At 32.0% G+C, this 69,438-nt stretch overlaps 2 protein-coding genes and 1 long non-coding RNA gene across 3 annotated transcripts; 2 read left to right on the top strand and 1 right to left on the bottom strand.

Annotated features, from left to right (window-relative positions):
• Positions 1–10,302: 10,302 nt before the first annotated feature.
• On the bottom strand, positions 10,303–14,074 carry LOC134686191 (uncharacterized). The gene is made up of 3 exons (XR_010101559.1): positions 13,874–14,074; positions 12,881–12,976; positions 10,303–10,418 (listed from the first exon to the last, which is right to left on the bottom strand). It is a non-coding gene; the product is annotated as an uncharacterized LOC134686191 (long non-coding RNA).
• Positions 14,075–16,844: 2,770 nt separating this feature from the next.
• On the top strand, positions 16,845–24,790 carry LOC134687848 (ganglioside GM2 activator-like). Its single transcript, XM_063548307.1, has 5 exons — positions 16,845–16,902; positions 19,964–20,005; positions 21,077–21,284; positions 23,074–23,251; positions 24,669–24,790. The coding sequence occupies exons 1-5, from the start codon at positions 16,845–16,847 to the stop codon at positions 24,777–24,779; spliced, it is 597 nt and encodes a 198-aa protein (XP_063404377.1). The 3' UTR covers positions 24,780–24,790.
• Positions 24,791–39,269: 14,479 nt separating this feature from the next.
• LOC134687847 (ganglioside GM2 activator-like) lies at positions 39,270–42,387 on the top strand. The gene is made up of 4 exons (XM_063548306.1): positions 39,270–39,389; positions 40,207–40,414; positions 41,389–41,566; positions 42,274–42,387. Exons 1-4 carry the CDS (start codon positions 39,308–39,310, stop codon positions 42,385–42,387), a joined length of 582 nt encoding a protein of 193 aa, XP_063404376.1. The 5' UTR covers positions 39,270–39,307.
• The last annotated feature ends 27,051 nt before the right edge of the window (positions 42,388–69,438 follow it).

Below are 69,438 nucleotides of genomic sequence, written 5' to 3'. Positions count from 1 at the left end.
TTAATGGGTAAGGTGATATATTTCAATATGAAATGCACTTGTTGATAGGAAGCTATACCCATATGAGTTAAATACAAAGTATAACAAACCTATTTAACAGTTTGATCCGGCAAAGCCATCTTTACATAGACATGTGCCATTTTCGCATGTTCCTCCGTTCTGACAAGGCTCAATTGTACATGACACTAAAATCAAATAGATTCTACGTTCATAAGAATATGACTGTTTATCATTATCAGATAAAGTAAATATCAATCAAAGAACAATTATCAAATTGTGTGTTGATAAATCATGTTTGTACAAGATATTTGTTCAATAGTTTGCTTTTAGTTACTGTTTTAAGTCATATGTAATAGTGATTTTCAATCAAATCCGCACATGTTATAACCGAAAAGAAGGTATTACGTACCTCGCTTCATCTTTACTGATACAATCACTCCATCAATTCTTTTTCTCATTCACTCATTAAATCCATCTCTTCCATTAACTTAAAGTCTACCTGTCTCTGTCTTCGCTCAATTTATTCCTCTAATTCATTTCTTTCTTTTATTCCCTCACTAAAACCAGAAGCAATTGTAAGAGCTGTAACGTCACCAACAGCCACTCTCGCATATTCCTCTGTCACTCACTCACGCAATCTTTCTCAATCAAACGCATAAAAGGTCTACTGTTTAGTCTGGCAATCCCTCTTTCATTCCAACATGCATAATCCGTGTATCATTACCACACGCAAATCTCTCTCTCATTCCCTAACGCAAATCCCTCTCTCATTCCAACATGAAATCCCTTTCATTTCCACACGCAAATCAGTATCTCATTTACTCTCACAAACCTTCCCTCTATTCACGAAAATGCGTCTGTCATCCTCAGAGAAAAAACACTTTTTAAATTAGTCACCCAAATCCTTTCGCATACCGGCACTCAAATATGTCTATCATTCACTCTCGCTCTTCAACTACGTACTTTAGTTGACCTTTCTACATTTTTTTTATTCGAGCAAATCAATGAATTTTCGAAATACTAAGTCTTTTCTTTCTCCGGATAAGATAACCATAGCTGTATTTGGCAAACCTTTTAGGAATTTTTGGTCCTCCATGCTTTTCAACTTCGTACTTTATTTGGCGTTTTTAACATCAAGCTTACCAAACTGCCAACTTTCAAAATCTCAAAAGTTATTCATGTCTTGGTAAAAAAGTGAAAAAAGACTTACCAAGTCTTAAATTTTGTTTTCAATTACTCAACTCAATTTTCGTCCTGAACATACATAAAATATTTGCCATTGGACGTAAAGCAACAAACAATAGATCAATCTTATTTTATGCATGATCGAGTTCATCCTATCCAACGTTGATATATAATTATGTGTGCAACAAACTTTCTATGTATAAAATGGAAAATTGATTTCATTTGGATTATTACCTGTGTATATTTTGTGCAATTTTTGTTCCATCCGATCCGTTGCATGTTTCATTTCCGAAATTGTTTGATCGATATCTCTATAACTGTCCAAATCAAGCTTTGTATTGCCGAAGTTTGCATTTTGAATCTCAGTTCCTGTACTTGAACATTGATCAGAACTGACTAAACCAATGATGAATAAAACTTAAACGCTACTTAATGACAGCATTTTGTACAATGTTTTAAATTTAGGTGAAACAGTTGTAGTAAATGAACTCTCATTAATCTACCAATACTTGTGTATCTGTGAAAGAAGGATATTCTAAAAACTAAAAGTGTGAAAGTTTAAGGTGAGAAAATGTCATGATCGGATATTATTATGTAATACCATTCATTATCCCATGTTAGATACGAAAACGTTTGGTGTTTAATAACCTGAAAATTGTCCTACTCATATTGCTAAGGCACAACTTTTTTAAATTTTGGTTCCTCAATGCTCCTCAACTTTATACTTGTTTGGCTTTAGTACTATTTTGATCTGAGCGTCACTGATGAGTCTTATATAAACGAAACGCGCGTCTGGTGTATTAAATTATAATCCTGATTGTACTTTGATTTATAGTTGTAAAAAAATTATACATTGTGACCTTAATAGTCTAAAGTGTATACCTTATCGTCAGTTTTCAACTCAAAGACTTTTATACACATAACTCAAAACAAAAGAAACGGACTACCAGTTTTGACTCACATTCCAGATAGCTCAGTTTATAAAATAAAATCTCCGAAAATATGTGTTCCTCATGTAGTAAAAACGATTATTCATTGTAACATTTTGGTACAAAAGTAGTTTCTTAGTCTTTAAAACTTAACAAAACGAATATAAAGTAAGAAAAATAAAACGCTATAAGTTGTATGCGTTTGAAAAGCTTTTCTAGTGTTACCTTCATCAGGAAATGCCAAGAATGTATGAAGACTAAACACGTTGGATAGCCATAAATCAAAAAAGACTTAATAAATTCAAAATTGATAAACGGAGGTTTTTCAAAAGTTTGTTATAAATTATTCATTGCCGAATATAATCAAAAAATTTATGTTGCCCAGACACAACGGAAATTATACATTTTGAATGACCAGTTTTCTAAATTTAGATATGAATAAAAGGAGTGTTATGGTATACCACAATTACTTATATACTATAATACTGGATGTCCTTAATGACATGTTTGAGTGGTAGTATTTCTGCATCATAGTCACATACACTTTTCTCATTTATGTATATCACTGTGTAGATACTATTCTGTACGCTATCCGGAAGTCGCGATTTTCGAAGCGAGAATTTCAAACTGGCTAACAGAACTGTTTTGTTTTGGTGCTTTTTCTCATCATTTGTTTACTCCTATATCTATAAAGTGCTTTGCACATCTTAAATGTATGTATAGCATTTTGAATTTGAGTAACTGTAACAAAAACATGCAGTAGAATATAAAATATACGTATGCATCACAGCAACTTCATAGAAAAAAGTGAAATCGATTGACAATTTTGCTCTCGTAGTACAAAGCAAATAATCTTTTATTGCAAATATTTGCATCAGTTTACAGTTAAATATATACTGTTTTAATATTCCTATCGTATTTAAGTAGAATGATCGTATTTCAAATAAAAAATATGCTTTCCTTGAGGATCCAAAAATAAATTACTGTACGATCAGTCTAAAACTGACTGTTTTCTAGAAGCGATTTCAGATTTTTTGTCTGTATGACCAGTCGTGATTATGAAGGAAAAAAACGGCAATTTGAAGGTATAAACGTGTCTATGTGATATTATGATTGTGTCAATCGAATTATAACGTGTAACTTCTTTCATCAGACAATACAAATATATTTCTGATGATTTTTGTAGACAGCAAAATAATTATATTTTTGTTCCGTCAGTCTTTCTTAAAATCAAATGCCTAAAAAGCAATACATGATTCGCTTGTGGACTTTGTATTAGTGTGTAGTTTAAATTATCTGTTTAACTATTACATTTTTAAAGACTATTTACACAGTCTGCGTTGACCAATTGGTGATAACATACATCAAGCCTGTCTCTTTTAAAATGACAAAAAATTGACAGAGAAAGCTTTGTTTAAAAACTTTAGGTATTGAGGAAAGAATTAACGAACTTATACCCCGTCACTTCTATAGTCCATGTTTTGGAATAAAATAAACCACCAGAGAAACTAAATTATAGGTGCACAGGGGCATCATTTAATTACGAATATGAGGAGGTTTTATTAATATATGGTAAGTTTTTGAAAGTTGCATATAGTAAACGGGTACCAGTAACCACCCAAAAAGGTAGTGGAAAAGTCCTTATCATGGAAATAGAAAACTGATGAATTTTCGAAAAATCACTCAAAATAAGAGGTGCACAATTGAGTTAAATAATAAGGCATCTGAAAAAGATTCATTAAGTTATGACAAGTGTCTGAAGGAAGTTGTGGATATAAAATAGGTACGCCCAATATAAGGTTATGACAAAGTTCGTATTTTAGATATAGAAACATCAAAAATATTTTTACCAAAAATTCGAAATAGAAGGTCCATAATGCATTAATTGATTAAAAAATGAAGCAAATTTAGAAAAGTTTAACAATTGGTTTTGGAGGTCACGGTTGGAAATACCTGATGGGTGCCCCCATATAATGCAATGTTCAAGTCCGTATCTTATATAAAGAAACCCCATAAAAGATTTTTAATAAAATTCGAAATACATTCCTTTTTTTTTTTAAATAAATAAGGCCGTTAATTTTCGCGTTTGAATTGTTTTACATTGTCTTTTTCGGGGCCTTTTATAGCTGACTTTGTGGTATTGGCTTTGCTCATTGTTGAAGGCCATACGGTGACTTATATTTGTTAATGTCTGTGTCATTTTGATCTCTTGTGGACGGTTGTCTCATTGGCAATCATACCGCAACTTCTTTTTTATATTATCATTTATGATACGGAATCCGATGAAAAAAAATTAATAGTTATACCAGTGACGGATTCAAGTAAATTGGGACCCGGCGGTTTGAAACCTTTTTTTTTTTAACTTTCAATGCATTTGTATGGGAACATATATTTGGAATCCTCTTTTCTCCTGGATTGTACCCCCTCTCCATTTAAAAATGTCTGAAAACCCCAATGTATATTATATAAGTGGTTTATGAGGAGATGCGCTTACAAAACCTGCGAAACATGTTGTACCGGTCCAACGGACGAACGGAAAGACGGACTTCATTATCACTATAAACCATCGCTTTACAAAGTGGTGTACAATTGAGTGTGAAAGAGACAGATCTACATCCAAAACAAAGTGAAGGAACTGTGATCAATTATAGGTTACAGTACGACCTCGGATGTTTGTAAATACATGCATTTTTATATAACAATTAAATCTGTGTGTTTGTATAATTTTAAGTATAAAGGAAGATTCTGAAACATATATAAATAAAAAAACCTTCCTCTTATTTCAGCAACATTCAAACATCCTTATTCTTAATGTAGTAAGTCGAGTACACCCTATCATGCTGAAACAAATTTATCCTGCTGAACTTACTTTAAATAAAGCTAATGCTAACAATGACCACTGCCCTTTCCTCGATCTTGATATCTATATGACTAACGGAAAGCTGAATACTAAAATTTATGATAAAAGGGACGATTTTTCCTTTCCTATCGTTAATTATCCGTTTTTAGATGGTGACGTTCCCTTGTCACCATCTTACGGTGTTTATATATCTCAACTTGTACGATTCGCTCGTGTATTTAACAATGTTTTAAATTTTAACGAGAGAAATTTATGTATTACTGAAAAATTATTACACCAGGGTTTTCGATATCACAAACTAGTCAAAACATTTACTAAATTTTATCATCGGTATAAAGACATCATTCGTAAATATAGCTCAACATGCAGACTTCTTATACGTTCAGGTATTTCACATCAAATTTTTTATGGAAATATTCTTTATAAAGCACAAAGGTGTCAGTATTCACCTCAGAAACTTACAAAACCTTTGAATAGACTTATTAAGAAGTGATATAAATACGATACTGTTGTCAAGTCATTAAAGATTGCATATTTTGGCGTTAATATTGAGTCACTGATAAGGTCTTTGCGTCGGAACTAAACACATTTATTCTAAAAACAGTTGTTGGCATGACACGGGTTATGTTCTTTTCATATATGTTATGATGGTATGATACTAAACCCCTAACGGGAAAGATTGTGCCTGATGTTCATATGATGAAATCATAATCTTTCAGTCAGTTTAATTGAAGTCTGGAGCTGGCATGTCAGTTAACTGCTAGTAGTCTGTTGTTGTTTATGTATTATTGTCGTTTTGTTTATTTTCTTTGGTTACATCTTCTGACATCAGACTCGAACTTCTCTTGAACTGAATTTTAATGTGCGTATTGTTATGCGTTTACTTTTCTACATTGGTTAGAAGTATAGGGGGAGGGTTGAGATCTCACAAACATGTTTAACCCCGCCGCATTTTTGCGCCTGTCCCAAGTCAGGAGCCAGTGGCCTTTTTTAGTCTTGTATTATTTTAATTTTAGTTTCTTGTGTACAGTTTGGAAATTAGTATGGCGTTCATTATCACTGAACTAGTAGATATTTGTTTAGGGGCCAGCTGAAGGACGCCTCCGGGTGCGGGAATTTCTCGCTACATTGAAGACCTGTTGGTGACCTTCTGCTTTTGTTTTTTTTTATTTGGTCGGGTTGTTGTCTATTTGACACATTCCCCATTTCCATTTTATTGATAAGTTTTCAGGATGTGAATTTATTAAAATATATTTGTGTTATTTAGAAAAATGCCATCTTCTAATGTATCGCAAATAACTTTGAAATCACCACTAGAATACAGTGAAATAAAGACTGATCATACAGTTTCAAAATATACTAGCGAGACTGATCGTACAGTGAGAAATTCAAAAAAGTGTAATTTTCTTATTTCTGGATTCAAAGATCTGGCTCAAACTTTAACCACTACTTAAAATATACTTTATTTAGTAAATTAAGGCTGGTCTTTACGTTAATTTGTACAGTAAGGGTGCAAAAAGATGTTTTTAGGTTCACTGACTGATTTTCCTTAGCGATGCACTTGAAAATCTCTTGATTAAGGCAAAGATACGAATAATGAATGTGCTAAATTTAATTATAAACCATTCGTGAATATCGATGTCAGCTGAATTAATCATTACGCAATGAACAGATGAACATCTTACCGTTTAATATAGTATATCCAACAAATTTGTAAAGTGATCCAAAAAGTTCTCGCTTCGAAAATCGCAACTTCCGGATAGCGTACAGAATAGTATCTACACTGTGTCTATTTTATTTTTTTAATATGTGTAAGGACAATAAAATTACACTCTTAATTTGTTAGACTACATTTTACTGATGATTGTGTAAAGACAAATCAAGGTGAACACGGAAATATTAGCATGAACTCCAATTGAAGCTTAACCGAAGTACTTCACAAGAAACGCCAATCCTTATATGCATGCTTCACAAGTGAACTCATATGCAGTAAAACGACACAACGTAGCATAGGACAAATACATTCAATTGTTGTGAGCAGATACAGACGCAGAAAATTTTAATGTACAGTGATAAAGAGACTGCAATATCATCCACAAATCACGCCGTACTCCTGTCGATCGTCTATCGGAAACACATCAACATCAACAGGGTTTTGTACGTGATGGGATTATTTTTCGTTATGTTTTCATGACCGCACTCTATTATTAGTTTAATTTGACTACAGTCATGAAAGTAATAAGACTTAATGCTTCCTTTGTAACAATGATAACTTGTGAATTCACCTCTTCTGAGACCGATTCACTGAAATCTCGAATACTTTGTAGGATTGTTTGCCCTAAACTGTAGTTGACCATACCATTTATTTTATTTTAAGAATGGCCAACATAGATACAAGTGTCTTGTCCGTGGGAGGGATAATTCCAAAACAAGTTTTTTTTTTAAATTGACATTACCAAGAGGCTTGCTTTCTTGATTGACAACATATTCGTTACGTTTGGAGAACGTATTTTAAAAAAATCATTTATTCATACGTAGCTGACTTCATACAAGAAGGAAAAGAAATTATCAGTATCCTTTTACTTTACCTTTCTTTATATGGATGATGTCCTCTCACTAAATGATTTAACTGATTGATTGTTGGTTGATTATCATTCCAGTGGCAAATATTTCATGCAAACTCAGGACGAGAACATGTTCACAATAAATACAATAGGTAGGTCTTGTCATAATAGAGGCCATTGGGGATGATGGTCGCGGAAATTTGGACGGCCACTGCAAAATGAGGGTATATCGGATAGGGACAGAAATTTTGCCTTGGAATAGGTCAACTACGGGTCCCCAAAGAGATGTTGCAAGGGTTCTTAACGTGCAAAGAGCGTGGCACTCTCTTGACACAAGACATCGGATTTAACGTCCCCATTCTGAACTGACGTGACTGCGAACTTAATACATTCCCCACAGCCAAACGGACGCCCCACTTCGGCAAGCGTTTTACTGCCGATCGGGAGAAGACCAAGTGAACATATTTATATTCCCCAGTCATCCTTGGGGGATATAATGATTAAAAATGTAATGACTATTTTAATCGAATCCATCCCATCGAACTTTTGATAAAGGATATAACAGATACAGTCCAGTCTGTCTTATATCTTGAAATTGACAAAACAGGGCAGTTGCAAACAAATAATTACAATAAAACATTCCATTTCTATGTAGCAACATTCCAGTAGCGCCTGCATACGGAGTATACATCTCCCGATTGGTACGATATTCATGTGTATTGATTAATGATTTCCTTGACAGAGGAATGCTGCTCACAAGGAAGCTATTGAAACCAAGTTGTGAAGTTGGATTCATCCCTTAGTTAGTCTTGCAGACGCCATTATTGACTGTATTAAAATTTTCGTTTCACAGATGATAATGGATATGTTCATAATGTCAAAACTACACTCCCATACCCTTTTCCCGAATATAACCTACCGAATTAGACTTATTAACGGGTTTGTAATAACATCAGCTTCGCGACAAGTGCCACATGTGGAGAAGGATATGCTTTCTAGTACCCTTACGGAGCAACTGCGATCACCCCGTGTTTTGTGGTGGTGGTTCGTGTTGCTCAGTCTTGAGTTGTTTTGTTTTGTGTATTATTGTTTTTCAATCAGTCTTTTTTTTCTTTTTTAGAGATGTAGTGGTCTGTTTATTTTCGACATATGAGTTTGAATGTCCCTCTGGTATTTTGCCCCTCTTTATCCTACCGTCATTTTGGTCTGATCGGTTTTCTGGTGCTAATCAGACTGACTTTTTGGGGAGTATTGTGACACTTATAAAAAAAAAAGAATTCCAATGAGACATATTGCCAGAATGCTAGTATTATTTGTCCTATTACTTGTCATTGTGTGTACTATTTTCAAGAATATTTGACAATATGTTTTTGAGTAATGAACTTTTACCTCAATTAAATTGTCGTACCACAATGATTCATGCCGCAGCAAACTTGTTACTTACTCGACGAGTTGAGATGTTTCAATATTTTAGTTTTGTCTCTAGTTTTATTACAATTCGATAGACAGAACTTTCATATTTGAGGAATTACCTCGATTAAAGTGTTCTACATTCAGTTATGTTCACTACCTTTTCCGTTAACAGCCGTTATTGACGGATCCGCATGGGGCACATGCATTTGCTGGATTTTGACAAAATGAAGTTTTTGAATCAAAGACTTGTCCATTGCTACAGTGTGATAGTGTGGTGTTTCCATTTACACAAGTGTAGTAGATATCACACCTTCCCATCCGTTCGCTTCTATAGTTTCCATTTTGACGACTGTTGCATACGATCCCGTTTCCAACCCCCCAAGGAGTTGTTGGTATTTCGAATAAGTCTCTACATTCGCCATTGTGAGGTGCCATGTTGGTTTTGCAAGGATTTGCACCACCATATATGTTTCTTTCGTCTCGACATTCAAAATAGTACTCATGTGAAATATACATGTTGTCGTATATTCCGTCTGCGAATCCTTCACAGTCAGGTGTGAAATATATACACTCTTTACATGCTCCAAGGCATGCATAGCTTATCGCGAGATAGTTACCTACATTCAAAAAGGGTAAATTTAGTATTCAAGTACATGATTTGATCAAATGCTTATCGATATTTCATGGTTTTATACATTTTGTTGAGTTTGGGTTTTTTTTCTGTCACAAGACAATGTGTTAAAACAGTATTAACTGAATTGTGAGTGTATGCAATAATTTCTGAAGTTTAAATAAAATAAAGTTGTAAACTATATATTAGTATGTTATTATTATTTACATGTCTCGGATATGCATTATTTTGCATATGAAAAACATCGAACAACAACTTAAATAACTCTTTTACAAGAACTATAATGTACAACATGGCTCATGCTGTAATAAACGTTTTATATCTTCCTAAATCATTAACTAAGCCCCTTAAATTGTTATTAGCATAATCATTTCTAAATCCTGTTTTTATTTACAAATATTCACAGATTTATTTGTGTTTCATTTCTTTTATGTTCATTTCACTGACAATGTGCATTCTACTATTAATATTTTTGTTGTGGATTTGTTTAGTTATTATACACTCTCTGGATACAGTTTGGAGTCTTAATTAAATGTCTTATTGTAGTTTCCCCCAATTTCTTACTGTTTATATTTACATACATTTATTTTTTGTTTCGTATCTGGAACCGCACTGGACGTCTTCATAATATTGACAAGACATAGTTGTTGTAGAGAACAGTTTCGGATATAGACATTCGTGTAGATAGGCAGGTCTCAGAACCTGTAGTCTATAGGCATATTTTCGGTTTTCTGTTGGTAGGGGAGACACCGCTTGACTGCAATTATAGTAGAGCTGGCATTTATTTGGATGCGGAATAAATGCGGTGCTGTCGCACTGGCATGTTCGGTTAACATCTGAAAAAAGATCATTTCTGTTCATAAACGTAAATGCCTCATGCCTTTAATATGAACATGTGTTTAATGCAATTGTTGGCAAATTCTTGATCATATTTCAGTATCATAAGGTTATTTGGTGTGACTGTGCAAAGAAAACACAGACAATTAATATTGTGTTTAGATGTTTAGACGAGTTGTACTGTGAAAGTACTTTTATTCGTGGGGTACCAATTTTCGTGGTTTTCGTGGATGACTTAATCCACGAATTTAAGTGTCCAACGAAATAAAACAACCAGTGTCCAAATCAAGACATTGAAAGATCCCCATCGGTATGTTTGACTACTGATATAATCTAGAAAATGATATATTGAATAACGTCAAAACTGAGAATACCTCAATAGTGGTCATAGAACTACAACTGCATGCAGGATTGTACCCATTTAATCTTTAACAACCTAAACTGTACAACTTTTGATCTTTTAATTCTCATAAAAAATAGTTTTGATCGATGAAAGTCATCTTTCCGGTATTAATATGCTAGTATGATAAAGTGTCCATTTTATATCCTCATAGTCCTCGCACATATGGGAAATAATAATTTCATGCTGGGCTTTATTTTGATAAGAATTCTTTGACAATTCAAGATACGTTTATAGCATTTGTTTATATTACTGTTTTCTTTAGGTGACATGTTTATGGCCTAATTAACACCTTTGATGGTCTTTAATCTGGTGATCACTTTATCATGGGTTAATTAGTGTTATAACTAAGATTTACACGGGTCAATGTTTACTTTGCAATTTCCTTCAACCAAGACTATTTGTTACCTTCGTTTCTAAAGGCTTTTTTTTTTTAAAAGATTTCTAAAATCCACGAATTTAAAAACCCACGAACATGTAAATATTGTTCAAACCACGAAAATTGATACCCACGAATTAAAGTACTTTCACAGTATATACATAATGTACACAGCCATGTATCACCATCAATGATGGCGATCCGATGGATAAATCTGTTGTAGAGTTGTCACTGACTCAGACTTGTAGAATCCTTCACTATAGATAATTGGGCTGATCTGTAACAATAACATCTCCATGCCTTATATATCATGTACTGTAGTACGACGTTAGATTAAAACTGACGAGGAAAAAGGTAACACACGGCCACCGAAGCTTTATTTTAGTGAAGCCCATGTGGTCGTATAGTCTAGCGGGACCGCTACAGTGCAGGAGATTTGGTGTCACGATATCTCAGTAGCATGGGTTCGAATCCCGGCGAGGGAAGAACAAAATATTTGCAAAAGCAAATTTACAGATCTAACATTGTTGGGTTGATGTTTAGACGAGTTGTATATACATAATGTACACAGCCATGTATCACCATCATTGCTGGTGATCCGATGGATAAATCTATTGTAGAGTTATTACTAACTCACACGTACTTATAAATATAATTATTTTCTGTGACTGTATCTTGCATTAATTTGTAGGATCCTTTATTATAGATAATTGCGCTGATCTGTAACAATAACATCGATATCTCAGTAGCATGGGTTCGAATCCCGGCGAGGGAAGAACAAAATATTTGCGAAAGCAAATTTACAGATCTAACATTGTTGAGTTGATGTTTAGACGAGTTGTTTTCTGTTTAGTTTTAAAATTTATATTAATATCCATTTTGTTACATCTTGTGATCAATTTTATTTGGCAATCGCCAATGGCAGTCAGCAGGGTAAAAGAACATCAGATGTTCGACCGTTAGTCAAATGCTAAATGTTTAAATAAACTTTTTCACCTTTTTGGTCTTTTGGAAATTGTTGTTGTGCTGTATTTAGACCCTTCTACAAAGAAATTTGTTTTACATGCACACGTATAAAAATTGCGGGTTTTACCCAACACAATCATAGGTTTGAACGTAGTTTTCAATTGAGACTCGTTTGTATATATATATATGACATGTTGTATCTACCAATGTATATATACACTTTTCTACTGATGACTTTGAATCTTGATTGAGTATTTGCCGTCGCATTGAATTATAGCTTATATATGATATATATTTGAACAAATTAATGTATCAGGCTTTCCTGTCTTTTAATCATTGAATGTTTTCTGTTCAATTCATTATCTAATGCATACATGACTAAAAAGTGTGTGGCATCTTCAAAAATGATACTTTTCACTTAAACATTATTCGTTATGAATTTAGTGTTACCGATTCGACTTACAAACAACGAATTGAATCGTCTTTAAACATAGATATAGATTTATACAATACGTACGTGTTCAATCTTAAAGGAAACATAAAATTGATAAGGGTACCGGTTATGGTGCTAAAGAGAGGCAAAAACCGACCACAAATCAGCAATCAAAAGGTAACCAATTGGACTTTAACACAGCAAGACAATTCCAAAATCCTTAGCTTTAGCTAGTCTGTAAACCAAAATGTGTACTAGCTTAGCGAAAATAGAGGTCACATACCTATTTCACACTTTGATCCAGCGTAGCCATCTTTACACATGCACGTATCGTTTACACATGTTCCTCCGTTCTCGCAATGCTCAATTGAACATGGCACTAAAAGAAATTGCAAATTTTGACCATTTATATTCGATTGTTAGCTCTATTTAATTTTACTAATAAGATAATGGATTATCGTACTTTGTGAAATTAGCATAACAAATTATTTTATCTGTCTTACTCTTCCGGAGTACCTGAGATCATCCCCAGTTTTTGGTTGGGTTCGTGTTGCTTATTCTTATGTTTTCTATGTTGTGTCATTTGTACTATTATTTGTTTGTTTGTCTTTTTTAATTTTTAGCCATGGCGTTGTCAGTTTATTTTCGATCTATGAGATTGACTATCCCTTTTGTATATTTTGTTCCTCTTCAAAAATAAAACACAAAATGTTTCCAGTCAATTAAAATGCGTATTCAAATCAAATTGTGTAATTCAATTCTGTGACACTATGCACCAAAAAGTTATTTCAGTACGTTGTCATAACGAATATGCAGTTAAACAAATTGAAAAAATGTCGACTATATATAATAGTTTGTTTTTTTTCAACTACTAGTATATTTACATTATAGGTTAACATAATCAATTCTTAACAAATAAATGAGAGTTCTATCAGGTCATTTAAAAAAATTTAAGAAAATTATTCAAGTAATTCATTGCTTGTATGACATTTCCCCTTAGATATATCAGATAAACTCGTCATAGATACCAGGATTGTAATTTTATGTATACACCAGACGCGCGTTTCGTCTTCAAAAGACTCATCAGTGACGCTCGAAGAAAAAAATGTTAAAAATGAAGTTCGGAGTTTAAGAGCATTGAGAACTTAAAATTCCTAAAAAATTTGGTAATCTACGTGCTTGAAAATTATTTAGCTATATTTATAGATAAACATCCAAAATGTTTTCATAAGTTGTAAATAGCTGATCTCAGTTTTAAAAGACAAATGTATCTTACCTGAGTACATACGGTGAAGTTTTTGTTCCATTCTAAGAGTTGTCTGTTTCATCTCTGACAGGCTTTGAGATATCTTTATATAGCTATCTACATCTAAATTCGCGTTGCCAAAGTTTGCAATTTGAAAATTAGAAACAGAAGTTGAACACTGGTCGGATCTGACCAAACCAAAGAGAGATATCGTTACAAATATTCCCAATAACATTGTTATTGTACTGTAGTTTGCATTTGCAAACTACTTTTGTCTTATAAATGTACATATTGTCTTTAAATAGTGTTACCATAGCCAATAACAATTTTTTGTTTCTATGAAATTAAGATATTCATAACACCTGACGTGTTGACTGTTATTAAAATTAAGTAGTACACTACGATAAAAGTATCGTGATCAAACCATGTTAGAACAAGTTTGTTTAAATACAATACACTCTTCGGACATAATACTTCAATTAATGTTTATCTTACATCATCCAAAAAATGATTAAAATATAGTAATATAGATAGGATTTTATTGGAAATCAAGATGTCTGTCTTTTTGACGTGAACTCCTAATATCATGTTGATAATATAGTTGTTGAGGATTTTGACATGAAGTATAATATACTCATAATTGTTCTTATATAAAATTGAGAATGGAAATGGGGAATGTGTCAAAGAGACAACAACCCGACCAAAATAAAACAACACAACAGCAGAAGGTCACCAACAGGTCTTCAATGTAGCGAGAAATTCCCGCAACCGGAGGCGTTCTTCAGCTGGCCCCTTATATACATGTTTCACTGGAAGAAAATTTTACTTTTCACGATTAATTGTCTCTGTGATCACCAGTTTACATTTAGCAGCTCTCCAGCTGAAGCATGTACGTTTTGCAACTCGTTACCGCTCAAATCCTCTAAAAATCATCAAGAACAACATGTTACTCTTTGCACTTCGTTAACAATGTTAAAATTGTCTTAATTTTTTACTTTTTGCGATACGTTATTACTCACAGAGAATATTATTTTACTTCTCGTATATCGTTTTCAACCACAGGAAACAACATTTTATTTTTGAAACTCTTTTAACTCATGGAGAACACCATTTTACTTTTCGCTCTTCGTTATTATCAAATGAACCAACCCATTACCTTTGGCTCCTCATTATAACTCAAGGCAAAACAAAATACATTTAAATTTTCGCAACGAGTTATCACTCCCGAAGAACAACATTTTAACCAACATTCTTGGATAACATTTCACTTTTTGATACTGATTGTTACTCACAAGGGAAAACATTCTACATTTTTATATTTGTAACACACACAGGTACCATCATTTGTGTTCTTGCCACTCCTCTTCGATAACAACATTTTACTTTTTTTGTCCCATATTATCTCTAACAGAAAACAACAACTTACTTTTGGCTCCTCCTTGTCGATTAAAGACACTTTCATTCTACCTTTACTCTAAGTTATGACTCACAGAAATCAATATTTTACTGCTTACTCATCGATAACAGACAGTTTTAACAACAATTTACTTATTGCTCACAGTTTTTACTCTCAGAAACTACTTTCATTTTTTTTTGTACGCAACACGTTACCACCGTTAGAAAACAACTATAGTTGTCACGAATCTTTAATGCTGAAATGATAACAACATAATGCTTTTTTAATTCTCGTTTCCAGTCTCTCAGATGAACATTGTATTTTTATCGACGCTTAACTGTTCACAAAGAATGACATTGTGTGTATACTTTTCAAACTTTCTGTCAGCTATTTAAGAATATTACATTGTACTTTTCATAACTCCTGTCGGCTAACTAAGAATATATCATTGGAACGTATTATAAAGAATGACATTGTACTTTTCGCAACTAGTGACCAGTCATAGAGTAAAATAATCAATTTTCTGCACCTTGTAAGAATCATGTAAATATTTGTTTTACCATATTTATCAACCATCCTGCTTTTGTTGCAAAAATGATACGACATATTCGAAAAATCCATCATCAGCTAATAATTTATGGACAATAGAACATCATTGAAAATATCTATTATAACCATTACAACAAATAGATATATAGATAGATATCAATGATTTATATAATATTATAATTACTCATCGATAACAGACATGAAAATTACAATGTAATATTCTTAAATAGCTGACAGGAAGTTTGAAAAGTATACACATAATGTCATGTATAATAATATAAAACTGTTTAAGATGAAAAAAAAATTAAGTTGTTGTCTTATTAGTTATGTAAGAGTGATTTAAAAGTCATTAAAATTTATTAAAAAAAAGATGTTCAAACTGTTCCATGTTTAATGTAATGAAACAGAAAAGGGACTTAATGAAAAGTTAACAGAAGCATTATCATAGAGTATCAAGACAGAAAATATTTAAAGAGGCTGAATCCTAGCTTAAAAGTAAAAAAAAACGTACTATTAATATATTTACGCAAATAAGTTTATTTAAGGAATTGTGTTCATCCTGTTCATGACAAGTTCTTATCTTATCTATGAAATACCGTTCTAAAATTTATTTAGATCAGAAGTATGTTTTCAACTGTTACAATTGCAGTATGTAAGTATGATGTCTCTAAATATCTGTTCATCTATGCCTTTACTGTTCGTTTGTGTAAAAAGACGGACAACACCATGGCCAGAAAGAAAAATGACGAAAAATCTACGAACCGAGTCATAATCGGCTAAAGTTTTAGTAACAGCAATGCATTCAAACAAAAATCGGGTATTCCGGAAGAATTTGCAGTTTAAAAAAGGTTGCAGATGTGAGATAAATGTTAATGATCAGCAGTTAATTTACACAAATTCCCTTAAAGAAAAAAGGTAATCGTAATTTCTTCGGCATTTATATGACAAAATTTAAGAATCAGTTCCTGTCGGTAACATGTTAAAGCAAATTCAAAATTTACTACTTGTTTCCCTTTAACGGCTTGAACTGTATTTCTAGTATGAATTCGGAAGTGTATGCCTGATATTTCAGATGATACTACACTGTTACTACATCATGATTGTCTGATAGGAGGTTTGTAAAATTACCAATAAGTAAATAAACTCATCATAGATGCCAGGACTAAAATTTTAAATATACGCCAGACGCGCGTTTCGTCTACAAAAGACCGATCAATGACGCTTGAATCCAAAAAGTTGGAAAAAAAAGAAGGAAAAAAGCCAAATATACTAAAATGCAGTCAACTTTAGCAATTGATAGTTCATTGATAACATTCTGGCGTATCATAAACAAACAACTTGTTACGACTCATTTCATTGGCCGAAAGATTTAAATACAACAACAATGTAGTCAATGTGCACGTGAATTGACACAGTTGACCGACAATGGAATGTACAATGTTACTACGAACGTAAAACCAAGGATTTGTATAGTTTACAAACCTTTGGTCAAAAGAATTAATAAATGTTTTGTTAACTTCAAATAGTGGGGTCGAAATATTATACTGATAGTTTGTTTTAAGTAATATTCTTAATCTAAGTTCTTTATGCATGCAGCAACTCCATTACCTTGTACCCGGCATGACAAGAAATATAAGGATAAAATAAAATACATCTGCCGCTTTAATACGGATGAATATATGAACCACTTATAATTTCTTTCTTACTGACGATAGGTTATAATCCTAACAATGTCGTAGTCACTTATAATAAGTGTCTCATAATACTGAACCATTACAATAGTTAATGAGGGGTTGCACTGACATTCCTCTTTTATTATTTTCATGCTATAAAACATACACACAGTACACAAATGTAGCTATAAGCGTACCATAAACGGAGGAAATTGTCCCCCAAAGATAGAAACAAAATAACTTTAATCGTATCATTTGTGCACCTAAATGAATTCAGTTAAGGCAGGTTGTTATAATAAATTGAAATGTTACATCGGCTAAGATTATTTTCTTTGCATGTGTGGAACTAAATAATAAATTGATACTTGTTAGAAATCGTAGTTTATAAGGAACAATTCTTGTTCGAATTCGGGGCCTTTTAAAGCTGACTATGCGGTATGGGATTTGCCCATTATTGAAAGGCGTACGGTGACCCATAGTTGTTAATTTCTGTGTCATGTTGGTCTCTTGTGGACAGGTGTCTCATTGGCAATCATACCACATCTTTTTTTTTTTAAATATTAATGTACTGTTTTCGATTTTAAATGGATGAACATTTATCTTTCAATTTTATACTGTAAGAATAAAGCTGCATACCATTGTTGAACTATCCGCTAAAGTATATGTGGTATGTATTCGTATTTAAAATGATATACAAAACGAAACGTGTATGATAAACTGATAAACAAAATATCAAGCAATTAAGAATGACTAAATGCATGTGAAAGAAGAAACTCACCTTTTTATCAATACATTTTATCAATAAACACTTTTTTTTTTGACTGATTGTTTCTATTAACATGTACATATTTACAATCATGAATATAAAATTTACGTTCGTTTTTTAACCGAGAATAGCAAAACATCACGAAGTATTTCGTTGGAGTTTATAAACTACTTTTAATTTCCCTGTGCCATGGTTTGCCATCTCTGTTTTTTTCTTAACAAAGCATGGTTGGTAACATGTTATGAATTTACTTACAAGTTCTGGATTTTTCTCGATTAAACGGAATCAGAAAAAAAAATCACTTTTCTACGTCGAATACCTAAAACTCGGCAAAGAATATGAAAAGTGTTTGTAGTAAAGTACGGTTTGATTTTTCATGGAGTCCATTCAGTAAAAGAAAAGGCAGTCGGGACGAGTAACTTGGGGTGGGGGAGGGTGTTGTCAATGAAAAAATATGTGAATTAAGATTTTGTTTTATCCTGCATTAAACTTTTGCTGTCGTCCCTTGATCCATAGGAGACATTTGAAAAAATTTGTTATCAATTGCAAAAACTTATGAAACCAATGAATTTCACATGCACATTTATAAAAGCTAGAACTGTGATTGGATAATCAAGAACATGTTATCATTTACGCGAATACGACGATGGAAGCTTTAAACGACCTTGACCAGCTACGTGAATATTGATCAGTCCATTCAACGTTATAGTACATGTGTTCTATTTTCGTAGGTGTGAGTTCGAAGGTTTGAATTGACCAATGAAAACGATCGTTCCTTAAAGAGTTAATCTAATAAAGTTTGTTTGACTGATTTTGTCGCATGATCTTTCGCTAAGCTTAGCTGCAGATAGGTATAAAGTACGAAGTTAAAGAGCATTGAGATCCCAAATTCCTAAAAGTGTTGCAAAATATAGCTAAGGTAATCTATGCCTGAGGTAGAATTTAAACCTTTGAAAAGTTTAATCTAGTCACTTCTTTAAAGGCAACATAAACAACAAAACACCTTTTATATCGTCTAAGCCTGTTTTCCTACATTGGAACAACATTCATATGTTATTGTGGCATACTTGTTTCACACGCTAGGTAAAACAAAAGGATGGAAAATAAACTTTTCAAGATCCTTGTAAAATAAACTAGGTATATACAATTTATGTGTGTATTTCAAAGTATATAAGTATAAGTTAAAAAGTGCTGCTATCAAATTATTATCTTCCAATACCTTAACTCAACGACAGCTATACTGTATGCAGTGACCTTATATAAAAAAATATTGCTCCCTTATTTTCCCTTATATGTCACATGTTCCTTGATTTTACGTTGATTGTTTATCGATGCCACTGGCGGTTTCCCTTGACCAAAAAAAAAAATAAAACAATAAAAAAATGTCTGAATTTTCAAATACCAAAATTATGTTTTTGATAATCAAGTGATTGTGTATGATCTACTTAAGATTTATTTACGGTTTTACACCATAATATACGATTTTTAATTAACTCTAAATGTCATGTAGATTTTACATAAATATGCGATAGCATATCCTTATGATAGTGGGCATTGATCTGCATATAAACTTTAATTCCTATAATATATGTATACTTATATAATATACTATATAAATCTATCATGCTATTTCAATTGAATAACGCAGTGTTAATTAGAAATTGAAGTTGGGGTTGTTTGTCAGTTTCGTATTAAGTATTTGAAGAAATATATCAACACTTTTATTGCTTTTGTAGCTACTTTTCCTTACAGCCAGCAATGGAATTGGAGAGACTGTTGTATGTATATATTTGCTAGTTTTTGCATTGATTTATCAAAAAAGGCTATTTAAACTATAGCTTATAAAGATAAACATCTTTCAAAGAACTGTTTCTGAATAACAGGTTCATAACATGGAATGTCCCTGTGGTATATATTTCGTCTCTCTTTAGTACCTGCACATGTAGAATACATGTGGTGTGAGCTCTCAATTTCACTTATGACAGTTACAAACCCTATAGGTTGCAGTTTTGTAAATACTGACAATGCAATTTCTTATAGGAACTCCTTTTACGAGTAAAACTGTACCACTTTTACTATGAAGTTTTGAAAAAAATCTTATCCTACAATTGAAAGTTCATATGAACCACAATTTTTTTCAAAGGTAAAAATTTAGGGCTGTGCGGTATATTTTCAACGTTTATATGCCCTGAACTTCTCAGGAAGGATATATGAGTTCAATGACTGCGAAGTGTAAATATAAGCACTTCTTAACAATTAAACTTACAAATATGCAAATAATATGAAATCATCATATTTAAGGCCCAGGATTCTATCAATCTTCATTAAATATTTATAAAACTTCATATTTGAGTTAATTTCTTTAAAACCTGTGAAAAAAAGCAAATTTGGTTAAATTCTGAATGTTCCCCTATTTCACCATGTTCACCCTATATAAATAGTTTTAGGTTATTTTTAGCTTATCCTGTTCATTGAACGGTGCTTTTTTAACTTTCGGTATCACTTTTGAGTTCTTAATATATTTATTTTCAGCTGATTACATCCTTCACATAATATTTTGAATTAGATTTGATAAAGTATTCTACAATTTTGATATATTGGTCCCAAATGTAGTACACCCCATTTAAAAAATATTATCAAGAAAGCGCAAGTGGGGTTTATTTTAATTTTCAATTCGTAATAACTGTGTTCTAAAGTCAATATATAAACTTTATATCAATAAGATTAGTAATAAACCAAATATGTATGTATGACTTTAAATGAGACAGCTTCGCTTTTACCAAGATTTACAATTTCCAGTGAACTAATACATGAGAAATATAATATATCCATGTTTATTCTAAAAATAGCTGCTCCAGCTACACGTGTGGTCTATGTGGACAATTTTGATGTGTCTCCTAAACCTATTCATATACCAGGAAATATCTCCGTAACTCTCAGCAGTAATATTGCTCACAAACTACTAGCTGATAATTATTACAGACTGAATGTCATGATAGAAAAGAAACTTTTAGGCCGGTATCATATTGTTCCATGTATTCACGGAATCGGGTCATGGTAAATATAACTTTCAACAGTTGAAACTTAAGTTATGTTATGTTTTGTGTAGCATTTCGACATTCATAACAATTTAAAACAGTGATTTTTTTTCAACAAACATTGTTCTTATACCAATATGCAGTTTACCAATACACATTTATAAAACAGATTCAAAAGATTAGCCTTGCTTACGATATCTTGTCAATCGGCGTGAAACAACCAGCAACCATTCAAACCAAAAATACAATTAAAAATGATAGAACCTACCCACACTGTAAAAGCAAGTTGATATCTATGTAGTTTGCTTTGCGACATTTTCTTTTGGCCCCATATTACACTAAACGTATTTCAAAATAGTCCAGAGTTAGTGTTCTATTTCTTCATTTTATTGAAACAAACAGATTGCTGCTAATTATTGATCTGATAAAAAAAGTTATAAATGATTTAGATAAAGACATCTTTCTTACGAAAAATCTGTATGACAAATCACCACAAATATGAACTCTCTTTATATGAATGGAAAAGCCAAGTGCAATTACTATTACTGAATTCCGAATACTCCATATGCTGTGTTTTGTTGTCAGGAGTAACGTGACATATGTCAGAAGTATCACACTTGAATCCCTGATTTTAATTGGGAGGTTTAGCTAGCTATTCAACCAGTTTTTTGTGTTTAATTTGTTAGTAAGTTTTTTTTTCATTTTCTGCTACGTTTTAAGGCTAGTTAATATATAGGTGGTTTTATATGATATATTTTAATGTGTGTTAAGACAAGTTGAACCTACCACATTATTATGATGTCAATTTTGCCTTCTGTCAACCTTTCTGAACATAGAAATATGGTAACCTGTATTTTCTTCAGACTAATTCTACAGAGATAATTACACTCATAAGACAAAACACAAATTGACAAGGTCATGGCAACAAAAATTAAAAGCGACCAAAAAAATATGTTTACAAAATACAATACAGAAGAAGACAAAGACTGAGCAACTCGAACCAAACTAAACTTGGTTGGAACTCAGGTTCTCTAAAAATTAAAGTTAAGTAGATCATCATGATCTTTGTGTGCCTCCCTTCCCGTTTCTCGTGTATGTACAAATTTTATCAATGTAGGTCAAACTTGTTAAAGTCATATTCGAGGAAAAAAGATGAGGTTACAACCATTGGAACATATCCATAGTTATCTGCGAAAATGATATAACATAACGGTCAAACAACTAATGCGTTTCCGTCGGTTTTAGTTTTTAACCCGGATTTATTTATTTTTTTCGATTTAAGACTTTTAAAAAGCGGTATATCACTGTTGTCTCTATTTATGAAACAACTGGACAGGCCATCCGTAAAATATTCAAGGACACAATTTCTACTTCACTTTTCAGAAATATTGGTTAAATAGCTTCTGTGTATACAGTGACCCTCAAAGAAATCATTATAGTTAACAGGCAACAATCAATCAATAAATTAGTCATGCCTATTTATATGATGATTTAAATGAAATACATAAACAAAAACGTGTTTACTAGAAAAGAACAAAATTGTCCCTGATACCACGAATTTGTGTTCTCAAATAAAATTATATATATATTACACCTTGACGTATATGAAAAACACTAGAAAAAACATTGTATGGTAGCCTATTGGTGTTGTCCTCCGTTTGGTCGAGTTGCTGTTTCTTTGACATATATTCCCCATTTCAATTTTCTGTTTTATTTTTATATGTCATTGTTATTAACGATTGAATGATTTTAAAATATTTTATTACGATTATATTTGTTAATTTATTCATCACGTTCATTATTTACAGTATGTACGACGACTTATGTGAGACCATGCAAGAATATTTAAAAAATCACTCCTGTCCTCAAATAGTAACAGACCATGGTTTTACATGCAGATGTCCAATTGATGGTATCTCACTCTACATGAACAGTTTACCTGCTCGTCTAAATTCGATCCCACCTAAATTTTTCTTCATAGCATCTGTAAGTGTTCATACATGCATTATATAAAGTCAGAACTGTGTGCAATCCTGTAATAAATTAAAGTTTGACTTGCATTTCGTTTTGATTCGCTCTACCGAAAGATGATACAGTAAATTTTGTCAGAGTACAACCTATTTGCTTCTTTTTAGGCATAATAATAAGATTTTATTTTGTCTGTATGTATAACGGAGTTGAGCAGGACCTAATGATTCGTTCGAACACTATTTTAAAATTATATTTGTTTAAAAGGTTTTTACCTTTAAAGCTTTTAATCGGTTTCCTGACTAGTCCTAAACCAAATCGGCACATCTTTTCCGTTGATTAAATAACTTACAAATCATTTCGAATCTACAGGATTCATATTTAGTAATTTCATTCATCAAATCAATGATAAATCTGATCGATGTATTATAGTGTATCATTCGCTCGGCAATCGTGTTTAATGTGTATAAATTTTCTAATATAAAAGAGTAAGTAGGGTTCCCATGTTGTTATAGTATTCATGGGTGTTTCATTTCATTGCTTTGATAGAAAAAATAGATTTTAACAACAACAAAAAGAAGGAGATGCAGATCCCTTTAAGTCTACTTTTGATGAGTTGATACTTATAACAAAATAGTTAAGAGCGTGATACGGCAGATTGTGACCCTAAAACATTGTCAAACGATGCTATTTGCTCTATCTGCCTCTCAGCTATGTTTTATTTGATTTATTGTTCTGAATGTTCTGTTAAAATATAATTACTGTCTATTAAAATTAAAATTCAAAGTAAAAACTGTAATGTCTTGTACATAATAACCCTCCATATTTGATTTCGCGTACAAATGGCAAAACGTTAGTTCGAAGTGAAAAACAGTATTTACTATGGAATAGTGTAAATTATATCTCTCGTAATTAACAAATCCAAACCAATTATTTTGATTTGAAGTTTGACAAGAAATAACACAACTTTCACTCACATCCCTTTAAATATCTTTAAATCGCGCGTAGGTTAAGACATATTCATGATTTTTGTATATACAAATAGCATGATTTAAATAGATCACATTTGTTGTGTGTTATATGTTATGTGTTCCTGTAAGTTATCAGTTTCTGTAAATTTTAAGTCTAGTCTTCCATTACGTATGTTCATATAATTTGTTTTACTTTTATGCATTGTCCATTTGCCCTATCGAATATGGGTTTACAATTCCTGTTAGTATAAAGCCATCCAAATGTGTTAAATGGTAGAAAATATGTTTTTTAGGTTTCACAAGAATGGACTTCATATAATCGTATTTTGAAAATTGATCATATCGATTCATTACAAAGGCCCTTTATCATATGTACATTATTGTCAATGATAAACCACTAGTATAATTCACCAGCAATGATTTTGGATAAAATGTAATTTTGATCAACATCTACTCTGTTGCAGGGTGATTTTAAAGTAAGAGCAGAATTGCTACATGGTTCATTGACGATCGGATGTTTGGAAGTAGAATTAACCCTGAGTACCCCTTGTACTGGATTTGTATGTGGTCGGTAATAATATATCAACAGAAGATAACCATAATGATTAATAAAGTTTTTGAACCATTTATTCCGTATGATTGCTCTTTTTTCTTAATTTACTGACGATAGTATTATAGGAAGCAGACGTCACGGTAATAACGGCTTATTTATTCAGAACTTGATTTTTTTTCTTTTTTAACTGATATCTAACAGCGGAATAGATGTACTTAGTGTATCTCGGGGGTAGTGAATACAAATATCTTCAAATAAAAAAAGCTTTGTCATCAACGTGTGCCAAAGTACATTAAATTATCCGTTCTATAAAATTTAGTAATTTTGAGGCTCTCGGGCCATGACGGACAACTTTTCACGACCAATCTTTACAAAACTGCATCTGCAATAGAGTCCTAGATGGGGTAGCGACAGTACTAGAAAGATGATATAAATAAAAAGTGTATATGAAGAAAAATATCGTGAGTGGATTATTTTCCGACAAAATGAATCGTCGTGGTAATAATACCATATTGTTTTTTCAAGTATTGGTACTCGAGATCGTATAATAGACATCATTAAAAGATATTTTTTTATCGATACAGATATATATCTCAATTGGTTATCTCTTCCATGAAGGGAGTTGCAGTCTTATGTTACATTGTTTTGGTCTTCCTGTACTTTTACATAAAATCACAAAGTAATTCAATATAATAAAGGGAAAAGGGAGATGCAACATGCTCGTCAATGACGCAAAAAGAAGGTCTCCATTTATAATAAGATTTAAAAGACAGAGGCAAAAGAGAAGCAAAAGAGAAGCGACAGATACAAAAGGGCCAATCAAGCGCACCAGTCAAAAATAAAATGAAAACGCAATAAATAAAAAGAAAGAAGAAAACAGAAAAACAACAGTACACACAACTTAACATGGAAAACCAAAAACTGAACAGATACTGATCCACATGTGACACCCTTCGTGTTGATCATGTTATTACTAACATTGGCAGATATCTGATAGATATATATATATATATATATATAAGTACGTCTGAGTCAGTGACAACCCTACAACAGATGTATCCATCGGATCGCCATCGATGATGGTGATACATGGCTGTGTACATAATGTATATACAACTCGTCTAAACATCAACCCAACAATGTTAGATCTGTAAATTTGCTTTCGCAAATTTTTGGTTCTTCCCTCGCCGGGATTCGAACCCATGCTACTGTGATATCGTGACACCAATTTGCCTGCACTGCAGCCGTCCCGCTAGACCACACGACCACCTGGGCTCTCAAAAAAGAGCTTTCGGTGGCCATATGTTACCTTTCCACGTCAGTTTTAATCTAGCGGCGTACTACAGTACATGATATATAAGGCATGAAGATGTTATTGTTACAGATCAGCTAAATTATCTATAGTAAAGGATCCTACAAATTAATGTAAGATACAGTCACAGAAAATAATTATATTCATAAGTACGTCTGAGTCAGTGACAACCCTACAACAGATGTATCCATCGGATCGCCATCGATGATGGTGATACATGGCTGTGTACATAATGTATATACAACTCGTCTAAACATCAACCCAACAATGTTAGATCTGTAAATTTACGTACTTATGAATATAATTATTTTCTGTGACTGTATCTTACATTAATTTGTAGGATCCTTTACTATAGATAATTTAGCTGATCTGTAACAATAACATCTTCATGCCTTATATATCATGTACTGTAGTACGCCGCTAGATTAAAACTGACGTGGAAAGGTAACATATGGCCACCGAAAGCTCTTTTTTGAGAGCCCAGGTGGTCGTGTGGTCTAGCGGGACGGCTGCAGTGCAGGCGAATTGGTGTCACGATATCACAGAAGCATGGGTTCGAATCCCGGCGAGAGAAGAACCAAAAATTTGCGAAAGCAAATTTACAGATCTAACATTGTTGGGTTGATGTTTAGACGAGTTGTATATACATTATGTACACAGCCATGTATCACCATCATCGATGGCGATCCGATGGATACATCTGTTGTAGGGTTGTCACTGACTCAGACGTACTTATGAATATAATTATTTTCTGTGACTGTATCTTACATTAATTTGTAGGATCCTTTACTATAGATAATTTAGCTGATCTGTAACAATAACATCTTCATGCCTTATATATCATGTACTGTAGTACGCCGCTAGATTAAAACTGACGTGGAAAGGTAACATATGGCCACCGAAAGCTCTTTTTTGAGAGCCCAGGTGGTCGTGTGGTCTAGCGGGACGGCTGCAGTGCAGGCGAATTGGTGTCACGATATCACAGTAGCATGGGTTCGAATCCCGGCGAGGGAAGAACCAAAAATTTGCGAAAGCAAATTTACAGATCTAACATTGTTGGGTTGATGTTTAGACGAGTTGTATATACATTATGTACACAGCCATGTATCACCATCATCGATGGCGATCCGATGGATACATCTGTTGTAGGGTTGTCACTGACTCAGACGTACTTATGAATATAATTATTTTCTGTGACTGTATCTTACATTAATTTGTAGGATCCTTTACTATAGATAATTTAGCTGATCTGTAACAATAACATCTTCATGCCTTATATATCATGTACTGTAGTACGCCGCTAGATTAAAACTGACGTGGAAAGGTAACATATGGCCACCGAAAGCTCTTTTTTGAGAGCCCAGGTGGTCGTGTGGTCTAGCGGGACGGCTGCAGTGCAGGCGAATTGGTGTCACGATATCACAGTAGCATGGGTTCGAATCCCGGCGAGGGAAGAACCAAAAATTTGCGAAAGCAAATTTACAGATCTAACATTGTTGGGTTGATGTTTAGACGAGTTGTATATATATATATATAGAGAGAGAGAGAGAGAGAGAGAGAGAGAGAGAGAGAGAGAGAGAGAGAGAGAGAGAGAGAGAGAGAGAGAGAGAGAGAGAGAGAGAGAGAGAGAGAGAGAGAGAGAGAGAGAGAGAGAGAGAGAGAGAGAGAGAAACCATAAACATACAAATACGTCTCATTCATCTTGTTACATTCGAGGACGTGATGGTAGTTGATTGCAGTTACGATAATTGGAACATACACCTTATCATCTGTGAAAATGATATTTCATAATGTCAAAAATAAACTCGTTATGCATCCGTAAAATGTATGAATTCAAATTTATCATTTGGAACTGTTTTTTGCAAGTGTTTAATGCACAATAAAAATACATCTTTAATTCAGCTTTTTTATATGTGATTTCTCCTCAAGACAATGTTCAAGGATCGGGGTTGCTAAACCTCAGTTTTGTTATATGCAAAACAATAACTTAACGCAACATCTAACCGACCGGTCACACTCGTATGGTTATATGGTCATATGAATATGAACAACTGGTATGTCAAAAATAAAATAAAAGGAATTAACTTACTAAGTGTACAAAAATAAGAATGTAGGATAGAGAGTCGACGCAGGACAAAGATTCACAATTAAGTTTTGTGCCAATTTTTTTTAAAGTATTATAGATAAAGCTACTTTGTTAACAGAAGTTATTCGTGCCCTCTTCATACAACAGCTAATTATACTGACATGGATTTGGAGCACATACATAACCACTTCCCTCTTCTAAATATAAATCTAATTCTGCTATGTCATCCATATGATTCTTGGGAACAATGAGTGTTTGTGGTATTCAAAGGATACAGATGGTAACTGGAAGCATTTTTCGTGCATATTTCTTGAAACTTGTTTGGGTGGTATATCACGACCTGTCCTTGTTTATAAAATTGAGAATGGAAAGAGGGAATATGTCAAGGGACAACAACCCGACCAAAGAGCAAACAACACCTGAAGGCAACCAATGCAGCGAGAAATAATTGCTTTTTTGCAGAGCATGGCGAGTTTCGAGATGCATATATGATTGCTTAAAAAAAAGAAGATTGCGAACTAGACAACTCTCCATAAGAGACCAAATAACACAGAAAACTAAATGTCACCGTAAGCTTTCAACAATAAGCAAACCCAATACCGCATAGTTAGCTATAACAGGCCCCCGAAATCACAAATGTAAAACAGTTCAAACGAGAAAACTAACGACCAAATCTATGTATAATACATTAACGAAAAACAAGTATACATACTACACAAATTACAACTACTGAATTACAGGCTTCTGACTGCTGACAGGCTTTTACAAAATGTGGCGGGCTTAAACATGTTAGCGGGGTCCAAATTTTATCCTCCCACTAACCTGGTGACAGTGGTGTGACAGTATAACAAAAGAACGAACTATGAAAATAATTTAAAAAAGGTTTAACTTATCAGTTTGTAAAAAATAGAAAATCATCTAACAAAAAGACAGAGTGGACGTAGAACTACTTACAACAATTCAAGATAAATATTCTTTTTACATAAATACTTTTATGACAAGGATCATGCATTATGGTTATAAGGGAGTTGCAATTTATTTAATTCCCAGATAATGGTTTGAAATTTTCTCCGTTGATTATATATGTACACATTCAAATGAATATTTTGTCGTGAATCCCTCTAATAGTTAGCGGACAATGTAAATTACTTACTTTACAAACACGTCACCTTTTGTTTACATATAACTGTCGCATATTTGCTGATCCATTTGAATGAAAATCAAAATTTGTCGCATATTTGCTGATCCATTTGAATGAAAATCAAAATTTACTTCTTAATAAACGACCAAAATGAAGATCGTTTCCTATTATTTTTTATTTGTGAATTGCATTACAACATTCATAGAACGCAGTCCATGTGATCGATTGTAGTGATGTATTATGTCTATGACTTTTCTCCGACTACAAAATCATGCTTCTTTTTCCAAAACGGAAGTGTTTTTGCAAAATTTAAATTGTAAAAATAAACTCAATCAAGTGTTAAAATTGCAGTTGTCAATCTTCCAGCCATCTCCAATGTATTTAATTGAACTTCATTATTATATTAATCCAAACAAATTGAAGTGGCTTACTACGACAATAAGAATGGCTGGCGATAACTTTCTGCAACATACTGCGCAGAAGGCGTGAAACTCCCATATAACCTGAAATCGGAACATTTTGAATATAAGGGACGAAGGGTGACTTGGGCATAATCAAGTTAAACAACGTAAACTTAGCTTCAGTTCGATAATATGAAATTTATCAATGCGAACCACATCCAGAATATCAATCCGATGTTCACGTCGGAAAGTACAATGTTCCTCGCAGGTTTAAAAGCTTAGAAACAATTTTTATGGGGTCAATATTTGGTCTTTGCCATACCATTCGATAGAGGTGAAAACATGTTTTTTTAGATAATTTATAAATTTATAAACAGTTAATGATCAATAAAATTGAGAATGTAAACGATGAATGTGTCAAAAGAACAGCTTCTCGACCAATGGACAGGAAACAGCCCGATGCAACCAGTAAGTCTTCAACAAAGAGAAAATCCCTCACCCGGAGGTGAGGCTCATTTGGTCAATTACCAAGAATGTATACTAGTTCAGCAAAAAATGACGTCACACCAAGCTACGAATCATGCAAATGACATAAAATTATAAATATATTTAGTAATTCTAGTCTTGAGAAAAGTTGGACGGATGTAATTGATTTTCGCAATAGCCAAAATTCTTACAGATAAACATAGGGTATGTTATTTGTATGATCATTATATGCAAACATGTAGAATTAAATTTTATTTCTGTTGATTTGGTTAAGACTGTCTGTTATGATTTTAAATAGAAATATTAAAAAGATAAAAAGAGGAAGGATAGACCAAAATGAATATTTGAATTGTATTCAGTAAAATTGGTCAACAGTGTTACAATATCTTTATTGCTTTATTGACAATCATTGAAGACGGAGCCACATGGCTGACATACCTCTGATGAGTTTTTACAAAATGAAGATTTTGAATCAAAGATTGTTCCGGGCCTACATTGAATTAATGTGGAGTTTCCGTTAACGCATGTGTAAAAGATATCACAATGTCCAGTCTTTTCACTTTTGTAGTTTCCATTCGGACGACCAGTGCAGTCAACACCGTACCCAACTTTCAAATATGATGCTGGAATTTCGAAAAGGTCTTTGCATTTGCCGTTATAAGGTGCCATATTAGTAAGACAGGGATTGGAGCCACGGTAAATATTGCTTTCATCTCGACACTTAAAATATTGCTCCACAGGTGGCCAAATAAATCTGTTTCTGTATATACCATCTGTAAACCCGTCACAGTGTGGTGTGAAATACTGACGTTCTTTACATGCTGAAACGCAGTTATAGCTTACGGCGAGGTAGTCACTTGAATAAATTAACATACACGTTTACACATATAGAGGAATATCGTTCAATAATATGGACAAATCCAAAACTCTTTATTAATATTAGATTTTTTGGGGCTGTTTATACATGTTCCTCCTGTTTTTTTAAATTGGATGATCATCAAATTAAGTATATAGTTAAAAGGAATTATAGTTTTTTTACAAAACTTTCCTTTCGTCTTGATGACTGATAATTTTCTTTTCTCTAACTATTAAAGGAGGCACTAAGTTGCTAATGAAATTGACATGAAATTGACAACGACGTCATATGTATAAAAGTAGCGATAAACAGATTATCATTGGTCATCTCAACTCGATTGCTATTGTCACGTTCGCCGTACCGGTTCAATAAAAAAAAATCAAACTCATCGAGATGATCAACGGTAATCTATAATTACTGCAATTGTTATAAAGATACTACTATGTATTGCCGTAAACCATGTAAAAGTTCGTTCAATGATATTATTCAAAGTCTCCGCCTTATCTTTACAGGCTCGTTTGCAAAACCATCTTCTAAAAATCTTTAAAAAAATAATAGTAAGTAAAACTTACTTGGGATATAAAAAAAAATCGTACACGAAAATTAAGATAACAATATTGCTTTAAAGTTTGACCTATGTAAAAAGCAAGTTTCTTTTTCACAGATTTGGTGTTCTAGCGACGCGTAGTGGACAGTAAGAACAATTCTTAGGGAGGTTAAGCTTAACACACATTACAGTTATATTTATGACTGATGCGAAATTGAAAGATGTTCCATTTCAAACTTAACTTTGGTGTACAAATCTCATAATCGTAATATTTTTTCATACCAGTATGACGGCACCTTAAGATTCAAGAGTCTAATGAAAACACCAGACATTCATTAACTTTATGTTTGTTTCAGAACTAAATAGAATTTTAATAAAAGGCTGAATTGAGGTGAGTTATCTGCTGAGTTTTTGAATTATTGAAGAAATAACTAACAAATAAATTCTCAAATTCATAATTGATGCGTCTCATAGTTACAGACGGGTAAACCGTGTATGAAAGCAAAATTGTGATTGCACTAATATACAGTTTTATAAACATTAATTTTATTTACAATGTTATTACTTTTATCATATATTTTTTTCATCATCAAAGAGTTATCTATCTCTCTTTCATCATTACCAATATGTGATAAGTCTGTTGAATGGAAAAAGTATTAATCAATCAGCTGATGTTTATTGTTGGAACTGTTTGTTGTTTTGGGTGTCTCGTCGACTTTCAACCTTTTATTCTTTTCTGTTTATATCTACTAACATTTATTTTTTGTTTCGTATCTTGAACCGCATTTCACGTCTTCATATTTTTGACAGGACATAGTTCTTGTAGAAAATAGTTTAGGGTAATGACATTCGTGCAGGTAGGCTGGTTTCAGAACTTGTGGCATATACAGGTCGAATCTGTTTTCTGTAGGAAGAGGAGACAACACTTGACTACAGTTATAGTAAAGCTGACATTTATTTGGATGCGGTATAAGTGTGCTGGAGTCGCACTGACATGTTTGGTTGACATCTGAAAAAATATTATATAAGATAATGTAATGACATTACCGGTACCAATTTTATCGACCTGATATGCATTTCGACAATTAATATCTCTGCTAAGGCCAAAATATCAGAAATTTAAATATGCTTATATCTGAATAATGACTTGTGATAAGAATTTTCTGAAAACTGTATGCTCTTGTTGAAAAAGTTGCGTTTAAACGATGTTGGCCTTTCAGTTCGATTCATCACCGGTACCTTAGTTAATCGAACATGTTTACACGATTTAAATTAAAGTTCGTTGTGTAAACACTTTTTGCAGGTTGCTTGGTAAGAATAGTTGTACTTCAAATTCGAATCTAATAGGTAAAGCCAAATACATTTAGTTTAACTACCTAAATTAGTAAAACCCTTGAAAAGAAAATATTTTGTCTTGATATTTAGTTTTTGTTTCTATAACTGTAGATATTGTTTCATTCCCCGAGTTGGTAAATTCTTTCTTCTATCTTGTAAATATTTTTCACTCCTTTTTTTGTATCTGCTACCAATGATATGTTCCTTTGTTTTTCACAGCTCGTGGAATTGTTAGCGAAAATTGTGTTCTTCATGATGTATTCACAATCCTGTACTTTTGCTTTGACTGCGGCATGGCCGACAAATCTTTATCATGAATACAACACTTTTGAGGTGTGTGATTTTAAACAGGGTATTTATTGTTTTTATATGTTCCTTTGTTTTTCACAGCTCGTGGAATTGTTAGCAAAAATTGTGTTCTTCATGATGTTTTCACAATCCTGTACTTTTGCTTTGACTGCGGCATGGCCGACAAATCTTTATCATGAATACAACACTTTTGAGGTGTGTGATTTTAAACAGGGTATTTATTGTTTTTGTTTTTTTGGGGAGGAGAGGTTTGTGTTCCTTAATCTTTAGCTTTATTTTCCACTGTCTTATTAACTGTTCACTTTGAATGGTTAAATTATTGAACTTTAGCTTCACATGCCCTTATCTTATGTATCCACAAAAATGAAATAATTTTCAAATAATATGTACACTTCATATTCTAACAGTACTAGTGGCGCAGGACAAGAACCTTAAAGTAAGAAGACTTTTCGGCTCCAAGTCAGAATTAAGTGACTGGCTGACGTGTCATGTCCTCCTCTGTGAGCTGTTTCTTCCTTGGTTAAATTTTAAAAACATCCTGCCGGATTTCTAGTTTTTGAGTATATAGTTATCAAAGGTACCAGGATAATTTAGGACGCCAGACGCGCGTTTCGTCTACTTAAGACTCATCAGTGACGCTCATATCAAAATATTTATAAAGAGCATTGAGGATCCAAAATTCCAAAAAGGAGTGCCAAATACGGCTCAGGTAATCTATGCCTGGGATAAGAAAATACTTAGTTTTTAGAAAAATTAAGAGTTTTGTAAACAGGAAACTTATATAATTGTGTTCAAATTTATTTATCATTATGCCGCAAATAAAGACATCTCTAAAATCTTGTTTATTTGTTGGAACCATTTCAATCGTCTGATTCTACGGCAATAAAAGAGAAGCGAAAGATACCAGAGGGACAGTCAAACTCATAGATTGAAAAAAATTGTACCAGACAGTTAAACTGTATGGTACCTTATTTATATCGACATCATCACGTCACAATATACCAAACGATTTGCACAATTGCCATATTACAATCAAGGACTATGTAAGATTAGAGACCTTTCATTATAGATAACATTGCCAAAATATTATTATATATCGGTTCTATAAATTTATTTCCCGTGCCTGAGGGAGATATGAAGATTTGCTCACTCATGAAAAATCATATTTCACTAAACCAAGGAAAATGAATGTGTTATTCAACTGCCATTTACTTTTTTTGTACTTCTGAGCATCAGATATTAATTTACATAATTGTTTTCTTTTCAGTTTGTTTTTCATAACTTAACACAATCAGTACCGATAAAAAGTTAATTATTCATTCTTTTCTGTTTGTTTTTAGATATGTAAAAATTTTAAAAACGAAATTACTATACTATCTTTAAAAAAAACGATTAAATGTTTTAAAACATGAACCACAGGTAACGTCACACAATGCAATCCGGACGTTATGATGGGAATATGATACTTCCCGTGCCTGAGGGCGATATGAAAATTTGTTCACCAAAGAATAATCATATTTCACGAGGGCTCTGCCCGAGGGAAATATGATTTTCGAGGGTGAGCAAATCTTCATCATATCTCCCGAAGCCAAAGGAAATGAATGTTTTATTCCACTACCTATGTCTATGCTTTGTTTACAACTTGAACATAAAGTATAAGTTTGCATATTTTTTTTCTTATCAGCTTGTTTTTATAACCAAACACGACATACACACTGATAAACAGTATGGATCAAAAATGGATTATTTATCTTTTTGTTTTAACGTCTGAAATAAATTTGCACACGATAATTATTTTTGCTATCACTTTAAAAAAAAAAAAAAGGGGGGGGAGTTCAATAACGTTAAATGAACATTAACCGCGCGAAACTTCGGACGATGTAGTCCCCACATTTTAGAGGGGAATATGATGCTGAGGGGAATATGATACTCAGAAGGGAATATGAAGATTTGTTCAATGACACGTGGGACAGTCTCAACCAATCAAAAATTGATTAAACCATCAATATGTATTAAGATTGAAATACAAAGTTTTGTTCGACGTTACATGGGATAGTTTCATCCAATCAAATGTTGATTACGCTATCAAAATCAACATGCAGTAGAATACTACCTTTACCTATACACTCAAGTCAATGAGTTGTTAACGTTAAATGATAGTGAATACAACTAAATTAATCAAAACAAAAAGTGTTTGTTGAAGTGAAAATGTATTGACCTATTTGTGTATATCTAAACTTTAAAATGAAACAAACAGCATGACAAAAATACAAATATCTAAAACAAACTTGTGTTTTGTTACATTTTTCAACTTTTAACTTTAAGGCTTGAAAAACGAATAACGATCAGTTTCAAAATATGCAAGATGAGTAAAAAAATTAACGATAACAAAGTTTTCTATTAAATTCTAAAAATGAATAAAATAATTATGGACGTACTACAGAGCAATTTAAAACAAACCTATTTCACACTTTGATCCAGCAAAACCAGCACTACATGTACGTTTGGCATTCAATTATGTTCCTCCATTTTCACAAGGCTCAATCGAACATGGCGCTAAAATCAAATTAAATCTTTGTTTAGTAAAATGCAACATTTTTGTTTGTACTGTAAAATTTGTGGATTTTCAAATGAAATAGATAATAAATAAATCATCTGTTATGTATGTATCTGAACCAATCTAAATAAAAACCGATCTCTCATCGCTCCCGTGTTCTGATATGTCGCGTGGTCCCACGCGACATATCAGAAAACGGGAGCGTCGAGAGATCGGCTTTTAATTAGATTGTATCTGAATTGAATTATATATAAAATCAATTGTTATTACTCACTAACATTAATGTATATCATTTTATAATTTACGTTATGAACATTATTCTGATCCCTTTTTAACTGTTGATTTCATCACTGAATCTTTGGTTTCATCACTGAATCATTGGTTTCATCACTGAATCATTGGTTTCATCACTGAATCTTTGGTTTCATCACTGAATCATTGGTTTCAACACTGAATCTTTGGTTTCATCACTGAATCTTTGGTTTCATCACTGAATGGTCTTTTCCGCTTGAGGTTACCTTTCTTGGTATACGCTTATAGGTAAACTGATGAAGAATGATAAGTAATTTCTTACAGATTTTTAAAAGATATTTTGGCGAATTTTGTGATGTCCGTAACTGTAGTTGACAAGTATTAAAATGTGATCAGGTCTAGTCCTGGTCGAATCTAATATTTTTTTAATTAACAAAAAAGTTACATGACTATTTATTTTTGTATACAGATACGAATTGCTTTTGTGTCTTTATTTCTGTTAAAAATGTTCAATAGACATATAATCCTCACCTTTGTACATACGTTTAATTTTTTGTTCCATCCGAAGAGTTGCCTGTTTAAACTCTGACAGGCTTTGAGTTATATCTCTATAAGAGTCCAAATCTAGTTTCTCATCTCCAATGTTTGCATTGAGAAAGTTTATAACCGAAGTTGAGCATAGGTCCGATTTGACATAACCAAAAATGGCTATTACTAAAATGCAGCTGAATGACACCATTTTACACATTGCGTGCAGCTGTACACAACACAGCCCTGTTAAAAACAATCCCTGTACGTTTTATCACATTCTACAAAATATTTGTGTTACTATGAGGGAAAGCTATTTCAAAGACTTAGTTAAAAGTATACAAGTGTTAATTGTAAATAAAAAGTTAAACATTATCCTAATCAGACGATGCAAATGCAGTTGTTTCGACATTTTGATATACTTTGCACTATTTGATAACAACTGCCACATTCTTGACTTGGTACAGGACAATTTTTAAATAGAATGGAGGGTTGAGTCTGGTTTAATGGCCAGACAAACATCCTGCTTTATGAAAATGTTAGAAAGTACCGCTGAAATGACAAAACTGCAATACAGAAATACAACACACACAAACTCACACGTAAGAACATCTATCACACAGAAACGCACAAGCACATAAATAATAATCGACACAACACTCCACACTATGTAAACAATATCATGGCTCTTTCAATTTACTTATTTTTAGAAACTTGATTGTTGATTGATGATCAGTGTTGCGATCATGGTAAACTAAACCAAAACTCCATAATTAGTATAAGTTTGAGATCAACAATCATTGAATGAAATATTATTAGTCGATAAAATGTTTTATAGATTCGTACATGTAATAAGTGTGAGAAAAAACGTGCATAGAAGACTTAGTTTAGGGAACGACCATTAAACTTCAATTTTATGGATTTTTATGTAAAAAAAAAAAAAAGGGTATATTCTGATCCCGAATATGATGAAAAAAATAGATATTGTGATCAAGCAGATGATAAAAAAAAAATACACCTTACATAGTTCAATTTTGAAAACATAATCAGAATGCTGACTAAGAAAAAAACATACCCTTCCCCTCCTCGCGGAAGTTAAATGGTTACTCCCTTGATATATATGGATTCATTGGTTCAAAAGTTTCGTTGATATTTAAATTGCAAAAAACTCATTTCAAATGACTTTTTATTAACAGTGATTATACTTACTATAAAGCAATGAAGAGCTTTTCCGGAAATAATTTATGTTAACACTATGACAAAAATAGCAAATTTAATTATGTAATATTTTGTTCAGCTTTTGTCATATTCAGATAGTATTTCAAAGCTGATAATAACCAGCGTTTAAAATCATGATATAACTGACTTTCTCATTATTTACCATGATTTAAGAAATTAAGACGTATAGTTCAAAATGTGGAATTTCATAAATTCAAAAAGCTATGATTGATTTATGTTCGAAGCCCCTTTTGAAATATAATTGACGTCATTTATGTCAGTCAGACCATACATTCTGTGTACGGAATAAACTGCAAATCACGTGTGGACTTTCTTGTCGAAATAGATTAGACGACCTTGTATACTTGAAGACAAGGCCAAACTAACATTTAATTTATACAACTTCAGGTAATGAAATTGTATATATAGCATGTATAGATAGCCATTGCATATTGAACAACTCCTGATTTTATTCCTATTTGAAACATTAACTAAAGGTGGACACAAGTATGGAATACCATTAAAATTAAACACAGTATAAGAATATAAACTTAACTATAAATTCATGTACTTTTAACATAACCATGATATTTGTACGGAAATGTCATATACAAATTGTTTATCGTATTTAAATTGTATTGCATCTTTATTTGTCATAATTATTGAATTTGCATTGTTTATTTTTTAATGTAATTATTATTTTTCTATTAAGAGAGCCTTATTAAAAATTGGTGTAATCCAAATTAGTCACTCTCTTTAAATAAAGATATTATTATTATAACATTACCATGATAAATTGAAAGGGTTTTATCTGATAGCAAATGACTGCTTTTTGTTTCACTCATTATGAAGGTAGGAAATCTGGTCTTTCATGGGATAGTATTGCTGTTTTGTCAAATTTCTATTTTGATGACTGCTATTGTATATACAAAATATTGTTCGTTTGAGGCTGATGTGTTGGAAACACATGTTGAACAAATCTGATTTTGGGTAAAAGGAATAATCTTTGTTAAATTGAATAAAAATACCTTTCTAAGCTTTTCAATGTGTTTTTTGGTTTGTTTTACTGCTCCATGCCTTGGAGTGTCTCGAAACAAATGTGCACTACAATTTAAATACAGACCTTATGAGGTCAAAACTGTGAGTAGGGTTGTTTTCACTTTAGACTTTAGCAGAGAATGGCGCGTTTAAAGCATTTGTTGTATTGACACAAGTGTGTGTTTGCATGCTATGATTAAGAGAGACGAATGCTTGAAATGTACGATTGAATGTAGAAATAACTACAAAAACAAAAACTGAAGGCTATAAATCAGAATGATATAGACGTGAGCAAACTGATGATCATTGTAACTATCAAATAAATCTTCAAATACCAAATATATAAAGAGAAATTGGTTTGGCCTAGATGAAAACCAAAAGTGCATATTAATATAACGAACGTGACCGAAAAGTTCAGAACCTTCAAGATAAGATCTATAGATATAAGTCCTATTATCGACGTGTCCACACACAGAAGAACAGGATGGAGTCGTTTTCAGCAGTTTTGTTTCTCGCTTTGATTGCATGTGGCTTTGCAGCACACACATTTAAATGGACAGACTGCTGTATGTATACTTAAACGCTTAAAAAAGTGAAATAAAGTAGGCTAACAATTTCTTAATAAATAATAAAGACGTTGATATTATTTTTATGCTATCAATGTATGGACAGAACATGTTTAATATGTGCGAACTGTTAATTAAAAACAACTGCAGTTTGAAAATATAAATGCGATAAAAGGCGTATAATAACAAATATCATTTCTATGGCACAGCACGTGTTTTTGTTTTTAGGGAGGGGAGGCGGAAACATTCATCAGGTTTGCTCTTGGTTAATATTTTGAAAATCGCCATAGTATCAAACGATTTGAAGCATAATTAACAAAATACATGAACATAAACGAAAGGTCGTCTACTTTGACAGCCATATGTTCAACAAGAAATGAAGAGGACTAGGTCATGTAAGTAAGTAAAAATGTCATCATTGAAATTTGCCTAAAGTAATTGCAACCTTAGTTGTTTTAACAATATTCATAAAGAGAAAATGACAGATATACACTTTAACATTTAAATTACACCAATGCTTGAAACAATAGTTAATTGGTTTGTGGTGTTCTTGGAGACAGCTTATTCACCAGCACCATACCGACATGTTATATATTATATACATTTTTCCTGAAGATTTTCCCGCGACGAGTAATAAAAATGTTTGGACTTTCTTTTATCCTAACGATCTGTGCATAGTTGAAAAAGTCTTGAAGGGTGGAGAGATGTTGGAATTACTGTTTAAGGTGCATTATACTCAACGGATTTGACGGATTAAGACTGTATTAGAAAATTATTGTAGGAGTATATTACAAGTATGTAACTAATTTTATTTCAGCTGTTGCAAGTACACGTATCCTCACTTTGACAAACTTCGATCTGTCTCCCAAGCCAGTGAAATTACCTGGAAATATCACGGTTGACCTTGTCGGCACACTTTCAAGAAGACTACCAGCAAACACTCACTACAAACTCAATGTTACTATGGACAAAAAACTGTTGGGCCATTGGCATGCTGTTCCGTGTAACAAGAAAGTCGGAACTTGGTAAATATAACTGAAGGCAACAATCAAACGTATTATTAAATAAGATGGTTTTCTGTCGTCAAAGTTGAAGAGATTAAACAGTATTAAGGGCATACGATACAGTTTAATTAAGTCCCATAATGAAATTTTAATGAAATTTTAATGAAATTTTGCATGTAGGCTAGTTTTTCCTGATTAAACCAAATATTTAATATAAAATGTACCATCATGTGCTACTTTTTGAGTAAACCGAGGTTGAATTTGTTGACGTATTTTTTTTTCAACCGAAATAAATAACTTTTTTTGTTTTTAAAGATAAACACAAGCTGGGTTTTTTTCAATTATTTGTAATTTCTGGTTTATATAAATGTTTTATACATTTGTCAATTTCAATTTCACAAATAATTCTTATTTATCAAATAACAATGGATGTATAATGAACGAGTGATTTTTGCTGTATATTTATTGAATTTAAAAACAATTGCACTATAAACTTTTCCGTGAAAATCGGTACACATAATCTTCATACGTAATCTAACTAAATTTCATTTTAAAAAGAGGGGTCCTTGAACTCGTTTTCAAGTTAAATCAGGCTGAATTATAAAAATCAGTTGAAAACTGCATTTTTGTTTCGAGAAAGTCACAGCTAGACGTAGCGAAAATAACAATTTACGTAAGCAACGTCAATACCTCCTCCCCTGTATCTGTATTGTATGCCCATAATGTATTTTTTAGAATTGATATAAATTCTTATTTTACACATAGATTTTACTCTTTTCATTACTAAGCCTCTAGAAGCAACTGTTTGTTTTTCATTTTTACGAATTATTGTAAATTAAATGCTAACAAAATACATAGGTTATATACCAATAACTTTTTTTTTTATCTAAAGTTTGCAACAAATGTATATCCTACCGTAGTTATAATTAGTCAGACTTCGGAGATTATACCGTTTTTATTGCAATGTCAATAAGTGAATACATTTTACTTTTCAGTTTATACGACGACCCATGTGAATTTTTACAAACATTTTCGCACAACAACACATGTCCACAGTCATTTATTGATAATGGTCTTACATGTACATGCCCTTTTGACCCTGTCAAATTGAATGTCCAGCAAGCCGTCGTGACAGTGAAATCCATTCCATCTCAATGGGGTTTCTTGGCTACAGTAAGTTTATTTTAGATTAAAATCACAATTTAAATAAAGTTTGTCAATACTACTCACTGTTTTAAAACCTACAAGTAGCATATAAATATTAATACTTTTGATACGATATTAGATTTTAATATATGTATACTTTAGAAGCATCAGTGCATAAAAGCGATATTATATATATATAAACAATTAGAATATGAGATATTATCCGATTATAACATGGCCTTTTTCATATCAGATATATAATCAGCTAAAGGTTAAAAAAAAAAAAAAAAAAATCACAAAAATACTGAACTCCGAGGAAAATTGAAAACGAAAAGTCCCTAAACAAATGGGAAAATCAAATGATAAAACACATTAAACGATTGGACAACAACTGTTATATTCCTGAATTGGTACAGGCATTTTCAAATCTAGAAAATTGTGGATTGAACCTGGTTTTATATCGCTAAACCTCCCAATGATGACAATGATGCGTGAACAAATAGTCAGAAATATAGTACAACAACAGCACGAATCCCATCAAAAACTAGGGGCCGCAGGCAAGCCTTTTTAAACCATTTTAAGTGGTATTTTCACAGAATCATTCTTACTTCATGCAATTGGACAATTAATTTATTATTAGACTTTAATTTGTATTTGAATCCATATTGTACATTGTTATCAGTAAACTAGAAATTAACATTTTTCAAAAGCAGATGTATGCATTTGTATTGTAGGGTGATTTTAGAGCACGAGTCGAAGTTTTGGAAGGAAGTAATATGATCGGATGCTTCACTGCAGAGCTGTCGATTGCTACACCTTGTACAGGATTTTTGTGTGGCCGAAAATGATAAATATTAATAAAGTTTTATAACTGAAATACTATGTTCGTTGTATAATTAAATCCATATATATATCTAGCTCTGCGTTCTTCATATCTGGAAACGAACATATAGTATCCACAATCAGAGCATGATATACCGCCAATTAAAAAAAAAATTCACTGGTAAATTCACAAACTAAATAACCAAAAAAATAGAAAAATGTAGTCAAGAAATTAAACGCATTTCTTTTAGCCAAGCAAATCAGTCTTTTCTACAAAATCAGGGGAGAATGTTTTTTCATTTACTTGAAATCCTGTCATTATCTTTTAAAATCTGTAAATAATATAACTGAACATTAGAGAGAAATAGTAATTTAAGATTGATAGAGGTGCTGTTGAGTAGTGGCATTTATGTCATGTGTGTCCATGACAAGAACAAATTTGAAATAAATAGTAGGGTGTTTAAAAGTGTTCGACCGGATGCAACTACGCTGTGTAGCATGTTCACTGTTACACGAAACTAACGGCTTCAAGATCTTGCATTTTTACAATGCAGTAAGAATAATTTCGACCCTTTCCTCCAGTAAAAGAAAACCTAATGGAAATCATTAGTCAGTGCAATACAAATCAACTGATGACTTCTTCCGTTTTACTTTTTATAGAAATCGTCCGAGTGAGGATTAATAATTTCACTATTTCTACTATATAAATCCTGGAAAAAACTAACAAACTATAGGTACAAATTGTAATTTAAGGACAATTACTCTTACTTGTCATTAAGGTAGGTCCTGTTCGGTTGATAATTGTTGCAATTGTTCTATGCTTATTTACTTTCAACAACAAAAAAACAGCAAACAGGGATAGAAAATAATCATTGAAGAGCAATAACTAGTTTACAATGTCAACTTTGTTCATGATTTTGTACCGCTTGTAATTTTTGCTGTTATCATTCGTTCTGTCGATGAATGCGTCTTAAGAAAACACACACAAATCGTCATTCAAGACCAATAATTCCTATCATGAGACGATTTCAAACATTTGACTTCATTGTACAAGTTGCCTTTTCACTGAAGATTCGACACAAAAATCGTCGTTTAAAGGCAATTGCTTCTTTGCAAAGCCGATGATATGATGATGAGTCTTATGTAGACGAAACGCGCGTCTGGCGTATATACGCCGATGAAGGATTTCGTATCATGATAACTTAATCAAGCTTGGCTCATAATTGTTGTATATTAACAGTTTCTCTGAAATTACTTTATTTTTCGCAGAACCCAAAAATGTTGTTTAAAATTTTCAATCAGGTACAACTCCTCATGGATTCGGCTAATTTCTTTGACTTGTTTTCAAATATATATCAGCTGGTCATGTTTTATTATTCTACAGTTTCTATCTAAAATAGCATCTGCAAATTGTCGTTCAAAATCAGTTGCTCTTTTGAGGAGTAGATTGATAATCTTACTCCTACATGTATAAACATTAAAATTGTTCGTTTAAGTCGGTTGTGTGTATGAGAATTATTGGTAGGAAAGTCTATATTTAAAGACTGTTTGGCAAAGGATGGCACTTTCATATCATTTGTTGAATTGGTACAAGTGTGTGTTTGTATGCAATGATGAATAGGGACGAATGCTATAAATTTAACATGCAATGTAGAAACAAAAAAAAACCGTCTTCAAACCTGCAGGCTATAAGCCAGCTTGATATGGGCGTATTCAGACTGATTTTCCATTGTATAATAAAAAAAAGAATATGTTGTGACCTTATTTGAAGCATTAAGTGCATATCAATATAACGAACTTTACCGAAAAGATCAGAACCTTCAAGATAACATATTAATATAAGTCTTATTGTCGGTGCGTCCAGACAAACAGGATGCACTTGTTTTATGCAGTGTTGTCTTTGGTTACATGTGGCTTTGCAGTACATACATGGAAATGGGCAGACTGTTGTATGTATACTTAACGCTTTAATAAATGGGGAAAAAACATTAAACTTTTTTTGGAAATATCAATGTATAGAGAGAACTTTGTCAACTATTCATAGCATATTATAAAATTTGAACAGAAGTTTTATAAAATGTAACAATACACATTTTCGTAGTTTACTTATAAATAGACGTACTTTATTGCAGTACATGTTTTACCAAAGTAGCAATTTCAGTGGTGACATAGTGTTTCACAGAATAATTTACGAGTTTTTAAAATGTTTTCTACCTTTTCAAGCTAGTTTGTTTGTCAAAAAAAAGTTGAGATATTGAAACCAGAAATAACAAACAAACAATTTCTTATTTAAAACTATCTGTAACTAATCGATAGGATTTAAGCTTAAATTAAAATTAAAATAATTATCATTTCTACCTTAAATTCACTTTTTCTGCAAAAAAAACATGGCTGTCAGATCATCATTTTTTCAAATGGTATCATTTTTTATTTGATGTAGTTGCTGTCTCAGATGCAAACCTATAAATAGTATATTGGTGCTAATGAAGTATCAAGTGGTTGTCGATTACAAACGTATTATACGATTGATGTGTGCTCTAAAATTGAAACATTGCTCGCTTTATCGGAGTAGTGTTGTTTCAAAACCTTCATTATAGCCAAATTTAAAAGACAATGGCATTTGGGGAATTCAGCTGCTATTTTTTTCTGAACCTATACTACTGAAATAACGATGTCCAATTTGTAAAACGGCATTACTAATATAGGACAATGGTCTTGATTAAAATTACACCATTCCATGTCCTTTCATTTTCCACATAATTAAAGCCATATTAACATATGAAATTTATAGTTTAAAGTGTAATATACTTAAGTTAAGTTGTCATCTAAAAGAAGGAAGCGTGATTTTGTTTCTAAAAGAAACTCTTTTACATTGTCGCAATCTTTATAAATCTTCATAAATGTACAGCTATTGAATTAATGAATTCCTAGACACAAATTCGCCGATATTTTCTTGCTCTTAACTACGAAACCTCTCGTTGTCATTGCGACTACTGCACATCGCACGTGTGAGGAAAACCTTGATGGAACAAATCATTTAACTGGTTAAAGGAAACGAATGGAAACGCATAAAAAATTTAAAAGCAAATGTCCCTCAATATTATAAAACATAAATATCTCACAAAGGAGCTCCATGACCTCTCTTAAGATGCTTACCAAATGTCAGGGCAGGGAAGTGCGTCGCAATAACATTCACGCCACGGTTCGTAATTTAGTTGTAAATCCTAAATGGTACTGTGAATATGTGTATGTTATATACGTATTCATGAAGTTTTTCCGCAACTTGTGCTAAAAATCTTTTTAATTTCTGTTTACATAAGATCTGTGCATCTCTGAAATATCATCGGACATACTAGGCGGTTGGGAGCTGTTGGATTAACTGTTCAATGTGCATTATACTAAATGAAAAGAATACGAAACATTATTTGCATATTATTCTAGGTCTACTGATCCTTTGTAAAGAAACGAACTTTTTTCAGCCGATCCACGCACACGGGTCCTCACTATTCTAAACTTTGATTTGACTCCCAAGCCGTTGTCATTACCAGGAAATTACAGCGTTTCCCTTGTCGGCACTTTTACTAGAAGACTTCCACCATATATTCACTACACAGTTAACATAGTTATATACAAAAAATATTTGGGGCATTGGCATGCTGTACCTTGTAGCAGAAGAGTTGGATCATGGTAAATATAACAGGGTGCAACAAATTGGAATTTTAGTGTTTCTTTATCTTTATAAAACTTGGAAAGATTAATGTTAAAAACATACCTTTAGAATTAATATGAATTATACTTTTACGCATATTTTCTCTTTTCAACTACCAGTCTCTAAAAGGCATGATGCCATTTAATTCATTATCATGAATTCCTGTCAAGATTGTTATACCAGATATTTTGGTGCACTAAACGTTGAAACGAAATCCTACTGCAGTCTAAGTCGAAATTGGGAGATTTAATTTGGAGAGTAGCCCGGTTCTAGGGAAATACCAATAACCGAATGTAACTTTTGATTTTAACATACTTTTCAGTGTGTACGACGACCCATGTGAAATTATACAAATGTTTTTGCACAACAACACATGTCCACAGTCATTTATGGATAATGGTCTTCCATGTTCATGCCCTTTCAATCCTATCACATTGGATGTCAAAGACGCATTTGTAACAGTGAAAACAATTTCATCTCAGTGGACACTGCATGAAATGATTAGTTTAAGGAATCATTAAACTACTTGAAAATCAGTTGTAAGTTCCGAGTTTATTATTTTCCTGTTAGTTTATTGGTCAAGTAAACGCAATATTTAATAGTAGTTTACAAATAGTTTACTGGATGCAGTAAGTTCACGAATCGACACCTGATTTACTGTCCAGTATTTTTCAAATTTATTGAAGTTTCATAGACATACAACTTCAAATTTAATGTAGAGGATACCTCTATAACATGATTTACTACAAATTAAAGTCAAAGATATTCCAAACAGAAAGCTGTTTACTGTGGTTTTAATTCTGATTAAACATCGAGTTGCAAATTTAATACGACAATAAACTTTCATTTAATGCAAATTGAAATCAGTTTCAACTCCATGTTTAAAGATTTAATGTGTGATATAACTAGATTTACTTCAAATTGAAACTCGTTTTGACTCCATATGCTATAAACAAATATGTGTATTATTCGTGTTTGTTGCACTAAATATATGCCAATTGATCTGCAAATGCACTACAGAATACAGTTTTCATCAATATATCACCAATAACAGTTCTTACAAACTCTATCATAATGCATGACATATTTGTTTATGCAAAAATTCGCCAGTATTACAAATGAAGCCATAATTGTGCACCCTAAGTTGCCTCAACCAATAATTCGAATCAAAGACTCATGACTGCCTCAAAATATGAGATAATTACAATGAGAGAAACAAGCTGTCTATAATGAAGAATTTGCCTGACTAAAGCGAAAACCTGAATAAAAAAAACAATTGTATAACGTATTAACTAACTTTATTCTTTATTTTCAATTTACAAATACATGACATATGAGAGAACTAACATTCCTTTCTATAATAATTTGAAAACAAGAACAATATCTGCATACATATTGAATTATACAACTCTAATTTTGTGCATTTTTGATTTTTTTTGTTATACTGAGCTGTTTTAAGGAACAATAAAACATACATAAAACATAACATTTAAATATAATAAATATTACGATATTTGAAGAATCCTATTGTTGTGGTCTGGGAACAGTATATGTAACATATATATTTTCCTGTTGGATTCCATTTTATGACCTAATTGATCCTAATTTTAAACTAACAATTGTTTTAATAGAAAGAGTTAGTTCCCTTTGAATACAAAAGTTTGAGCTGAATAATGAAATCCAACGTAATTTGGAGGGTTTAAAAAGCACCCAATTATATGCAACCGGTTACCCCGTTCTTATAAAAATAATAATTATACGAAAATTATCATACTGAATTTTTTTATAAGAATCTTAATAATTATGAACGTATTTATAAAACTTTAAGTTAAAACAAAACTTTCTAAATATCCCGCTGCAATACCGTTTTCATATTTTAATTCATTACAACACCCGATATCCAAAAGTGAATGTTGTTTATTCTCTTCTTTTTTTATTTTGATTTTTTTTAATTGCTAATTATTTCACTCTTAATCTTTACATATATATATTCAAAATATCCATCTTATCACTTTTCAACTGACATAACTTGTAAACTAATAAGTGTAAAACATTCGTTTAAATATGAGTTTGTAACGTTTAAATAAGTTTACAATTAAAGCAAAATTATGTTTATCTATGTCTGCACTTTAAACATACCTTCATTTTCCTTCGTATTAAACTAAAAAAAATTCTTCATTTTTTTTAAAGATACGAAAAATGTTCTTATTCTAACAAGAGTTGTTTCCCTTTCATTGTTCAATTGGTATAACGAATCCCATAATATTATAAGTCCCTAGTTACGTACGTGTGTATATGTTTAAAATATTATATTTGATTATGCTTGCTTGGACACCAATGACCAAAATACACAATGAAGAGTTTCACAAAGACAAGGATTTTTAATGTAAAACCAGCTGTTGTCTACATGCATTGTATAATTGCTAACATCAGGATAGCAGATTCACTTTTATTAATTTACTACTACATGGCTTTTTCATATATTGTATAATCACGCACAAAAGAAACATTAAAACATATTGAAATTTAATTTATCCGAAGTTTCACACTATTTAGAAGAATTTCCATTTTGTCTTAAACAATTTACTACTGTGTGTGTGCAAATAAAATAAACTACTGTTTACGCAGGAGCACATCATATATTGAACAAAAACAACGGAGAAAATTCAATAAAATAATCATTGTTTACATATATTTTCCGTGATGTTAGGTTTCAAATCAAAAAGGTTATAATTTTGTTTTGCCATTTATAATTTTGCCTATTACTGCAGTATTGTTGTTTCAAGAAGCACTTTAAATTAACTATTTGTATCAAAACATCCTCCTACGACCCGCTTGTTGTTGTTGAAGACGGTATGCTGACTTGAGGGTGTATTTTTTGTATAATTGTTCGCATCCATTTGATTTCGTGAAGACTGAAATATGTTAACATAATAATTGAAAATTACCAGCGTTTTTCTTTGTTTTTGTAGCTTTGGACATTTAATTATGTAAAAATTAATAACAATTACATGTAGCAATTAGTGCATACCTAAACAATATACAGTTTAATCAATCATTTTTACTATCTAAACACCCATTCATGTCCTGGCACGACTGTTTTTTTCCTTAAAGAAACTGCCCCAACCTTAGAACCAAGAATATTATTCTGCCGTCTGCTTCTCTTGCTCAGTTTATTTTCGTGTTTCTGGTCTAGGTTTTTTGACTAATTTGTCAAAGTCGTCAGACCTCCAAGGCAGAAGTGTGACGATAAACGACCCTTCGTCTTCTGAATCGGTTTGTTCAGAAGACATATACTGTATCTCCATACTTTGCATAACTGTTTTTTTTTGTTCTTTTGGCATGCTGGATTTTTCTTTTAATGCCTTTTTTCTGTTGTTTAATTTCTAAAAAACGAATTAAGCTCTAATCAAAATTCCTTTAATTTCATTTTGAATACATACAACTTGAATAGATTCTATATATGCCTCAATAACTCTCCTTCAATAATGACATTATTATTTTCGTTATTTCTATAAACAATAAATTAACGTCCAGCAAAAAGCAATCTATTTTTTTTGTATGTAATAACACCTAATATAAGAAAGCCAGATTTTGATTGGTTGGTAGCCAGTGTATTTTTCGCATATTCTAATATTTTTCCTCATTTCAAACGAATTTGCCTGTTTTTCATCACTGCCGGTGAATTTGCCTGAAATACCATTGTATTTGTCATTTTGGATATTCCTTTTTCACCTTCTCGAGCATCCTCCCTCAAAAAAACTTAGATATGACGTAACATAAAAAAGCGAGCTAACGCGTATTAGTACATGTATAATTACCACAGTTTTATGATAATTTCCTCTTAGCCTCAAATTTGTGCATAAAAATGTTAATGAATTGTAGCTTTCAAGTTAAAAAAAATCAAAGAGTTTCATTCCAAACTATACGGTGTAATTAAACAGATATATCATCTTATGAAGGGGTATTTGTGAAAAATACCAGTCTTTGGACAGATTTTTTTCGCCTAGCGACTCGGGAAATTTCATAGTCCCTTGACTGGTATTTTCTGCAAATACCCCTCCATAACATGATATATCTGTTCAAAAGCACCTGCAAAATGATGCAACTTCTAGTATGCGATCCTATATCTGACGCCATAAGAAATAGTCGACATTTTATTGTAGCGTTACGGCCTCACCCCCTATGTATTTTACTAACCCTCTATGGATCCGTAGGGGGTCAGTAGCGAACCATATGACTTAAAATAAAAAATGAATTAAGTTAAAAGGGGTCCCTAATCATTGTTGATTTAGAGTGATATAAGTATATAATAACAAATGAAGCTCCACTCTAAATCCGTTGACTGTTATAATAGACTGTATATGCAGTTTGCTGAAAATTAAAATTGATGTATAAGAAATCTAAATACCACTGCTTTTTTTTTGGAACTAATACAGATTAAAGTAATCCAAGAATCAGGGTTTTTCCAAATTCTTTACCATATTAAAAAAACAGTTCTTACTCTTTTCAATCTGCTGTACACAGCCATTTTCTTGTTATGTTCAAGTTCTTGTTTACCAGTCTCTTCTCTTCGTTTCTTTGCTTTGAACGATTTAACATTTGTCTTTATTCCTTCTACAAAACAAAACATCTACTTAATGCAATTCAAAATAATATTTAAACAAACGATTGCTTTTCTCGAATTGAGCCTAAACCGTGTCAATTGGTAGTCCATTGTAGATTGTTTTGATGTGATATGATCGAAATGAAAATAAATCTACTAAAGTTACATGATATTATGCATTTGCTAGTAAGTGATTCGATAACACTAAAACTTATTTATGGTATGGAAACTATATAGCGTTTCAAAATATTATTGAAAGTTACCAGTACCGCAGAACTGCAATTTCGCCAATATTTTAATTATTTATTTTTTTGTACAACAAACCTCTTACAACCCCCTCCACTTCGTCAGGATATTGACCTTTTACGAATTCAATGATGAAATCGGAAATCTCCTTATTCTCTGCAGAATTATATCTGAAAAAAAATCATTTGAAAATTAATCTTACTGAACATTACAGCTGAACAAAGGAGATCTTTTCTTAAGCAAGAGTGTAACAAATGTCGGTAAAATAATCAATGTGTGCCGAAAAGTTGTTTGAATCTGAATTGAAGTATGATAATTAAATAAAATTAATATATCTTGCAAACTTTTCATTTAACAGTCAGGGGCATTACTTAAACAAATAACTTTTTAAATTACCTATATAAGTAATGTTGAAAACGAGGCTATTTTACAAATTACTTATATAAGTAACTTTTCTAAATATTATTTTTATAGGTGACCAATTATACAAATTTTACTAGTTTTAACAAATTTTTACAGTCATCTGGTTATTTTTCCCATGAAATATAAGTTATAATCCTTCTGAAACACTAATTGCTTTTCTGACGCACTTATCTTTGATATCGACGCTTCTTGGTCAAAGGTTGGTCTCTTGGGACTATTAAAATATCGTTTTCCTTCAAAATCTTAAAGGTAGACAGATATAAATAGATAGAAACTTATGAATTAATTAAGACTTGAAGTAATATAATTTGTAACCCAAACAATTACATATGTTCCTTAAATAAGTGTTATTACTAATTCTTTCAAAGATGTACAAAATAACTTATTCAAGTAACATTTCTGTCATTATTTTTAAAGTAACCCTTAATGTCTATTCTCCTCTCAAATCTTACAAATTCTTAAATTTATGATATAAAATGATGTAAAAAAATCATGAAAACGACATTTAGTCCCTGCTTCTATTGAAATTAAAAATAACTCTATTGAGTAATTTTATATTTTTTTTAAATCAAAAACTACCTACATAAGTAACTAAAAAAAGTTACTTGTTTAAGTAATGTCCCTGACTGTTTAGATCTCGAATGACTTAAAAGTTCTGGCCTTGAAGGCATAAAACTTTGCTCAGTGCTCGGAGCACAAAAATCATGCTCGAAACATGAAATCCAGCAATTTGATTGGTTGATTTTCGAGTCTGAGTACAAAAATCATGCTCGAAAATTTTATGACCGTGAGGCCAGATTTATACTCGAATTAGAGTTATGATAAAAGATTGAAAGTAATTAACTTTATGATCATGTTTTGGTCTAGTTTTTTATTAAAAAAAAAAAAAAATGTTTCAATGTCGTCAATCACAGATAATTGACCATAATCATTTCCGAAAACCGAATTGTTTACTGATAAATGTTGACACATACATATCTGATTAATTGCATGTAGATAAACCATGCGGGTTTTTTTAATTTCCAACGGAATTTAAAATCATTTAATTATAAACATACTTAAGGATATTGCCAGCTTCGTTCTTTGTTTTCCATATGAAATCCTTTTCAGGCATACCTTGTTGGAAACCACACCGTATTGATTGCTGAAAGGGAAAAGATACGCTCTTTTGCATTTGAATGCATTTAATTACATGCATAAAATAAAAAAAACTGAGAACTGAACAAATGTATATGTGTAGAAAGTCTCAAATTATACAAAAAGTAAAATATATATACATAGAATTTCACGACTTCATTAATATTACGTTATAATAAACACAACAACATGTTTTCAAAGTTAGTAAAATGTCCCAGTTTTTGTACAATTAATACACAAATTGTAAGCGTGCAATATTCATGCGAATCTTTTGCCGACAACAATCATGCTTAGCTTTGTAATCCGTTGAAAAATAAAAATAAATGACAATTTGCTAAAAGTATTGAATTTTCATTTCGCAAACATAGTGCATTGTAACAGTTATGTTGCACTACATAAAAATAAAGATTTTATATAAGCTATCCCTTCCCACATGCACAATGAATAATTACTTACTGCAATTTGTGCAGGGACGTTAATCTTTTGGCTTCCTTTTTTTGATGCATCTGTTTTTGAGTGTAGCATTTGAATCAAAATATCCACTTTCTTTTTAACATTACTTTGATTTTCTTGCACTTTTATCGTAGGACGTGTAGAAAAATCCGTTTGTTCGGAACAAAACTCGAGCAGTTCAACCCTGATATTTTAAGATGTCTGCACGTTGATTTTATTTACAGTCAGATAATTTATCATTCATATAATTTTTGGTATATTAGATAAATAATTTCTGTTAAAAATATCTAATTTTCCGCTTTTCCAAAAACGAGGTTTATGTGTTTCCTATATGAAGTTTGACAGGGGTCGTTTCAACAAAGCGTCTGGTAAAAAAATGTCTTTTTTGAAATGCTTCTTAAATAGTTACGATTGTGTTCTGCTCAGAGTTGTGGTGTATTGTTTAAATTCAAATCTTTATTAAATTTTGTTCATCTAGACCTCTGGAATGATTTTTCAAGTGAATATCTTTGTTAACTCTTTGTGAATTAGTTTTATGCATGAAGCGAATGTTTATTTATCAATTGTTTACCAATCTCTTAAACACATTATTTTTACTGAATAAAAGGATGTGTACTTTGATGGGTTTTACATATGATATTAATATATATTTTTAAAAATCTTCCTTCTCCAGTTCCGTCTCAAATGTCCCTTTGAGTTAAAAATGCAAGGATTCTAGATTCATAAGAAAAGAGGCCATGGCAAAAAATGAAAAAAAACAAACAAACAGAAAAACAATAGTTCACATGACACAACATAGAAATCTAAAGAATAAGCAAGTTACACGAACCCCGCATAAAAATAGGGTGATCTCAGGTGCTCCGGGAGGGTAAAAATCGACCCTTCCGAACATCATAACGTTTCGCAGGAAACTCAAATGTATAAATGAAAGAAGCATTGAACGAAAGAGTAAGCAAAAAATACATGCGACCAAAGATAAATATCTAAAGATAACAATGACGATAGAATCTCACAAAACGTAAGGCAAGCTACATGTATATATGTCTAATAATAATAATAATAATTCTTTATTTAAAGAGGGTTACACAGTAAGCTATAAAGCTAATCTTTCTTGAGACCCTGTCTTTCTGTGTTGTGATATTACACTATTGTTTCAGATAAAGTAAGGGGTCTGTACCAATTAAAACGTTTAAACCCCTTGCTTTTGTTTGCACATGACCATAGTCCGGAATCTGATGTTCTGTTGATATACAGTTCATAAGTGTTTCTCGTTTATCTTTTTTTAAATAAATTAAACCTTTGGTTTGCCATTTGAATGGTTTTACACTAGTTATTTTTTATAGCTTGCTGTTCGATGTTAGCCAAAACAAATACAGAAAATAATATATATATATATACATGTATATCAAATTCAATGTCATAGGCAAACAAGAAACACAATCTTATAATTTTGAATTGTTAAGACTGAAATATGAAGACATAAGTATTATTTAACTTATTCAGGAAAATACACAAGCAATGTAAGCATGACCCCCCTGCCGTATATTGAAATATTTTGTTCCTTCGTTTGTATGCCCCATCTACGATAAAAGAGAGACATTATAGTTTCTGGTCTGTACGTCCGTCCGTCCGGACCGGTCAAGGTTATTTTTTTTGGTCAAGGTAGTTTTTGATGAAGTTGAAGTTCAATGAACTTGACACTTAGTACTCATGTTCCCTGTAATATGATCGTTCTAATTTTTATGCCAAATTAAAGTTTTGACCCCAATAACGGTCCACAAAACATAGAAATGATAGTGCGAAGTTTAAGTTAAAGATTTTGGTTAGGGTAGTTTTTGATGAAGTTGAATTCCAGTCAACTTGAAACGTCCAATGATATTATCTTTCTAATTTGAAGGCCGGCAAAAACATCAATAATTTTCAACCAATGATATAAAATAAAAGATTAATGAGAACTATGTAAGTTCTAAAAGAATATGTAGATAAAGAATCTAGTATACTATGGGTTTTTAGTTAAATACTAATACATTTTAATGCATATAAATAGGTGTCCTACGGTTAGGACGATCAATGCGATAGATCAAGTTAGACAAAGACATGTCATAAGATAGTCTTAGAACACGTAATTATCCTAAGATAGCTTCGGGAACACCACCAAGAATTGCCATTAAAAACTTATTCTCGAAGAAGGTGTATTCACTCAACGAAGAACACAATATAAAAATAAGGATATGTGGTATTCCTATCAATGAGACAGCTATCCACCAAAGTTCATATGAAGAGGATTTAAGCAATTATAAGCAATTGCACGGCCTTTAACAATGACAAAAAAACAATACCGTATAAATAGTCGGCAATAAAAGGCCCCGACAACACAGGCACTTGTCTCAGAAAAAAAAATCCTATATACGTTAATATAACAGGTATACATAGGAATATTTTTTTTCTGAGACAAGTGCCTGTGCCCGACAAGCTAACATTACCATTGTCTATCAACAGTTTACAATATTTATTGAAAGAAACGATTAATTCACATTAACTTCAAATAACAATACGTATATAACAATAAGTGTTGTGCTTCCAAGAAATGAACTAAAATTGTGCCGGCTCCTAAAGGATATGAAGATCATGCTTCATATATGGCAACCGTCATGTTGATAATTTATGAACAAATTTGATAAGAAGTTTCATTCCTAGATGTAACGTTCAAGGCAAACAGGACGATCAAAACATGCAATACTCTAAGGAACATATTGCTGGATATCTGTGAAATAAATATTACTGAATTGTAACCAACACGAGATTGGTTCGTAGCAGCTCAGATTGTCATATTATTTTCGATCTATAAGTTTGACGGTCCCTTTGGTATCTTTTGTCCCTCTTTTCGAAAGGATAACTATAACTACATTACGTGGAACCCATGGGTTTATAGCTTGCTTCTTATTATCAAGTAGATCCTATTTGTCGTCATGATAATTGTTTGGTCATCTTACCACGACAGAAGACACGCTGGACTGTGTGTGATGTATAAATTCGTCCGGTCAGAAAGAGAACGTTACGTTACAAGATGCCGATGCTTTATTATAGTATGAACCCTTGTAACAATTCTGTGAGAGGAAAGGCGTTCGTCAGTTACAAGGCCTAAATTCTGTTCCTTTTCCATATACCAACATTTGCATTCCAACTTTCCAGGCACCATCCCGGTATAACCCCTATTCCAGGACCCAACTATTGTATAGATTTACTTTTAATTTGTCTCATCCTGATAATGCATGACACATTTGTCCTAGACCTTAGTCAAACATCAATAGTATCACAGAAATTGTGTGAGGACATACAAGCTCCGGAATATTGTATCAAATGGAGCTATACAAGCTATACACAAGAGCTGCTAAGATATTTTTCAAAGACATGAAAAGTTAGGTAGACGCCATCATCTCTTTTATGTCAAGTGTTTGTTTGAAATCGGCCATCATGGTCAATTTCTAGATGTATAAGTCAAGTTGAGAGACAAACTTAACTATACAGTGGTATCCTTTCAAGTTCGATACGATAGATCGATACATTCGACGGAGTCACCATCATTGAACTATTTAGCGAGAGGACATCATCTACATATCGGACTGTTAATATAATTCGAATGTTCCGAAGGAAATGTTACTCGTATGAATAATGAAATAGTCTACGAGCATAAACCCAGTTAATTTCCATATAATGCCGATTCCTTGTCGAAAAGTTGTCACCCAAACTTACAGATATGTAGTCAATAAAAATTACCAATCATCTTGAAAAAAGCAGCTTCAGAGAATTTCTGTATGAATCTAAAGAGATTTTTTTTTTACATTACATTGATAAATTGTTCATTACTAAATGTTCTGTGACAAAGTCATGTGTGTTTAGGACGATGACCATGAGTAACGTTAGGATGTGCAAGGTTCTGGTCTGCAAGGAAGGCGGACGGAAAATGTTGGACTGTCATTGGAAAATAAGGGCATGTTACGTACGGACTCCTTCTTTAACGTGCAAGCAGCAACACTCGTTTACACCAAGCACCGGATAACACAGATATAAGAAGATGAAGTATGACTGCCAATGTCCAAGTCACAATTTGTAAAAGTAAACCATAATAGGTCAAAGTACGGTCTTCAACAAGGGCCCCAAAAATAAGTAGTGGAAACCCGTTTAAACGGGAAAACCAACGGTCTAATATTTTAAAAATAACCACACCAACAAATGATAACCACTGAACATCAAGTTCCTGTCCTAATTCCGAAGAGGCACGACTACCTATATTTATGTATCCCAAACAACCAAAATGGAAGCCGCAATAGCGCAATGCTTTTACTACTGGAACCATTAGTACCAAAGAGGACAATATATCTAAATCCCAGTTAACCCTAGGGGTCTATCACCAAGTATAATTTATTCCTCCATGAAACCAGATATCAGTATCTACGTTAAACTTTGCTTTCTTTTTTATAAAGCAAAATTGGACAAATAATTTTGATTTAAAATTTTATAAATATAAGTATAAACAGAGACATATAATACAAGTATTATATGTCTCTGGTATAAAATCTGTATAGGATTACAAGAGGAAAAAAGTCTATGGAATATTTTGTATCCACATCTGATTCGTTATACATCTCTTACATGTTATCAAACGAATGTTTATATCCGCATATACAAAATGGTTCAGTAGGGATTTATTCAGGATTTAATTATTCTAGTAAATATCTCTGATAAATATCTTTCGAAAAATAGTAAAATATCCATTATGCTTTTTTTTTTTAATAATTTTAAAAAGGATCAATACAAAAAATGTAGATTCTTTGTCTAAACATGTTTACTATGGAATACGTTATGATATTATAAAATGTATTTTAGAATACAATTTATATGTTTTACATCGCCTTTCGTAGCAGCTTTTTAGCTAAGTAGGCATATTTTCTTTTAGTCTATTCATGCAATGCATAGTGCAAAAATAAATAAAAGAAAGAGAAAAACTGTATGGAATATACATTTATAGTATTTACTATTTAAACACCCGTCTACATTTGTAAATATATAAAAAGAACTTTACATTGTTTAGATTATATGTCGATTTTCTAAATTTGTAGATAAACGACGATATATCAAGTCAGAGTTCAAATTATCATATAATAGTTTAACACGTCCCATTAAGTTAATTGATCAGGAACGCCACGATCTTATTGTGGTGAAAGTTTTATAATAAAGTACTATTGGCGTCCTTTGATCCTTTATCAGAAAATGCACCCTACTACGAAACATTTGTTCTTGCGGATGTGAAAATATCTGCCAGATTTCATTTACATTAGAGTTAGGGCAATGAGGTCATATAACCTCTTTAGTTATTTCACTTCCATGGTTAGGGTAAAAAAAACCTGAATAATTAAAAGTCAGGCGTTGATAAAATAAATAATAATAATCTTTATTGTCATATGTATTTCAACAAATCAAACGTGTTTGTGACAAACAGAAAAAAAAACGTAACATATACACATACATATAATATATATGTATATATATACATGTATCTATTGTTGCAAGTATATACATGTAATATAGTGAAAACCCTAAATACAAATTACAGCATATTAATAAACCACAAAACTTTAAACCATGCATCGGTAAATCAAGCCCTGTCCTCAGTTTACAAACGAGCCTAAAATATGCTGATTTTTTTTATTTATTGATCATGATGAGTATGTTTTTGTTTGTTAGTGCAACACATAAAGTCAGTATTTTGAAAATCATTTGCAGAGAAGTTATCATTTCTTACATGTTTATTTATTTCGCAATAAAAGAAGGAGTGAAATTCACCATCTATAACTTTAAAAAGGCAAAAATATTAAAAATAGTTTAAACATGGAAAGCAGCTAATTTCCTTTAATTTTTTTTCTACTAAGACCATACATGTAGTGTCAAATGTGTACTTTTAGATTTACACATATATTTGTTTTACATATTTTCGGACACGTGATTATCTTATTACTGTATTATAAAAATTTGTTCAGATGCATGGCACACGACTTCAATTTTACAGATACATGTACATGTATTTGCAAGTTTTTAGTATTTATTATTAAACGATCTGTTGGACACCCATAAGCAATTTAAATCGCAGGGGAGTTTTAAACTCCATATTGGATTATAATTGATAAACTCAAGTTACGACCTTTGTATACAGACCTTTATATTTAAAAAAAACTTATGGAAATTTTGATCTCAGATTTTAATAGATACCTAAACCATGGAAGTATAAATATTACTTACATGCCTAGACAGCGCATTTGGAAAGGTTCAGAGTTTGAATTTGGAAAGGTTCAGAGTTTAAATTTGGAAAGGTTCAGAGTTTGAATCTGAAAAGTATTCTTGATATCCATTCGTTAGGCTAACATTAAAAGAACAAAGCATGAGATTATGGACCATGTATATTTTTCCTTCCAATAAAATAGACTTGTGGTTAATTTTCACTGATGTTTTATATGTTGTACACTTGTATTGTGCATTGTTATGTAAATCGTATGTGCTTTATCCAATGGATAATTTGGATTTTTGCAAGTACGAAATTTCGACACGTTACATGAAGTATAAAAAATACAGGGAAATTAACCGTACCTCTATAAAATTCCATATACTTTAAGTTTTGCTTTATCTAAATCTTGAACTCTGCTTTAATACACAAGGCCAATGTATACCAAATTGTATGCCACATCTGTCTATATCATAGAAACTGTGATTGGTAAACAAACATAGCTGTAAAAGTTACACAAAAGATTCCATAGAAACCACATTTGCATCTTTCTTTCTATGATACTAAAAGATGAAATATACATGTACATACAAAGACACATAATAACGATTCTATTTTTACAGATTGTATTGCGGTGCGATTGCCCATATATTACGACATTTCATGGATCCGTCACCCATTTTGTTTGAAAATGATAAACCACTTAAAAAAAGGGACTAGTCAGCAAATATTTTGACTGTTACTTTTAAAAAAGTGTAAGCACTTTACAAATATGATATTCCATAAGGGGACCGTTCCCCTGCCCCTCCCCACTTCCTCATCTTCTCACAGTTGTAATCGAAATTTCGCTTCATTGGAGTCGGTGTTGACAAAGTCGTCTGCCGGTGAACATTAAAAACAAACCTGAATGATACAATGGCATACATACTTGTATTAACTATATTATTCAAGATCTCCGAAATTAAAATGATTTATTCAATATTTTTGGCCAAAAAATACAGTATATCTGTTCTTAGGAATAGGCGCACAATTAGGGTTCTCCCGCGGAAAATCAGTATAAAAAAGTGATGAAAATGTTTGCGCACTTATGTCTTGCAAATACATGGTTCAAACTAAAATAAAATCATTTTACCCGTAAACGAAAAGAATCGTATGAACAATTAGTTGCTTGCTGGTTTTAGTGACACTTTCATTACGCTTGGTTTTCCATGACAATCAAGATTAATTTGTAGAGAAAGCCAGAGAAAACCAATGGCCTTCGACAAGAAAACAAGTAACGTGTGTCTATTTTTAAATAAAGATGCTGAACACACTTTGCCGAAGAAAGAACCACAGTCACAGCCTCAGTTTTGACACGCTTGTGGCCTTTACAGTACTAGATTGTCGTTTCGGGGCCTTTTATAGCTGACTATGCTGTATGGGCTTTGCTCGTTGTTGAAGGCCGAACGGTGATCTATAGTTGTTAATTTCAGTGTCATTTTGGACTATTGTGGAGAGTTGTCTCATTAACAATCATAACCACATCTTCTTTTTGTATACGTTGACACCTCGGTGATAAAGTTCCCTTCACATATCGACAGATCCAGTTTTCTTATGACAAATGAATATTCTATGTCATATTCATTGAAATGGATATAGTTTGTTGAATTGGTTCGTTCAAAATATATCTGTAATACTTGCCACTGCACGATGAAATGATCTATTAACCGTTCATAGGAATTGCGAAACTGTTCTCTTTCAACTTCTCTTCCTGTGTACTGTTAAAGGGGATGACCATGTTATTGTTGCAGAGGGGCAGTAGACGATTTCGGATGGAGAATATCAATTTTCCCCTTTTGCGAAGCCGGCTTTTTCTTTTATTTATCTAAAATGGTCTTTTTCCAGAGACATGTATAAAAGACAAGAATACTCAGGTGTTATAATCTCCCTCAAAGAATATCAAATGTTCGTTCTCATATAAACAAAGAAAATCTTTATTATTTTAATACATATTTATAGAGAAAATTGATTAAGATTGTTAGATAGCTGCGTAACATCAACAAACAGTTCACTCTAATTTTAATGCGAACGGTTTTAGAAGATTTACAATGTATGTAGACCGATACACTAAGTTGGCATTTTAAAATAATGACTTCATTTATAGTGCGAAAAAGAACACAATTTGCTTGATATTATTACAAGACTTTGTCTTTGCTCTTTGATCAAACCCACAAGATCTAAGCCTGTACATAGGACAATTACAAACTCTTTACCGTGAAACTACCGATGTGGTACAATTGTAATACAAAAAATAATTCTAGAGTTAAATAGAACTTAATTCAAAAGCAACATGCAACTGTTGTATAGGATAATTCAAGCATATTGTGTTTGCCATTTTACCTGTGTGGAAGTTCTTGTAAAAAAAACTTTCTTTTGAAGAAGACCTACGACATACGATGATTTTGAGCTTGTCATCATGACTTGTACAAAATGAATATTACCTTTAAGTTCGGTCTCAATGTCAAAATATCAATGTAGGATTATTCGTATTAATGTTACCTTTCCGAATATAGTCCTTTGATTCGACCTTTTTGATTTGATGTTAAATGAAGTCGGTGTATTTTTTTGTCAATCGTACATGTACTTATGCATGATATTGGTTCCCTAGAAAAAGTTCTCGGTTTCGAACTTTATGTTCGTGTGACATTAAATTAAAAAAAAGATAGATTTCAGTATTAAAATAAGATAGTTTTCATACAATAACAACTTGAACTAATTTTAGCCAGATTATGAAATTCTGTGATATATGACAAATCTGGGTGTAGAAAATATACGGAGAAATGCATAACGTCAAAATGTAATAATGGGATGGAAATTGTGTTTTTGTCATCAGTTCTTATAAACTGACTACTAAAACTTTCAACTAGTTCTGCAAGATTGCCTAGTTTTCATTTATGAAAAAAACATTCACAGCTCAACATTTTCATATGATTAAAAAAAAAGGGGGTGCTTCGCATGCTAAAGTTCATCATTATTCCTGAAACACATTTCGAGATAAAAAAAAATTCTTCGCTTTATGAGAGAAGTAAGCAGTCTATTTATATATATATATATATATATATATTATAAGTCCGTCTGAACCAGTGACAACTCTACAACAGATTTATCCATGATGGTGATACATGGCTGTGTACATTCTGTATATACAACTCGTCTAAACATCAACCCAACAATGTAAGATCTGTAAATTTGCTTTCGCAAGCTTTTTGTTCTTCCCTCGCCGGGATTCGAACCCATGCTACTGAGATATATATGCATATATTTGTTTTTAAATCAACGCGTTTTATACGTTCAGACAGGATCTACACATTTTTCAATTACGATGTAAAATAAAGTCATATTCTGATCAGTACACAAAATCACAGTATACTGCTTTGTGATTCTGCAACACTATTTTCAAGAGTTTGGTTTGATACAGTCGGGAATCGAATATATATACGATTTTTCACATTTGCAGAGAGCATACTAGCCTAAGATTTCAGTTCAAAAGAGTAGATATAGGCTTCGAGATTTAGTTCTAAATATTTAAAAACCCTAAAAAGGTACGGTTAACTGTCGAAGCAGTTAACATTTCAGTACTATAAGGCTAGGTTATAGTACTAGGATGAACCTAGCACTGCTTTCGTGTTTAGATAATATTTAGATAATATTTAATATTTAATATAGATAATAATATATTATTGAAGGACGGCTCCGGGTGCGGGAATTTTTCACTTCATTGATCCTGTTGGTGACCTTCTGTTGTTTTCTTTTTCTTCTATGGTCGGGTTGTTGTCTCTTGGACACATTCCCCATTTCCATTCTCAATTTAATTAGAGTATAACGCAAATCTAGGCAATGCTCGGGAAAGTGTAAATAGTACTAAATACGCAATCACTAGATATAGGAAGATGTGGCGTGAGTGCCAATGAGACAACTCTCCATCCAAATAACAATTTAAAAATTAAACCATTATAGGTTAACGTACGGCCTTCAACACGGAGCCTTGGCTCACACCGAACAACAAGCTATAAAGGGCCCCAAAATTACACGCATGGTGAAGTCAGAAGTCAGATCAGTGAAATTATTCTGATTCTACTTCTAAATAGATTGAACATAGCGCATTTTCACGCTTTAGAACCGTTTTATCAAAAGTATGTGACTTTTCAGATTGAGGCTTTTTAAAGCAGAAACTTTTATCCAACATATCTTCTTTTTATGGATACTCCAAATATTATAACGTAAACACATTTTATGTTACAAGTATGATTACAAGCATTTTAATCACGAACATTGATTTAGATAATATTTATAGTAAGAACAATTAGAAACAAGCACTTGACGTATGTTTTATGTCAGATAAGTATTGAGCAGTCATTGTCCTAAATCCGACATCAGCGATTGGTCCAACACTGTCCAAGATATATAATCGGATTGTTAATATGTTTAAACCGGTTCTTGGACGTTCCTGTCCAAAGTTTTCTTGTTTTCGTTTAGTTTATTATTTACGTATATTCTGACCGTGCTTTTTCAATTTCGCTTAATTGTTATTGTTTTATATTTAATTACTTGTAATTGATGGCTTAATTTCAATACAGTGTATGAGATTAGCTCATTGGTGACGGTCATGCGATGAACCCATATCTGTTGGTCTCTGTAGTTTATGTATAATCCTAATACTTATACAAATTGTGAGAAAATAAAAATTTATAGAAGACTATATAATGTAAATTATTTATTTAAACGTTTAATAGTTTGGATAAATGTTTTACATTGTTATAAATAAAATATGAGATTTTGAATTAAATCGGTGAAAATGAATTTGACAGCTAGTGCCCCTTTAACATAGTCATCATGTCAACATAACCATTGCACTATGATTTTCCTATAATCATTGCACTATGATTTTCCTATAATCATTGTCATACTTGTTTTAATATCATGGACAGAGTGTCACACACACTTGTATAAGGGAATCTGTTTGCAACTACAGTAAATGAATTAGCAGATACGAAATAAATAGTATAAGATATCAAAAATAAAAAAAAACGGAATTTGGAAAAAAAGACCGATTTTCTACATTTCTACATTTCGTATTGGTTGTGTAGGATTTTTATAGTGTCCCTCATGAAATAGTGTCCACTGGACATTATTTCATAATAAATACTGTCCATGGACACGATTTCCTATGCAAAATATGCCCTTAGGTATGAAAAAGTTGTCCATGGACGTGGACATTATCTAATTCTATAATTCTGTCCAGGGGGATATTTTATCTCAGGATAATGTGTCCACACAGACAATTTTTTATATGATAAAGTATTAAATGATATTTATCGCCTTGTAAACTATACGTATTGTAACCTACATGTATAATTGCGAACTTGAATACATTGTTACTTTGAAAAAAGAGTTGTTTCATAAGTACACATGTATACCATCCTTATCTTCTTATTTATATTTTTTGATAAGTACATGTATAATGATTTAAGTTCAAAATGCTTTTCAGTATTATTTTCAAAGGACATACTAGACATATTTTAATAACACTAACTACTTATAAATATTGTCCTGTAGTTGGACCATATTTCATACCTGTAGCTATTATTGTTAACTGCTGTCCACTTACAGAACAACATTTTATTACAATGGACATTATTTATACCAAAATTCTATATTTTATTTTGTCTTCTTCTCATAATAAGTATAGTAAAGTTGCTCAAATTTGATTTTTATACTTTACAAACTTTCTTCTTTCATTGTCATTAGCATTAACTGGGTATTTCAAAGAAATTAATGTCTCTATATTCGTTTCCAACCATACTATGTTTGTTAACATTTGTATATTATTCAGTCATGCGAGTTTCTTTTCAATTGTTCAGATTTTATTAAAATTCAAGTATATTAAAACTTTTTAATGACCTTTATATATCTTCCCTTGGAGGACACAATTTAATAGCAGATTCTATGAAAGTTGTCCTGTGGTTAACGCTATTTCATGGTTTTTGCAGTAAAAATATGTCCACTTAAGCGACAATATTTCATGGCAATTAATGGACATTATTAAATACCAAAATTCAACGAAAAACTGTCCAGGTGGACACATTTTCACAGGACACTATTATGTCTTGCACTTGCTTCATATTTTTATTTTTCTTCGGCTTCTTAATTCAAAGATTGGCCAGACTCTTTCAATTGTTTTGTTTACATAAACAGATACTAGATATATGATCTGTTTAGGAAAATAGCCATGTCCTTTTTCTATTTTTTTTAACCTTGATTGTATATTACAAATTCGTTGATGTTCTGGCGTTGTTGTGGTAGTAAATAGAAAGATATAAACGGTAAATTAACCAATCAGCATGTATCTAATATTTAAGAATAACCAAAAAAAACGTTGTTGTAAATGCAGTGCAGTTAGTTCCCCTGGATGCATCTTTTGCAATCAAAGGGAGGTAAACTCTACGAACATAAGGATACAATTTTGGATTCATACTAAGCAAAACTAGATGTATGCTGAACAATTACAACATATGCTTATTTATTGCAAAATTTAAAAACACTGACTATACTGATAATGCAAAGGAATATAAATAATGCCGAATAATATACGAATGATTAAACCGTTTAATAGCATAATACACCATATTTGATGTTTATAAAAATAAGGAGATGTGGCATATTTGCCGATGAGACAACTAAGTTTACTTAAAATTGAATTCTGTGTCCACACTAGTAGAAAAATAAATTAAATTAAATTTCAAAATGCTCAATATATATCCACCAAAATTCAGATGAAGTGGATTTAAGTTATAGGCAACCGTACAGAACGTCCGTCAACGATGAGAAAAACCCTATACCGTATAGTCGGCTACAATAAGCCCCGACATAAAAACTATGAAACAATTTAATTGAGAAAACTAAAAGCCATATTTCTTAACAACCCCAAAATTGTTAAATTATGTACGAGGAAAATTAGAATTTGCAATGTAAAAGAAGTTATATAATAATGGAAAGGGGAGTAAAGAATTAGTGGCAACTTTGACCCCAAAACATAGTCTTTTTTAATAAATGATTTATTAGCCGATATATCCAACCTATAAGATTAAATAACTGTTGTCTCAAATGTCTGCACAAAAGTAATGTATAGTAACTTTCCTCGTTATCCGATAATTCAGTGAACAAATGCAAAGAAGAAAAAAGAATAGAATAACTTGAATATAAAATAAATGCTATATTGTGCTAATTTGCTTTAAACCACTCCTAACTATATGTATACTATAAAAATAACTCTCATTAAAGATGGGGTCAAATGTAATTTAACTAGACTTTAAATTGCAAAAAAAAAAATAACAGATTAAATTCCCATAAATTAGAAGTAGAAAATATTTTAAATTCGCATTATTCGTTATTCAATTCCAACTAAAAAAAATTTTATAAATTCTGATAAACTTGAAATATATTGTATTGTAAATTTACTTCAATGTGAATTAATTTTCAAATCGAAGCAATTCAGTAATTTCTGACAAACTTGTAGTATAATTTGCCTTAAATTTCAAGTATATTTTTAAACTTAAGTAGAAAGAAATTTATTGAAAAATTAAATGTTAGTAAACGCATGCGTTCATGCAGTGGGAGTTTCTTGACTACGGTAAGTTTATTTCCTATAAAATACTAGTAATACATTGTATTGGTACTACTAGTCGTTGGTATCTTCAAATTTGTAACATACTAATATACTTTTTTAATCCAGATAAAGACAAAACGTACAAATAACATTGAAATTAAACATTCAGTTTATAAAATACATCATAAATTATAAATCGGTAAAAATATAACTTGAATATCAAACACTTTTCAAATCTACTTTAAAAAGGGGCGAAAGATACCAAAGGAACAGTCAAACTCATAAATCGAAAATAAACTGACAACGCCATGGCTAAAATGAAAAAGACAAACAAACAAATAATAGTTAACCAGAAACTGAAGACTAAGCAACACGAACCCAACCAAAAACTCTGGTGATATCAGGTGCTCCGTAAACTGGGATCAAACATTAACGTGTTTTACTGTTTTCCTTGACAAGACCATTCTCAATTAGAATTTGTCAAATGTCTGATCAAGATCCTGTGAATCGTGACTGGAAATTCAAACTTAATTAAGATTTGTAAAACATTTCATGGATCACAACATCAATCAGATATTTTCAGAAGGTGTTCAAGTGTAGCCGTTTTCTAGACCGATTTTCACGATTATCCCGTTTTCAATTCGATTGTAATCCAATTTGAATTTTCGCAAGTACAAAACGACTAAATTTTTCGTTGATGATCCGACAGAGATCGGACAGTTACCAGAAAGTGAATCGATGCTGACGAAAGATATCCAATAGAAATCGTTCGCCATATTTGGTATGATTATGTACTGTCGGAACACAATCCTATAAAACAGTCCGCATTGCACAAGGATATATCTAGACTCAGTCGTATTGTGTGCTGTAATTGTGGGAAATCATTGCCGAATTTCGTATTTAAGGTAGCAATACACAGTTAGATGTTTAGTTTCGCATTATTTTTTAAATATGAAAGTTTTTGTACAATGAAATTGATTTTTAGACGATTGAAGAATAAAATAGCCTTCTTAGTGTGTTTATATGATTATTTAGATTGTTTTTAACATGTTTTATAGACCATTTATATGATTGACAGTCCGTATTTTCCTAACCGTACCATCCATAGGTCCATAAATTATTGTAGTGTTCAACAAAGATTTTCCGCTCGATCTTTTCAATTCTATTTTATGGAAAACGAGCAGAAATGCATGTGACTTTTTTTGGACCACTTGATAGATATAAACCTTTGGATTTAGGAAAGGTATCACTGTTATTGATTGAAATTTTCCTTTAGTCCAAATTTTGAAGACTTTTGTAACATTTTCACCCCCCTTTTTTGCTATATTTTGTATCTAAGAAATGCAGATTGTTGCCATGATTACACCCAAAATGGATTACATTTAAACTTTATAACCATTAGAAATCAAATCTATGGAATATTCTCTTTCTATAAGTATATACATACATAACACACATATAAAGCCTTCTTTGTTAGACAGGAGGGGGAAGAGGGTGTTTAAAAATTATGAGTGTCAATTTTAAGTTTTTTTCTAACTGTGTATTGCTACCTTAAATAACGAGACCATTTCGGATCGGTTTCGGCAAAGACGGTCCGCATTCGGCTTGATCTTGGTGCAATCTAAACTCAATCTACAAAACCAAAATCATAACAAATTTCTCCAGATCATACATGTTCCAGAGGACATCGTCAAGAAAACACAGAAAATTGTAACGGTTCTAATCCGATATTTTAGAATCTGTCACGATGTATTCACGATTGTAATATAACTAGAAAAAATCGGCTGAGTTTACCCGAATGGTACGCAATGCACCCAACTATCGCAGTGCTTGTCTGGCCTCTCCGAACCATTCCCGATCCGTAGGTCTATTTTACGACCTACACGACTTCGTTAGACAATGTTAGGACATTCCATTATCAATTTCATAGATGCATTTGTACATCATGACATTGTGCAATTTAGTTCTGAATATAATTTGAATTGAAATACTAGTAACGTTAAGTCTTTCATAATGCAAATTATGGACTAGGTTATATATCTTAGATGAGAATTAGTTTTCTCTGTTATCAGATACCAGATGTCTCTGAGGATACTTTGAATAATCTTTATCAAGTCACGTCTACATTTCTATTGTAGGGTGATTTTAGGGCACGAGTCGAACTTTTGGAAGGTATCAAAATGATTGGGTGCTTCACTGCAGAGCTGTCTATTGTTAACCCTTGTTCAGGATTTTTGTGTGGCGGAAAACGATGAATATTAATAAAGTTTTATAACTGAAATATTGTTATCTTTGTAGAACATATTGACGCTTAAGAACTGGCAAAGAAACATCAGTGCAGCATAATCATCGCAATCACCGTAAAAAAATCTTTCCACATGTAAACTGACAAAATTAATAAAATATTAAATAGGGGAAATTATTTTGTTTATCGCTTATTCTATTTATTTTTTTTATTGCATTTTTATCAACCAATCAAATTATTTTTTTCTACAAATTCAGGCGAGATATTGTTTTCATATAGTATTACTTGCAATCTCGCTATTATCTTATAATATCTTTTCGTTATCCAGCTAACTAT

The sequence above is a fragment of the Mytilus trossulus genome, chromosome 10 (genome assembly GCF_036588685.1).
Source record: "Mytilus trossulus isolate FHL-02 chromosome 10, PNRI_Mtr1.1.1.hap1, whole genome shotgun sequence".
Taxonomy (NCBI): domain Eukaryota; kingdom Metazoa; phylum Mollusca; class Bivalvia; order Mytilida; family Mytilidae; genus Mytilus; species Mytilus trossulus.
The sequence above is the reverse complement of the archived record's forward strand: the minus strand, read 5'-3'. Positions and strand labels throughout refer to the sequence as shown.

What these genes read in the sequence shown, in the direction of transcription:
- LOC134687848 (XM_063548307.1), top strand. Translation starts at nt 16,845, where the DNA reads ATGCCTGATATTTCAGATGATACTACACTGTTACTACATCATGATTGT. An exon ending in TCATGATTGTCTGATAGGAG is followed by an intron (nt 16,903 to 19,963) that starts GTTTGTAAAATT and finishes TTGCTTTTGTAG; the next exon opens with CTACTTTTCCTTACAGCCAG. An exon ending in ATGGAATTGGAGAGACTGTT is followed by an intron (nt 20,006 to 21,076) that starts GTATGTATATAT and finishes TTCTAAAAATAG; the next exon opens with CTGCTCCAGCTACACGTGTG.
- LOC134687847 (XM_063548306.1), top strand. Translation starts at nt 39,308, where the DNA reads ATGGAGTCGTTTTCAGCAGTTTTGTTTCTCGCTTTGATTGCATGTGGC. An exon ending in ATTTAAATGGACAGACTGCT is followed by an intron (nt 39,390 to 40,206) that starts GTATGTATACTT and finishes ATTTTATTTCAG; the next exon opens with CTGTTGCAAGTACACGTATC. An exon ending in AATGGGGTTTCTTGGCTACA is followed by an intron (nt 41,567 to 42,273) that starts GTAAGTTTATTT and finishes TTTGTATTGTAG; the next exon opens with GGTGATTTTAGAGCACGAGT.